Here is a 71,553-nt window from a genome sequence, read left to right on the forward strand (position 1 = left end):
TCAATTGGTTCTTACGTTAGACAATACAGACTAATTAAGGGTTTAGGGGAAATTGTATCCGGTTTATAGGTGACATGCTTTTGGCACTGTAGCACAACAAAGTTTGACGAATTTACACATTTAATCACTCAAGTAACCGACTGTTTCTGTATTAGGTCATATATTTGTGTAATTGATAGGTAATATTCAACTTTAATGATCTATCACACATAAAAAAATGTTGAGGGATTAAATGTATAAAATGATCCAACTTTGTTATACTATAGTGTCAAAAACCCTAAATATAAAACTATATAAAATAAAAATGATAAATAAAGAAAAATAATAATATTTTATAATAATAAACTTTAACTAAATAAAAATATACTGCTAAATAAACTAATATACAAGCATGATTCATTGTGGTCAAAATATATGTTATAAGTTTTTTAAAAAAAGAACAAAATATTTATGATCTAATAAAATTACAAAATAAAAAGAACTAATACCATAAAATCTTAAAATATAATTATAATAAAAAATATTTATTTATTAAAAATAAAAAGCTATTTAGCTATTTTTTTTAAAACGATTAATATTGTTAAAGATTGTGTGAATAAAAGTCTGTTATGACTATAATACATATAATTTCATTCCTTGAAGTGAAAATAAATAAATAAATAAATAAAATTAAAAAAGAAAAAATCCTTATGAAATGAAAAAACTCACATCAATTCATGAGTAGGATTTAGGAATCATATTTCTAAGACTACATGAGGAAAGTTCAATCCATTAATAGTAACAAGATGATTCGTCCTAACCCACCATGAGCCCAATACATGGGCTCATTTTAGTTTAAAAAATATATATTTATAGAATGTTTTGGGTATGCAAAATGAACAACCAAGTTTTATTTTGGTTTTAAGAATTACTAAATTTTAACGAAAACTCCTTTTTAATAAAATATTGACCCAATAACTAAAATCAAAAGCTGTCTTTTAGAAAATATATAGATCATGAACCGAATGGCCAACTTTTGTTTTAGATTTTTAGGTTTAACGGTTCAGGCTGAGTTTTGTGCATATGGTTTACTCTACTAGATCCCTCCTTTTATTACACCACATGGTATATTCATCACTTACCATTCATATTTTGTTTGCCATGTAATTTCATTTACATATTACTCACCAAAAATCAAGAAATTATCATTTCTCATTATCATTTATTTTTATTTTTTATTTTTTAAAAAAATATTATATATATATATATATATATATATATATATATATTAAAAAAACTAAAAAAAAAGAAGCTTATAAGTTGTTGTCCAATTAGGAAATGAGAGAGAACACAGGAAGAATACCCCTCACCCCTAAACCGTATCCAGGACAGCACCCAAGGTGTGATGTTCCTGGATACGGTTTCTATTTCTATTCACTCTTTCCGCACCCATTCTTTTTGGTTTTAGATGTGATATTGTGGCAAAACTAACTTGGACTTTTTTGGCACGGAGCGTTTGAGAGCTTATAAGCTCTAGCTTCTAGCGTTTTGCAAACGTTTCATTCTGAACAAAAAAACTTTGTTTGATAATACAAGCTTCTAGCGTTTGGTCTATACAAAACATTTCAAATCCAAATGCTACTTCACATAACGTTTAATAAAACGCTACAAGTTACCTGCTACCCGCTAGTTTTGTCGAACTCACCCATAATACACTAACTCAAAACAAATTAAACAAGTCTGTGTAAGAAAATTAAACCTGTTTAATTCGATAAGTTGAGAAGATACAGTACGAAAATTAAAACGGTCAAGTTACGATTGATAATTTAAATTGAAAAATATTACATATATTTATATTATATGTTAGATAAATTGGACAAACACAAAAATAAAATAAGATATACAATAAAAAAATAAGTTTATTTCTTTTACAATATATAAACTTTAAACATTCATAAAATAAGATATACGATAAAAAATTTAAGTTTAATTCTTTTGTAATATATAAACCTTACACATCCCTCCTCTTCTCTCTCTAGTCTCTATTCCTTATGACTTCATCTAGGTGTCTTCTAAATACATGATGACTTCTCTATCATACTCTCTAATCCTATCCATGATCATTCTCTTTCTCAGAGCAGACGGTATGAGCATTGTGACGTGCTCGTTGTGCTGAAGTGGCACCCTCAACGGTATCGTGACGAGGGAGAACACAACCTCCCCTTCTTGTTACATCTTGTTGTCTCCATGACAAGAAGAAACGAATTCTTCTATTGGCTGATAAATTATCTTTCTATATCTCTCTTCTCTTAACATTGTATTATAACATCATGAACATCACCCCCTGTTCTTATTGCTTCTTATTATAACACCACCACACCAATCCTTACCTAATGGTCTCATGCCTTCACTTTTCCACTTTGTCTTCCTAAATTTAATAATTTACTATGCAATTTCTCTCTTCCACCTCTTTTAAGTTTTTCATTTTTTTTCTTTTCACATTCTCAACTCCTACTTTTACAATTAGTCAAATGATTCAACATGATATATACAACACATGACATAATACAACATAATGAACAAGATCCAAACCCTAACATGCTAACGAAGATAAACATGCCTCGTTAGGGTCATGTGAGCTCGACCTGTTTAGTGTTTTTCACTCGACACAACAACTTTGTCAGGTCTTGTTTTGCTTTGCTTGTTCAGCTTCGGAAACAAAAATATACCCAATCTTATAAATTAAATAATAATCAAACAATACTGACCAAAAAATACCAACAAAACCATATAACACAAATATATATGCAAAACTGTACACTATAAATTTATAATCGACTCCCTTCAAAACTTCTCTTTGAATCAACTCCGAATCACCTTGCTCGGAGACGCATAACCCATGAGCCAATGCAGCGGGGAACCATTGTTCGCGGGCTCAACCTCCTCGATTTCTGATGTCACCTTTCTCCGGCCTGAAGCCCTTGAAGAAGAAGAAGGCCCGGGTGGGCCCGCCTTTCTTCTGATCTCCTCAGCCAACTCCCGAGAGCCATTTCTATCCGTTTCCGTAGAATAACTCTTCTGAAACGATATATCTGAGCAAGAAACCGGGCCTGGGCCCAGTCCTGCTCTCACATCACCATAGTCTTCCACCTCACTGCTCGGTGGAGCAGCCATCATTTCTTCAGGATAATATCTATGGACATGAGTCCCATCGGAAACCGTGAAGTTGAGCACGTTCTCACAAGCACCACACCTCAGACTATGGCATCGTTTCTTGAAAACAAGAAAGCTTTGAGGCAGCTGTAGAACCTCTGAGCACCTGTAACAAGCAATCCATGGTGACCCGCCGGAAATCGGCCGGACGTATCGTTTCTTTGGAGACTTGTACGTCGGTTTTGGTTTTGGGACGTCAATTCTGTGGCGGTGGATGTCATCGGGTTCCGGTGTAGTAAAATCAGATTCTGAACTGTAGCACGTGCTGGGCACGTAATGAGGCCCATTACAGCAAACATGTGGATGTTGATGTTGACGTGGCCTAGGAATTTGTTGTGCTGAGAAATGACGATGCTCTTGTGGTTGTGGATAACAATGGTGGCACGTGCCGGATCCGGACCCACCATCTCTTCTTCTATTTACTTCGCCGGAAAACGCGTATCTTCTGGGATGATTTAAACCAAGATCGTAGTAGTACGAAGAAGGTAGCTGTGCAGATTGCGAGACGTTTGTTCTTTCGAGTTGATCTTGAAGTTCTCGCACCATTTTCAACAGCTCTAGTCTCTCCATTTTCGGGTTTCCAGTAATGGCATTCACATTCACAGGTGGACGATGTCTTGGAGGGATGGCATTTCCGTAAAATGGTTGAGACTGCATCGACCGGTGCTCGTCTTTACCTCTTCGGGATCTAACTGAAGGGTGGAACTCACGGCGATGGTGCTTTTGATGATACTCGTTTACTGAATCAACATGTTTCTTTGTTGGAATTTGATTATCGGTCCCATCGAAAGAAGATACGCTTCCCTCGTACTCGTAGCTTGTGCCACCGAATCTTTCATTTTCCAAAGTTTCTTCTGAGTTTATGCGATTGAATAATCTCGGGCGATGACACAAATCGGCACTTCCATCTTCCGATGGTATATCGTCTTCATCCATATACACCACTTTCTTCTGTCTTGTTGTATCGAGCATTTTTTCTGCAATCAAGCTCTTGAAACTCGACTTCGACCCCCGATTAGAATCCCTATCGATCTTCCTATCAGCAATTGGTTTTCGTGAGGGCTTTTGGATCTCGTTAACCTCCGAAAATGAACATTTTTCGGGACTCTTAGTCAGTTCCCTGCTGCTATCATCGAATTCTACCTCATTTTCACAGTTTTCCGAGCCCCCATTATTAATCGGTTCTCCATCTTTATCTACTCCGTCATGAACTACAGCTTCTGGCGATCTTGATCTTGATCGACTCTTAATTGCAGCAAAATCATGATCTTGTACCTGATCTTGATTTTTTATGTTGTGAGCTGTGGCTTCGGGTGATGACTCGGGATCCCCATGACCGGAGAGCTCGGTAGAGCTACGAGGATCATTACGATCACTGTTTGGATCTGGTTCATGGATTGAACTAACAAGAGATTGATGATTTGAGCTGCTGCAGGCTCCTTCATCGTTCGAAATTTGCTTCATTTTCTGTTTGCCAGAGGAATAATCTTTGACACCATTTGATGCTACTGCATCAACCGTATGATTTTCTGCTTTTTTAGCTGTCGCATCTTGATGATCTTGACCCAGAAGCTCACTCGAAATATGAACATCATTATGATCACTGGTTTTTCGATTTGGTTCATTGATAGAATGGTTTGTACTGCTGCTGGGTTTTTGATCATCGGAAACCTGCTCCATTTTTAGTTTACCGGAGGAAGAATCCTCTTCCAGCTTTGTTGTATCCACAGTATCATTTTTCCGCTTCTTTGCTGCATGATAACATCATATCTTAAACAAAAAAACATAGAAAACATTCGAAAGCAAATTAAAGAAAGTAAAAAAAATAAATAAATAAAATAAAAAAAATACAAGTTTAGATATCCTACGAACCTTGAAGAACTGCACCACAACCTCCACATTGATAGACAGGAACATCTGGCGACTCCGGCAGAAGTTTCCGGCATTTTGGGCAACGGACCAACCGGAGTGGATTGTTCATCTTGCTGCTCATATTTATTAAACGCCTGTGATTCTTAGAAACCCTGAAATTATTTGAACAAAAGATTTATGAATATGAATCGAAAAACTGATATTAAATGGTTTGACTTTATAACATACATATATTTTAGACGAAAAAACTACAGAAAATCTATCAAATAAATGCGAATCCTGTTCAATCAAAGGATCATGGAGATAAATAAAGAATTACCAACTAATAAGCTTTTATACGAAATTATAGCTAGTTCGATAATTATGAACTAGAGTCTGGTTTGAACAAGACAAATATGGCGTAGAAATTGCAAGAAGTACAAAAAGTCAAACATCGAACTTAATTTTCTATATAAAACACACTGGAAAACCTTTTTTTTTTTTTTTTAATAGAAATTGAAAATATCATTAATACTTAAAACCTGAGATTGCTAAAACAAATGGGTATGCTTAAAAAAGAAAGAAAGAAAGAAAGTGGAATCGAAGACTTCCATTGACCCCAAAAAAAAGGTGAAATTTCTTAAAAAACTTGTGGAGAATAAGAACCCATTTCTGGAAATTAGGATCGGATATTCTTACCGTTTTTGCCAAAAGATACAAAGCCCCATAAATCAAGAACTCCCTATTATTAGTAATATTGAAAAGCAAAAAACATGATCTTTATGATCTTTTGTGTGGGTTTGGGGGAAAAATTGGCAGAAAAAACTGAGAAATTTTGTTTTCAGAGATCAAAAATATTGAAACGTGGAATCAAATCAAAAACTGGTTATCATTAAACTAGTACAGAAAACACAAAGGAGTTGATTTTTATACTTGGTTTACGCATAGAACATTGCAAGAAATTGGTGTTTCCTGATACAAAAATAAAAAATTGAGGGATTCTTGATTGGTCAAAGATCTGAGCTTTGAAATACAGGATCAAATCAAGAACCCACACAAGGAAATCGAAAATATTGATTGAATTTGATATCGGAGAGGATAAGAACCTGAGAGATTGTTGATAAATGCTGTTGTTACATGAATTCCATGGGAAATCTGAATAGATCTGTCTGGAAAGTGAAATATTTTGGGTGGGTAATGAAGAAAGAAGAAAAAGGAAAAACTCTTGTAATTAAAGCTCCTGAGAAGTCTTGCGTTGGACTTATGAATTTTATGTGTCTCCCTCTTTCTCTCTCTAGACTCAGAATGATGAGAGTGGTAGAGAGAGAGAGAGAGAGAAAAAAAAAAAAAATGAGAAATAGAAGATGAAGTCGGCGGTGAGATCATTTAAAGCCATTTATCCCATCACCAACTACACAAGATTACACCCAATAACATACTACTATTGTTTTAGATTGTATATTAATTTTTAAATAGTTTTTAAAAAATGACCTAAATCTGCAATGAGACATGAATCTGTATATAGATGATATATATATATATATATATATATATATATATATATATATATATATATATATATATATATATATATATATATATATATATATATATATATATATATAGACATCAACATATATAAAGATTTATAAAACAGTATTAGAAGATAAACTAACACTAAAATGTGTGAAATAGTAGTTGGTTTTTTAATAATGTTTACTAGAAATTTTAAAATTATATTTATCTCCATATTATAAAGGTTACGAATACAACTAAACTAATAGAGATTTATTAAAAAAATGTTTTATTTTTGTAAAACAATGTAAAAGGTGTTGCATCTTTTTTAAAAACAATATAAAAGTTGTTACATCTCTAGGTGGTTAAGAAAGAATTACATATTTAATCCTTATCTTTATTTATTATACTCACATTCTCAATTGTGTGGTTTTGTTTTGCTTTTGATCCTGAATATTTAAAAAAAATATTTTGTTCTTTTAAAATTTATAGTAAATATTAGATATTTAATAATAAACCGATTCAATGATATTTAAGGCAAAATAACTTGTATTACTGGTAATTGATGCAAAATAACATACATCATTAACGGTAACGGTAACATATAATGGACACAAAATAAATCTAATAAAAAAGACTCTTAAAAATATCATATTTTCTCTATCCCAAAATATTATCTACAGACAAAAAACACACGGTAACGGTAACATATATCGTAGTCGACCATCACCACCTCTTCCATCAACCACCGTCATTTAAAAAAACTTACATGAGAGAGAGAGAGAGAGCACAAACCCAACATCAAAGGCTATGAAGAAGCATATTTGGAACAACAGTTCTAGTTTTCCAAGATCTATTATTGCATATAGAAAACAAGATTGATAGCTGAAAACCAGAGATCGGAAACGATATCGATGGCTAAAACCAAAGATTGGGAAACACGACTTTTTGTCGAAACTTTTCGTAAGAGAAGGCAACTATTCCAATGGAGGGACTTGGTTCAGTGAGGTGGTTTAAGGCAACGGTTTAGGAAGAGGAAGAGGAGAGGGAAGTGATGCATGAAGAGGGGAGATTGAAAGAAGTTTTGAACGTCACGATGGCAATCCAACAATGTCTGATGGTTTCGACAAGGGTTGTTGTGGTGTTACGTATTAAAGTTGTAAGGTGACGAAAAAAATATAAAGAGATACATATTTAAGGTTTATTATTATTATTATTATTATTATTATTTTAGAAATGATAGCAAGTGTAGGGTGGTGGAAGGTTTATATTATTTGTCTAATACAAAGTATAAACAAATTACAAAAGTTAAATAAGTATGGTCTTTTATTATGTAATGGTCGGAAAATATATAAAAATCATTCTTAGAAGGATTGTACAATGTAAAAATAATTATGAATTAAACATGTAATCCTAAAAAAAAAATTATAAGAACGATTTCAATAATTACTCTAAATAATATTCTCGATTAATTTTCTTTTACATTTTTCAACATTTCTTGAAGATTGTGATTTTTCTTTTAGTTGATTGAAATGTTTAAAAATATCATATATTTATGTTGTATTATTTAGGCTACCGTGAATATAAAAAGAGTCAACGGGTTGACGTTGATTCCATGTGGTTGTGGTCACACAAAACCAATAAAGACATGCCACGTGACTTGCTAATATCCACATATAACACAAACCTTTGTTGTGGACCTCGTGCAAACTGCTCTAGGCAGCGTAAAAATCGTTCCGTTGTTTTTTGTTTTCACAATTTTCACGATTCATAGACATCCTTATAACATATAAAATCCATGTCTGCTAATATTTGTTTCATCAATCATATTAAATGATATTTTGATATATGCAAAAAAACATGTGAAAGTGTGGAATCGATTTTTTTTTTATTTTATTATTTTTTATTTTATTTTTTTTAAACGGCAAATATATTAAAAACAGACACCTTACATCAAGACGATGCAAGGAGGAAAGAACAAGAAAAAAAGTTACAAACAGAAAAACGGACCAAGATTCCAAACTCTCCGATCCATGGGAACAAAGTGTGCGAATTGAACACATGAAAGGGGGATAGTTTGATCAATTGCACCGTAAATGATGATATGCGTCAAAAGCATAGTGTTTTTTCACCGTATCTAGTAATAAAAATATCAATATTTAATCACAACAATGTATTAGTGTATCCTAAATTCCTGACACGTTTTATTTATTTTGTATAGCTTAGGAACACTTTTGTAAGTTTATATATCATCTTGTCGAATAATAGAGCTTAAATTCTAACAAAGATAGAGCTTAAATTGTAAAAAAAGATTTTTTACGATCCAAGTATCAAGTTTCTATCAATGATATTTACGTCATCACGTTCTATAATTTTTTTTCTTAGTCACATCTTTTTCTGGTCATGATCACCTACCATTGATGGCAAAAAATTGTGTTCATTTTTGTCGACTCTCTATTAGGGGTGACAAATAGTGCTATCGTTTCGTGTTTCTGTCTAACACAACACGACACGACAATATTTTTTGTAACACGAACACGACACTACACGATATCATGTTTTTTTTAACTAACACGAAAAGAAACGAATTAAAAAACGAAAAACACTATACGACACGACAAATATAACATATACTAAAAACTAGTTTATTTAATGACTACTTTATCAAATATAACACGATAAACACGAAAAACACGATAAAAAACTGCTAAATCGTATCAATTTCGTGTCGAATATTGAACATGAACATGACACGACACGACATCATGTTTTTTACAGCTAACATGAACACGACACGAACACGAATTAAAATTTTAGTTTCGTCCCAATTTTGTTTCGTTTCGTGTATTTTTATCGTATCGTGTCATAAATTGCCACCCTACTCTCCATCAACACGGTAGGTAATCGTATTCTCATGCTTCCAGACATGTTATGGTCACCACCACCATCTGTTTCTCCATTTCGTTGAAGATTTCTTATTTTGTCGGTCGCTTAGTTAATTCACAGGTTTATGTAGTCCGTTCACGTGTTTTGTAGTCTAATCACCAAGGTTCTAAATAACGTAAGGCATGATTTGGCGGCAATATCAAGCCTCAAGCTTTTCCGAGCATTGGCGAGTCACCACGTTTGTAAGGCGTGACTTAAGGCGACAATTTTCTATACATTTAATATTTTTATATGTATTTTTAACTATTATCATTTTTATACACATATATGAGTTAAGGCAACGTTTTGGCAAAGTTTGGCGGCATGTGCAAGCATTGGAACCGTGGTGCGTCATGGCGGAGCCATGGTGAGCTTTTTAGAACCTTGCTAATCACTACAATCCTTCTACCCAAGGTAAGCATTACTCCTATGTTTCAAGTTTTATACTCATTATTAAAGCGCTAACAACTTTTTGTTAGGAGGATTACAATTAATGGGGAGTGGGTTGCTACTCTTGATAGAGTTAAGCAAGAATTTTTGTCCCTCTGTGCTGCTCGTTTCAACAAAATTGTGTGGAAATGTGACTGTGATAGGTCTTCATTCGGGTTATGATGACATTTGTAAAAAAGTCAAAGGGCAAATTGGTATTTTTTATAATTATTGTCAATTGTGATAAGTTTATTCAAGTATGTATGAATTATCATGACTTTTACAGGGATAGCAGGATTCGGCGTGATTATTTGAAGTTTTGGTGTACAACTAAACTAAAGGACACTATTGTCTTTTTTAGGATTCTGTCATATTTACTTATCTTCCTTTGAAGTTTTGGTGTACAACTAAACTAAAGGATACTATTGTCTTTTTTAGGATTCTGTAATATTTAGTTATCTTCCTGCTCTTTTCTGAAAGGCATTAAATAACTATATATTCATATAACAGAATACATAAATGGTCCCTATAAATGCTCATTGTAAAGTACAAATTCAAAAAAAGATGGTTCCCATTAAACTATAATTGCAGATATGTACATTTTTCTCAAAATAGTTATAATAGTTACAAAAATGGTCCCTGTAACGTGTATAAATTGAATGTGTTACTAGTTCTTTCATTGTCGTTTATTAAGTGAATTTTGAGAATATACGTTATTTTTGTGTCAAGTTCATAAGAATTAGTATACTGTATTGAACACAAATTATTTGATACTGTAAAGACTTACCTCAATATCAATCGTACGTTGAATCCTCAAGTAATCAAAATACTCTATTCATTTCACTGGATCCACGAGCCCATACCCAGTCATCTTTCTAAGAACTCAATCAGGTTCCGGAAACTTAACATCAACTGTCGTCCAACGTCTTGAAGTAGCAGTTCAGTCTGGCGGTAATGGTGGTAACGACTCCACCAACTAACCTATAATATGAGCAGTGGCCCGCCATCTATTGCAATCAACACGAAACCCAAATGACTAAACGTAATTTCTCATTTCCAGATACAACACCGATAAGAGGCTGTCTCACAACCGCATAAGACTAACAATGTTTGAACTCTGAAACTCGTCGGTGTCTGACATAATTGGAAGATCGTCGTCGGTATGATTCGTTCATAATCATCCGGTTATGATACTCAATCAAATAGGGATCGATTAAGACATCATATTGTTGGATAGAGTAAAAGGAGGATTCATCCGTATAATTAGGGTATGTGGTTTAGGGATAACCCATTTAGTGGAATTTAGGTATGTGGTTTAGGTGATCCATTTCTTGAAACGTACTAAACAACATAATACTACAAATTTACAAATAACTATTACATTTAAATTGGATTTTTAACAAAAGTTTATGAACTTTTTATTTTGTATCAATGTTTTTTAAAATTACTATTTATTTCATGTTAAAAATCATATCATGTGATTGTCGAATTCTATAAAAATTAACTAATTTCTATTTTAATAATAATAATAAAATTATATTTATTGTCTTGGGTTTACATCTTACAAATATTAATTGTGTTTAATATAAATTTTATTTGTTCATATTTTACTTTATCAACATTATATCAATTTAAGATAAACATACTTTTAGTCACTTTTAGTAAACCATCCTTCATCCATCATATTAATTAATTTATCTGTAAACATGTATTGTATTTTTTTTAATGTTAATTACATTACTGAAATGTTTTGTTTGTTTTATAGCAATGCAATTTTAATGATTTTTTTTTGTGTTTATTTCTTTTTACTCAAATGTATGTTGCATTATACAAACTCATGACTTTTATCAAATAATTGGACTTACATACTTATTAAATACGTACAAATTATAAATTTAATAAAAGAAATACAACACAATTCATAAGTTTTTTAAGTTAATGATATATTATTTTATTACATAATTCATTTTTTAATTCTATTTAAAATTAACACCCATCGGTTTCATGGGTTTTAACCTAAATTGTGTAATATACATGTATACTAAATAATGCAAATGTATCAATGGTGCATTAGTGGGCATAGAACGTCCAAAGAACAAGGCGTGGCACAAGACATTTTGTCAATTCAATGGATTGCCGTATCTTGATGGACACAAATATTGTCATAATATTTGTATCTAATATATTCATTTTTATTCTTAACAAATTATTGAAATGGTCGCTATCGTTTGAAAAAATATCACATTTTATCTTTATATTTTGTTTTGCATTTGGACTATTCCTACAGTTTAGTTTAGTGTTTTTGGTTTCTCTTAAACATAAAAGGATTATAATGTCCTTTGTATTTTATTTTCATATTTTATTATTTTGTTATAATTTATTGATTAAAGAAAATCATTTCGAATAAATGAAAGTTTTTTTTTATCACTTGTCACACTCTCATTCAATTTGCCAAATGTCATTTTGTGGTTATTTTAAATTATTTTTTTTTCCACATGTCATTTTATGAGTTTTTGTATATTATTAAATTCTACATAATATTTTAATATACTAATTGCAATAAATGTGGTAATAAATAGATATCAACTTTATTAATGAACTTATCTTTTAATTTCAAAATTTTCAAAATTAAAGCTTATTAGTTTCTTTTATTTATTTAAATTAGTATTTGTTAGAATTTAAGAGATAAAAAATTTCTATTATACTACTTCAATATATTTTTTTATTTTCTTATAAATTCAAAGTTCTCAAATATTTTAACCTTTATATTTAACTTTTTTTTTTTAAAATTAACTCGTATAATACATAGGTCTCACAACTAGTGTATTAATATACACAGGTCCCACCATCAACACCACCTCTCAATGTCAACCATCACCTACCACCATCAGAAAACTACTACCCATCGAAAATCACAATCAGTGACCCCTAACCACCACCTGATCAACCGTTTACCTTCGGCATCCGCATCCCTTATTCAACCACCACAATTGACATCCAATATCACCACTGTTCAACCTCCACCACTTATCTCCGGTCACCACACCAAAATCAAAAGAAATTGAACAAAAAAACCCAATATAATCACAACCAAAATCTATATACAAAACCTGAAATCAAAATATGTTCCTGAAATCGTTCCTAAAAATCATTTTAGAAATCAAACACAAAGTCTATTTTTATAGATCTTTTGGTTATGTGGATTTCAAGAAATCTCCTGTCTGTTGATTTTATCGTTTCGGTGTCCATGTGTAGATACGTAAGTAACGAAGGTATAGTGGTGGTTTCGGAAATGACTATGGATTTTGTTTGATTTCGTTTATCCTCTTTCTTGTTGTACAGAAGCATTAGAGTGCAGATTTGGCGACACCACCATTATCATTTCTTTTTTACCTGTCATGCATGTAGATTTCGGCACTACCCAAAAAAAAATAATAATAATAACCCTACAGATTGTAGACAAAACACTAACTACCTTCAACCCAAAAAACAAAATGGTAACCCAAATCGAAACATGAAATGCCAACCAATATCAAATGAGGAAAAAAAACATTTTTTTTGGATTTGCGACTTTTCTGAAACTCTTACACCAGCGGGATCTGGTTTGCATCTTCGTAGGAAAGTAGATTCGGTTCAGGGCGATGAACAAGCATAAGTGACAACGATGGAGACGAGGAAGATTAGGGATGTCGGCCTAGCAATGGAGAAGACATAATGGAGATCGACGGTTAGTTTGGTCGAGAAAGGATCAGAAAGAAGAGACGAGGAGGGGAGGATTACGGCTGATGAAGCACTTGTTCAGTAGCGGAGCCAGGATCATAATAAAGGAGTATCCCAATTATTTTAAGGTAGCACAATTTTTTTTCCGAGGTACTAGGGTTTCCCTGGTTCGGTTTAAAACTCAAACATTAATCGAATCCTTAGCTAACCTCAAGTTTTTTTTTTTTTTTTTTTTTTTTTTATATAAACATGAAGTTAAAGTATATTTTGATACTTGAATCGATGTGGGACTCAAAGTATATATCAAATGAAGCATGAACATAATTGGTTTATATAATCGACCAAAATGACTGAGTTTACATGTGTTTGGCGATGTGGGATAGAATAACTGGGAATATAAAGCAAAAGTAAACAAAGGATATGTAAGTAGCAAGAATTGATATTGGTTTATATAAAAGACAAAAATGATTGAGTTTACATGTGTTTGGCGATGTGGGATAGAATAGCTGGGAAAATAAAACAAAAGTAAACAAAAGGATATGTAAGAAGCAAGAATTGATCTTGGAACATTTGTTTCAATAAGATAGCATCTTAACCAACAAACCAACTATTTGGTTATGTTTAACCAACAAACCAACTATTTGGTTATGTTTATAAAGGAAGGAATGCATATATATATATATATATATATATATATATATATATATATATATATATATATATATATATATATATATATAAATAAAGTGAATATACCCTTAAGGGTATATAAGCTTAGCTACCCAAACACATTATAATACGTCGTTTTGTATCATATAATACATTCTAATTGTCGAATGTTCTTATAATTTAACTTCTAACTTGATTTACTTCCATGATTTTTATAAATTACACATTTATCTTCATCTTATATAATTTTCATTTTCAACTATAATATATATAGCCTAGTAGTTGGTCATCAAAAAGATATGATGTAAGAGTAAGATAATACTGAAATTTTGAAAATCTTGAAAGTAAATTAAATTAGGGGTTGAAGTTTAAGAACATTATAACGAATATATAAAATAAAACGACGTATTATAATGTGTTTGGGTACCTGAGCTTATATACCTTTAACGGTATATTCACTTTTCCCATATATATATATATATATATATATATATATATATATATATATATATATATATATATACACACACACACACACACATATATACATATACACACACTATAGTGATTTTTTTTAGGGATGCATAAACAAAAATTACACTATCGAAAAGTTTTTGAGGGGTATCCCGGGCTACCCCAAGATCACCTTGGATCCACCCCTACACTTGTTGCCAACGGTGGTTGATGACGATTGAAACATTAGAGAAAAAAAAAGAATAGGGGATATAGAAGGTGAAGCGATGCTAAGGACAAAAAACGAAACAAAATCAAATTGTATAATGGTCCGAGTGCAAAACAAAATATAATTACCAAATGTGATATTTTTGCAAACTACATAAATGATTTCTGTTTTTTGTTTTTTTGTTTTTAATTTAATTTTGGCAGGTAAACTAAAAGTATCAAAATTCAGAAATTCCCGTTCGTATTTGTTTATCCTCAATTTGCATCCTAACATGGAGACTTCAGCTGTATTCTTTTAATATTATTATTATAAAAATTGTTTTTTAGATATGAATGGGTTAATGATAAAATATTTATAAAAAATATTACTATCAATCTATTATATCCATTACTCTTCATTAATTATTGAAACAAAATTTTGCTTGAGAATTGAAGTAAAGCAACGGGCAATTAAGCCGGTGGTCCAAGTGAAGTGCGACGTGTCATTAACCGTAAAAGGAGGACGACCGTAATCCGGAGTAAATGCAAGCTGCCACCGGTCACCGCCCAAGAACACGCATGCCAATTGATGACCTGGCGGTTAACAACACTTCGCCAGTGACGTAATGCCATGTGGCACAGTTGATGACAGCCTGCTTTTGTTATGCTGATGGCATCCATGCTTCTAGAACACGTGATACCCAAGACAAAAAATAAATAAATAAATAAATAAATAGGTCAAAAGCTTTCCTTGCTTACATTTTTATTACTATTTTTCCTTTCTATAAAAATTAGGAATATAATTTTTCTAGAACGTTCAAAAATGGGATTATGGATTATATCACGTGCGATGCATCACAAATCCTGCAAAGAATTACAAGGGTGTGGTCATTTTCGGAATCAAACAATAATATCAAGGATATCATCTATGAAAAAAAAAACATATTTACAACAATACAAGAATATAAAGGACATCATGTATATATGAAAAAAAAATAAAAAATTATAACAATACCGAGAAAATAGACATAGTTTTTGAATTTGAGACAGATAAAATATTAGTTTTGATATATGTTAAATTGCGACAAATTTATATCGAACACTAGACAAATTTCCGCGTATTATGATGCAAGAATAAATTTATATTATACAGAATACTAATAAAAGTATGTTGTCAAAAACTACTAAGTTATTTTAACAAACTATAAAATAAAAATTCTAACGATAATATAAAATATTATTATCATTTTAATTATTATTGTTGTTAATTAATAAAAAAATAGTGGTTAAAAGTAAAAACCTTTATTAATTCAATTATTACTTCTATGTAATTAACATATATAAAGATATATTTATTATTATAATAAATATTAAAAATTGCTTAATACTACATATTGATTAATTAAAAGTATCACGTTTCATTTAACCAAAATTCAACTAAATATTCATTTATATCAAAACGAAATCATAAAGGTTCATAATCTGTATCATTTGTAGTTTCTACAACCAAGTAAAATAAAAAGATCATTAAAATAAATTACTTTCTATGTAATAATAATATAAAATATTATCGTTATTTTAACTATTATCATTGTTGATAACATTTTTTAGTTTGAAGTTGAAAACTTGTATCATCGTAATAATACTCAAATGCAATTAACATACAAAAAAATTATTATCATAACAAATATTATTATAGCATCCAAAAAATACCGAGTAAAATTTCCATTTTAAATAAGTCAAAACCATTAAAGTCAATCAAAGTAAAACTATTCTCAAAACATTATAGTAAAATCATAAACAATCAATGCAGAACAAATCTATATGGGATGCAGTGAGATCACGTCCGACTTTTCCTTTTGAAACCAAATATACCCAAAAACATTGTAAACATAAATCATAAGCACAAAACTTGGTAAGTTCCTGTAAAATATATCACACAACAAAGTATATCGGGTTACCAGGGAGATACGTTTGCTTCGGCTTAAGCTTCAACCACCGACGGTGGGAGGAGTAAAGGCGAAGGGGGGTCATGAACAACTAGGCCTGGAGAAGTGTAGAGGCAAGGTTCGATGATTGTGGCGCCATTCTACTGATTCCGATGGCGGTCTGGTGTTTCCGGCGGTGGTCCGGTGGTTTGTCCCAACTTTAATGGGGATCGAAACAAGGGAAAGAGGAACATCCAATTTCACATTGGTAGGGGTGGGGGTAGGGTTGGGGATTTATATGTATCTAATTATTATAAATAATAATTTTTTTAACGAACTTAAAAAAATTTAAGGTATGAAATTAGTGGCTTATATTTGTTCTCAATTGTTCTCAACATAAGAAATGTTCTCATTTGAACATATATATATATATATATATATATATATATATATATATATATATATATATATAGAGAGAGAGAGAGAGAGAGAGACTTAGGTTATTCATTCTCGAATACATTCAATCTTACAAAGAGAATAAGTTGTTTCGTAATACGAATACGTTCAATCTTATAAAAATATCGTCATGCATTCTCGCTAACTAATTATTGTGCAAATATCTTATGCTATGAGAATTACTAAGATAATAAGTTGTTCAATCTTACAAAAATATCGTCATGCATTCTCGCTAATTAATATTTATTTTTGTTTTTACACATCGTTTTTCACTCATTTTCTTTCAGACAGAATACGACCCAATAAACATTTTTACATCATGCTGATAGAAATGAGAATAATAATAATAAATGTATAATAACCTTATAGACGATTTAACTAGTGAGAATGTGTGTTAATGACAATAGTTATGTAAGATTGAACGTATTTATATTATCAAACAACATATTTTCTTTATCATTCTTATAGCATACGATATCCCCACAATAATTAGTTAGAATACTTAAAGTTAACTATCTCTCTCTCTCTCTCTCTCTATATATATATATATATATATATATATATATATCTATATCTATATATATATATATATATATATATATATATATATATATATATATATATATATATATATATATGAATTTTGATAAGTCAAGCATTAGACAATGTATTCATCGGACATGCACTTGTATTGACAACCAATCCACTACATAAAAGTTGGCCTTAGAATATTCGCAGCAAATGAGATAAGGTTTTTGGTTTTTCTGGTCTATTAATTTGTTGAATTTAAATGGGAAAAAAATCATGATTGAATAAATTATAAATTTGTTTTCACTTACCTTAGTAACATTCATATTTCGGTAAACTATATGTATTAAATTTGTTAATTTGTGTTTCTTGTTGAGTGCCATGGCTATATAATATACATAAATGATAAAATTTTCAACAATGGTGTGGTGGTTTAGGTATAAAGCAACAATAATCTTTAGCTTGCTTTTAAGGATCAATCAAATGATTTGAACCCAAAAATGAAACACTTGAATGTGAACACTAGTTTCCATTTCAAGCAAAAATAATATTTTTTAGGATTATTCATCAAAATACCAATATCTAGGCCGGTGATTTTTAGGGCTACATGTAAAAAAGTAGAATGGTCCCTTAAATATTTATATAAGTAAAATTTATTCATACTATGATAATTTGATAAATGTTATAAAAACAATCGAAACAAAAGAACGATAACATGATCTATAATCTTATATAGTTACATTAATTGTGTGGTTTTCATAACATTATTGAATGCAAAATTGGTCTCCAACTCTTCATAATCAATATTCTCAAACGTATCATTCTAGTAGCAATTATTGTGACATTGTCAATCTATTTATATATATATATATATATATATATATATATATATATATATATATATATATATATATATATATATATATTGTAACTTTATGCACTGTAAGTAAAACTTTAACAACTTTATTTTAATTTTTATCAACACTTGCATTATCAGCATTAATATCATAATTGTGTTGATTCTAAAAGAACTTTGAGGCTTTTTTGGATAAACATATCAAGAGCCCCACTTTGAGACCTTATATCTTCATCTTATTATTATTACTAGGTGAATGCTCGTGCGTTGTACAGAAACATCTATATAGTTGAAGTTTTTACAATTTTTTTTAAATATAGCAATAATGTTGTTAAATTTGATATAATAATTCATATACTAAATTGATATAATATATTGATTATTTTGAATTATATAATAATATATACATCTATTGTAATTGTATAATCATAATCGTTTGAAGGACTTCTATCCGCGAGTTATACATGAATAAAATTAAATATAATATATGGTTTAATTTATTTATAGTTGCTGTTATTGTTAATTAATTTTTTAAAATTTATTTGCTTAATGTTTTAAATTCTATCATTATAATTATTTATAACATCAAAAACTGTTTTTATATTTTAAAGGTAACAATATAATCATTTATATAGAGTTACTTTTAACTATTGTTATTTTAAGTTATTTTAAGCTACTTGTTTGAAAACTTTTAACGATTATAAAAATATCTTTAGGAAATATTTTAGTTAAATTAATATTACAATTTAGTTTTTGAAATTTTCACTATAATTTATCACTTTTAACTATTTACAAAATATTCTTTGGTTTTTTAAGTGGAACTGAAATTTATATTTAAGTTGACATTGTAATGTTATATTTAAATTAACAATTTAAGTATTTTATCCAAACTGTTCAAAAGTTGTAGTTTTAAACTGATAATTGTTTACATACAACAACATATTAAATCTAATACATTAAGTATAATATGTTAAAAGTTAAAGACATAACTTTATAAGTATAAGTAAAGATATTATTTTAAAATTGAAATTTAGTATAAATATGATTACACTTTAGGTGTCATATTTATTTAACCTTATTAACCAACTTTTAATCAATATTATAAAAACACTACAATTAATCACTTTTAACTATTTAAAAAATATTCTTTAGATTGTATAAGTTAAACTAAAATCTTTATTTAAGTTGACCCTGTAATGTGATATTCAGATTAATAATTTAAATATTTTATACAAATTGTTCTAAAATTGTATCTTTAAAATGATAATTGTTTACATCCAAATTTAAAAAGACAGGAAGTAAATATATTATTTTAATATTGAAATTTAGTTTATATATGATTACACTTTAGATTTGATATTTATTTAACCTTATTAACAAACTTATAATTATTATTAGAGAGAAATTGAAAAGTCATGAGTTTTAAATGTATGTGGTGAAAGAAAAAACGATAGGAGTTTCAAATGAATGTGGTGAAAGGAAAAATATTTCATTTATAATATAGTATGATTATTACAATTTTCATTACCTAATAGATGCTTAGGAGGTATAATTTTTTTAATTTATATATGATATAACATTAACAACAATATGAAATTCATAATTACAGAAACTAAGGGGAATAGTAATAGAGAAATCGCTCAAAATAGATCTCACATTTAATAATGCAATAATGTGAAGTTAGAAATTCAGTCATTCAGAATATATGTGTTAGTGTGTTACATTTGTTAATCAATGACAACAATCATAATATTAAAATGAGAGGCTGTCAAATTTATAAATTAGGAATGCTGAAATACTTTGTTTAATTTCAGTTGACAATAAAAAAATCAGAGCGGGAGTGCAACAAAAAAACGAGAGGTGGAATCTAGTGGAATAAAAAAAAATCATGAAACAAGAAACGTCATTTGAGCTTTGCAGTTAACGCAAATTTGAAAGTTTGAAATTGAAACAACACATAAGCTCGTGCTTGCCATAAATCTACATTAGTCCATTATTAGCCCAAATGTAATTTTTAAGTTTTAAAACAAATTTTTATAATGTGACTTGTTGTAATTTTTAATTGTAGTGTGAGTTATTGGAATTGCAAAAAAAGATGGGCTTTTTGTCTTTTTATTACTAGATAGCAAACTTAATCATATGTAAAATTAAACCCCTCCATGACATGGATTATGTGCGGATGCCCACCTTGCACATTCTAAAAGACGCCCATGCTTTTAACAAGTAACACACATAACCATCAAATTTAATAGTTTGCCTTTTTTTAACTAGCATAAATTACACAAATGGTCCCTATGGTTTGGGATAATGTACATGCTTCATCCCTAACAATGTTTTTAACTCGGAAGATCCCTATAATATGTTTGTATTGCACCTTTAGTCCCTTATTGACTAGAATTGAGTATATTACCTTTAATGATATTCTTAATACTATTATTATTATAATCTTTTTGAACTGACAAATTTAAATATATAAACTCTCATAAACTAACACCTAATTTCACTTATGTCCACGACGGGACTTGAACTCTCGACCTCAAAAAGGGAGGGCACCACCTGATATCGTTGGGCTAGAGGCTCTTTGTGGGAAGTTGTGAGATTTCACAATGTACCTTTAACGATTATATCAGATCGTAATAGTCGTTTCACATCAAGGTTTTAAATGATTCTATAAGAGGAAATGGGTACGGAGTTGTGTTTAAGTACAACTTACCATCCGCAGACTGATGGTCAGAGCGAAAGAACAATTCAAACACTGAAAGATATGCTAAGAGCATGTACCCAAGAATTCCAAGGTAATTGGGATGAGCACTTACCTTTGGTAGAGTTTTCCTATGATAATAGTTTCCACTCGAGCATCAAGATGACACCTTATCAAGCCTTGTATAGAGATAGGTGTCGTACGCCGTCTTGTTGGCTTGAGGCTAGAGAAAAGCAGTTTATGGGCCCCAATATAGTCCATCAGACTACTGAAAAGTAAATAAGTGATTAGAGAAAGGATGCCATTAGCTCAGGATCATCAAAAAGAGCTATGGTGACAAGAAGAGGCGAGTGATGACACTCGAAGTTAGAAATTCGGGTTTGCTTAAAGTCTCACCATGGAAGGGACTTATAAGGTTTGGGAAAAGAGGAAAGTTAAATCTAAGGCTTATTGGACCATTCAAGGTTCTTCAGAGGATTAGGAACCAAGCCTACAAACTGGAATTTCCAGAAGAATTAAATGGTATTCATAACACTTTCCATGTGTGTCATTTAAGGAAGTTCACGGGAGAAGTTCCCGACATAATTCCACTTTTTGAGTTAAGGATGGATGAAAATAAGAGGCTAATTGTAGATCCAGAGGCAATCGTTGACCGTAAGATAAAGAAGTTGCGACGCAAGATGGTCGACTTAGTGCTTATGCAACGGAAACATACGAATGGACCAAACCTCACTTGGGAAATAGAGAGTAACATGATGAGCCGCTATCCGCATCTGTTTGCTGACGCATGATTCCAAAACGGCATCATTCTAAGTGGGAGAGAATTGTTGTAGTGGCCGTTACAATGATTGCGTACATATAAAGAACACTGAAATCCGAGTTATAACGAAGAAGTTATGACCTGTCGAAGTTTCGCGATAAAACCGGCACGACGTTGTGTGACGTAAAAAGTGAGTTAGCGATAAAGAGATTTTTAGCCTTAGAGATCTAAACAAAAGTCATAGTATAGGTTAAACTGAGAGCATGCATAACAGTGTGCAGCATGGAGTTCGAATTTTAGATTGATCGATTTTTAGCCGACACAACCTAAATGAGAATCGAAGATCTCATTAGTAGGAGTTTAACGATAAAAATACAGACAAAAACCGAGTATGTGTGTAGAAGTTATGAGTTTTACACGATCATTAAATAATGTAATTTTCTCATACTGTTAAATTTAAAATCAGTCGAGAGTTAGCCGATGGAGTTCAAAGGAGAGTTGTAGATCTTGTCAATGCCTACGTGCGGATATAAATAATGTTGAAAACAAATCTTGTATGTGAAAGTTACGGGGTTTAGAAGTCGTAAGGGTGCTGAAGCGAAGTGGGTGATGTGGCGTAATCTGAGCCATTGCTTTCTCCCCACCAGATGACAAAACGAGGCACCAACTGGACAAGTTGGACCATAAACTTGACGTGTTAGGGGCCCGAAACTCGACTACAGGGCCGGTCCATTGTTTTTTACTACCCGGGGCGAGATAAAAAAATTATGCCCTTATATGTGTAACGTACAATAACAAAAACATATAATCAAACAAATGTAGTAATTTCTAATATAAAAAATGCAGTAATTTTTATAATCAAACAAATAACACAACCAAAATATACAAAAATCACCTAAAACGATGTCTTCGCGCATTTTTTGAAGCGAAAACATCTCTTATTTTACAATAATCAATATTTTTTAGAAAATCACTTTCAATACTTAAAATTGCTAATCCATTCAATCTTTCTGGAGTCATTGTACTTCGGAGATACGATTTCAAAAGCTTCAATTTTGAAAAACTTCTTTCCGCGGAAGCAACCGTAACCGGCACCGTCAATAATATCCTATATGCAACCAACACATTAGGGAACATATCCATTCTTCTTGCATACTCCATTATTTGAATAGATGTCCAAGGAATTCGACTTTTGTATGCTTCATCCGACAATATTTTCTGCAAAAGTTTTAACTCAATGAATAAATTATCTCCATCAATATCATAATCTTCACCATTTTTCAAATTGGACTCAAGATTTAAACAACATTTCTTTAATTCATCATCAACTAAAGAAACTAATTTGGAACCATCAAACAAAAAACCAAATATCGATTCAAAATATTGCATTTGTTCAAATCTACTTTTCAATTGAACAAGAGCCATATCAACAAGAATAAAAAAAATAATCTCTTTTAAATGCTTCTTGAGAAGATTGGTGTTCTCTTTCGGTATTTGGAATTTCATCAAAATGTTGTTTTCTTTTTTTATTGCGTTTTTGAAGAAATTCGGGTTTAACTTTAACACTATTTGCTATTTCTTTTGCTTCACTAATAGCAAAGTCAAACCCACTTTCCCTATATTCTTCAAAATAATTAATTAACCCTTCTAAATTTTTTACAGCAACATCAAGAAGCATTTCTTTGGATTGTAACTTTTTGCTTACCAAATTAATTTTGTACAAAATATCATACCATATAACTAAACTTAAAATAAATTCAAAACTAAAAAATTCACCATTTACTAGTGAATCAGCATCTCTACACACTTGTCCATTATCACTTATTATAGATAGTTTTTTTAAAGCTTTTCTTATTTGATAAAATTGTGTTTTTATTGCTTTAACACATTCAATATGACTTTCCCAACGAGTAGCTGATAATGATTTAAGTGTTAGATCATCAACAAACTCAAGTAAAACACTTCATCTTTTGGTTGAATTGGAAAAAACATTATAAAGCGTTTGACATGTACCAAAAAAAGTTTTTGCCTTTTGGCAAGAATTTGCCATATCACACAAAACCAAATTTAAACTATGACATCCACAAGGCATATAAAAAGCTCTATTATTTATATCAAGCAATCGTTTTTGAACACCTTGGTGTTTACCTTTCATATTTGCCCCATTATCATACCCTTGACCACGAACATAATTAATATCCAAATCAAGAGATTTTAGGGCATCTTGTAAAACATTAAAAAGACCAAGACCGGATGTATCTTCTACAATTAAAAACTCTAAAAAAAACTCTTCAACTTTTAATGGAACACTTTCTAAATCTACACATCTTATAATCAAAGTCATTTGTTCTTGGTGACTACCATCCGGAGTGCAATCAAGAATTATAGAAAAATATTTTTTCCTTTTGATTTTTTTTATAATTGCACATTTTACCTCGGAAGCTAACATTTCAATTAATTCATTTTGAATTTTATGACTAAGATAATGATTATGTGTTTCTTTGTCTTGAATCATTCGAAAATGTTCTTTCATTACCGGATCCCACTCCGCAATTGATTCAATTACACTTAAAAAATTGCCATTTGAGTTTTCATAAATTTTTTCATTTGTACCACGAAAAGCCAAGTTATTTTTTACTAAACATTTTACAACATAAATAATTCTAACCATAACTTCTTTCCAATGTTCGGTATCTTTTTTTTTTATCATTTCTTGAATTTCTTTGTCAATTGTTTCGTTTTTATTTAACCTGATTCGCGTTTCATTCCATGTTCTTAAATTATCCATATGATCGGAACTATTTTCATGTTGTTTTAATGTTTCACTAAGATGCTTCCAATCTTTAATTCCTTCGGTTGCCAAACTACTTTTAGTTCGAATAGTTTTAAACAACTTACAACAAAAACAAAAAACTTTATCAAGTTCTTTTGAATACACTAACCATTTTCTATCAAAAGAATCACCATTTCTTAATTTCCGAATGAAAAAATCAAATGAAAAATGTCTACCAAGTGAATCTTTTGGAAAAATTGTGTTGGTATCAACTTCTCTATTTAGGCCTTTTTCTATTAGTAAATCTTTCATTTTTGAATCTAAATCATCCCATACTCTAGGATCAAAAATATTAAAATCACTTGGTTTATCTTTATCAAAAAAATCATTTTTTTCAAAATCATTGGAAATATCAACCGAATCATTGGAAGTACTAGGTGGAGCATTAAAATTATTAACCGGATCATTGGAATTTTGATTTCTAACAAAATATTTATTCAAAGACCCTCTTAATTGATTAGCCTCTTCTTGTTCTTTTCTTTTTCGTTTTCTATTTTGAGCACCCGATGGTTGTTTTCGGGGAAACATATTTAAAAATCAGCAAAGAAAAAAGCTAAGCAAAGAAAAAAAAAATCAATAATTCTAGTTATAAAAGCTAAGCAAAGAAAGATACAACTTGGCCAAAGTTTTCATTTTTATTTCCCACTTTGAAGATGCCGATAATCTGAAAATTAAAACATACAATTAGAAATACAAATCCATTTTCAACAACTACTGACTAATAAGTAATAACACTACAATGAAATAAATATATACCTTTCAAGATTTCAAAATAAACAAAAATCAGCCTCCCAAGTCCCAAGTCCTGATTCACATCACAGAAACAAAAACAAAACTTTAGATAATTTAGAAACTGTGGTTGATGTTCATACAGAAATAAAAAAAAATCATTAGAAGAAAAATAGAGAACTTACTCTAATAAGTTGAAGAGCACAAAATAAGAACTGAAAAGAGAATTCAGAAACTGTGGTTCACTTCGTTTTCTATTTGAAAACAATTGAAAATTCCAATTTCCAAATCTGCAACTCAAACAACAAATCACAATATTCAATTAATCATATTAAGAAAAAAGAATCAATGATTGAAGAAAACTCATAGACTCACAGTCAATTAAAGAAAACTCACCCAAAATTCGAGTTTATCAGAATGAAGAATAGAAATTGGCAAATTGCAATCAGAAGAAAACTCACGGTTGTGTTTGATTTCTTACCTTCTTCACTGGTTCGTACTTCCCTTCGTTTGTTGTCAGTAATTAGAAATCATCAAATCAAAAATCAGATGTTGGTTTCCTCGATTGAACGTATAGGCTATAAGTTTTAGAGAAGATTGATTGATTGAATAAGAAATTGAGAAGAAGATTGAATAAGAAATTGAGAGGTCAAGATTTATTGATTGAACGCATCGGCTGAATCGGTGATGCTCACACAACAAACACGTTGAATCCATTCGAACGTTGGTCGACCGACTCCTCATCTCCCGATTGCGCTAATTCACTTGGCGCTCAAGCTCAAGATCATTGAATCGGAATGCCCTAATGCTGACTTGCTGGACTATTGGAGTAATTGGGTTTAATTTTTGGGCCAAAATTATATACATATATTATGACTTGCTGGATAAAAAATATGCCCCCATTTTTTTGATGCCCTGGGCCTAAGCCCAACTTGCCCATGCAGTTGGGCCGGCCCTGCTCGACTATTTGGAGTCAGCAACTCGATAAGTTCATTACTTTTTCAGCCTATAAATACCACTTGTAAGATACACGTTCAGTTATCGTCTGTTGTAATTTAAAAGTGAATAATATTATGAAATATTATGTGATTTTGAGCGTTGAGTTCTAACAGATAGTTTTTACTAAAATTGAAGTGAAACTATGTTTAGAATCACTAGAAATGTATTGGAAGTCTTATGAGATTCAAGTCAAAAGCCAACTATTGAAATTAACGAAAATATAAAGTTGGAAATAAATGAAAATAATGTTATTGAAAGTTGTAGATAATTTCGTTAGAAACATTTAGGCGAAAACCTGATTGAAATCTGAGTTATACGAAAAAAATTACGACTCTTTATAGTTTCGCAACAGAACTGACACAACACTATTTAGTGTATAAAGTGAGTTTTCGATAAACTACTTTTTAGCTTTAGTGATCTAAATGAAAGTCGTAGTATTCGTTAAACCAAAAATTTTCATAAAAAGAACGTCAAAATCTTACTTCGTATGAGGAAATTATGATTTTTCTAAGTTTCGATATAACAGTAGACAGCTAAAAACTCGAAATAAAAATTGAGTGATTTTTAGCCGAGTCAATCTAAACGATAATTGAAGGTCTCATCAATAGTAGTACAACGGTAAAAAGACAGACTAAAACGGACGTCAGATGAAGAAGTTATAAATTTTTAACAGACTTATCATGTCCCGGCCTGTTAAAAATATAACTTTAAAAATAAAATCAAAATTAGCCGACGGAGTCTAAACGAAAGTTGTAGAGCATAATCTCACCTTCGCGTGGATATAAAGAACGTCAAAAAACGGAGCTCGTATGTAAAAGATATGGATTTTAGAAGTTTAGAAAATCAGTGTACGCCCAGCGTACTCATGTGTGTGATCCGGAGCTGGCCACATCGCCTACTCTTCACGTTTGACACGTGTCACGCAAGATCAACACGTCTGATGCCACGCATCAGGGTACGCCCAGCGTACTAAGTTGTGCGCCCAACGAAGAGGTTTAACAGGGTTGTACGCCTCGCGTACAGAGAAATTACACCCAATGTATGGAGTGTTTCAACCCTATAAATAGAAAGCAAAGCCTTCAGGTTTTTGTTTACAAAAGCTATTCCTCCTCACTCTCTACTCTCTTTCAAGGCACTTTAACCCCCAAAGTCCCGGTATCATCCCCGACACTCGAAGCAAGTCCCGATGCTCCAAAGTTCCAGAGAAAATCATATTTTCTAGTCGAAACTCTGCTCGAGGAAGGCCGGTTTTCAACTAAAATCCCCGGTTTCATCACAGAATGTCATATTTAGAGTCGAAGTGTTGCCTAAATTATCATTTATTCCTTCGGTTATTTCACGGTGAGTTCAATATAGAGACAATTGTATGTTATGTGTTATATATTTAATGTACTTTCCTGTGTTATATCGGATTTATGCCTTTGGCGATGTAGAGCATGACTCGTATAACTTATGGTAATGGCTTTGTGCCTTTGGCCATGTAGAGCATGTCTCGTATAACTTCTGGTATTGGCATCAGGCTATGTAGGGCTGAAAGCTTGTATATGTTAGCAAAATGATAATTCGAAATTTTATTTTCTGTGCCGTTTGGGCTGAAGATTTATTGATGTATATCAAGTATGAAAATTATTATGTCTCATTGATTGTAAATCATTTAATCAGATTGTTGGTTGATATGGAAAAACCTGTTAGATGATACACATATGTCTTTGTTATTCTTTGTTCCTCTTTGCTTTTGTCATATTGATATTTATATGGCATAGCGTTATATTGTAACTGTTATTGAACTCACTAAGCGTCACCCGCTTATCCCTCTCAATGTTTAAACTATTGCATGTGATAAACATCCAATATAATCATGTACTGGTAGAAGATTTAGAATAGACAATATTATAGCTTTTGTATTTGGTGTTTAAATTTCCCGAGAAGTTATGTAATATATATAAAATTTTGTAAAAATCTTAATAGTCGGTTTGTATCCAGTTTTTTGTAATTAAACTATCAATGTAAAATATTGTTTATAAATATGCATGTAGCATGTTTTGGAGTAATATGATGTAGTTTTATCGAAAGGGGTTCTTTCAACACCCTAGAGTTCCTTCATTTTTCACACCTTAAACCCATTCTTCTTTTCTCTACTCACTCTCTAAACCTCCCAAAACACCCCCAAAAGCCTAGGAAACTTCCCTAGCACTTGAAGAAATCCCCGGAGTGCCCGGAGGCTCCGAGAAAAAGACTTTTTCGGTTCAGAAACTTTGCCCCCGCAGAGTACGGTTTTCAAACAAACCATACGGTTCCGTCGAAGCGAAGCGCTGTCCAAGTTGGAATCACCACCTCATCAGGTGAGTGCATAGTTACTTTCATCTTACACATAGATAGGAAGTATTTTATATAAATTACGTGCTATGTGTGCATATTATCTGTTTATCTTGAGATCTATGCTGGAAGAAAGATTTAAACCTTTCTTTTTTCTTCAGATCTGAACTGTATATGTATTTTCTTTTCAGATCTAAACCTTTTTCTTCAGATCTGAACTATATATGTATTTTCTTTTCAGATCTAAACCTTTTTTTCAGATCTAAACTGTATATGTATTTTCTTTTTAGATCTAAACCTTTTCTTCAGATCTAATATGTATATGTATTTTTTTTATCTACAAATATGTTAGGTAGAACATGGGTAAATGAAATAGTTGGTGTGTGATGAAAGATGAGTTGGAGGATGAGATGAAAGGTGATATAGATCATGAGATGAGGGTGAGAGGTGAAAAATGAGAGAAACCTTTACCCAAGCGTTAGCCCCGTCATCTAACAGAGTATGGATGACAACAACAGACTATTCTAGACGGTCCGGTGGAACACTAGCAGGCTTGCAACCTGTAGGTGTTGTGAACAATATGTTCACCCGGTGTACTCTAAAAACCCATTGACATGTATTGCGGGTGGACTCCGGAAAATAAATGAGATAAACACTGGCAGTTGTGGACTTAGCGCCTGTTGGGTGAACCCTGACATCTATGGACTTAGTGCCTATTATATAAACCCTGGAAACGATGGACTTCATGACCATTCCTTAGGAATAAATTATAAGGGATTGATGATTCATAGAGGAGATACTTAAGAATAAAGAAGATAATGGGGATGAGTAAATGGGTTACTTGTTTGATGATGAAAAACAATAACTATATTATGTGGGTTGAAAATCCAATGTACTCACAAGGTTTCCCAACCTGACCCACTCAGTTTATTTGTATCACAAGTGTCGAAATAAAGCTACACTACATCGAGAGATTAAAGGGATGTAGATCACTAGTGTAAATGAATGTAAGTTCTGTTCACCTTCCATTTCTAGCATAAGTTCCACGTGGAACTTGGCACACGGCTGCACTTTAGTACAACCTATCATCCACAGATAGATGGCCCAAGTGAGCGGACCATACAGACTCTCGAGGATATGCTGAGAGCCTGTGTTATTGACTTCGGTAGGAGTTGGGACTCCTACCTACCCCTTGTTGAGTTTTCCTACAACACATAAATGAGGAAGTGCTTGCAATAGAGATTTACTACTAGAAAGATAAAAGAAGTTGGATAGAGATTTCCCAAGAGGATTAGATGCGTGTCAATATCATTGGTATTATGAATGTATAGAGTTCGGGAAAGTTAACCTTGTAATAGGTCTACAACACACCAATATAGAGAAAACTTTGACAGCACAAAGACCTAACGGACTGAAAGTTCAAGGTCTAAACATAAGTAGGAAAAAGAATACTAGAGTCCAAAAGTAGGCCTAATCTATATCCAAAAGAGAGACTAGAGTATGCTCTACTCGCGAGGAGTATTGTCCTGATGACTACTAGATTATGCCTTGGATTCAGCCAACTGGTGTTCGGTTTCCCACACACGCCTTTCTAATGCAACTTGGCTTTGTCGAAGTTCTCTAACTTCGGCTCGGCTGGCATCCAGTTCCGTATGTAGTGCATCAGTGTGAGTCCTTGTCATATCCTGGTCATCGGTCAGATGACGGAGGCTAACTGTGTTGACTCCTGAGTTAGCCTGGATTTCCATCACTTGGTCGATGGTTGCTCTTCCTTGTTCAGCATTGCGAGCAACACGGTGAACCAAGATTGGGAGGATTCTGTCAGCTGAGCCTCCCTCGCTCAAGTTGTAGAAGCTTTGGTCTCCACTATAAAGAGGTCGTTGTCCCTGTTCGTGGCTCCACCTTCCCAAGTCCACTGCCCACAGAGGCGTCGGGCCTTGAAAATCCGGTCGAGGGTTAGGATTTTAGGCAACTTGTGGTGAATTATAGACCTCAGGTTCTGAGTCAAAGTCTTCATGAACTTCCTCTTTGTTCTCTTCTTCAGAACTCTCCTCGTGGTCTTCTTCTTTTGGAATAACCGGGTTATCTTCTTCTTCTTCAGCCTCAAGCCAACCACCGTTCCCCTGATCGGGAAAGTATGGGTCACCCGACAGATGAAATCCAACCATGTTATCTAAGCGAGAATAGGGGTGTAAGAAACATGAAATAAATGTATTACTAAAGATTATTTATAGGATGATCTTTACCAGTTACTTCTATACTTACGTAGTGCATACCAACTATATATAACTAAAGATAGAATAGACCTTCGAATAAGTGATCCAACTCTAAGACCACAACCAAACAAGGAACATGAAGTAAAGCGAAGATCACAGATTCTAAGTTTATATCATCTTGGTCACATATAACCTAATTGTATCCACTCAGCAACTATAGACCTACTAATAAGGGTCATTTTTAGTTTTCACATAAGCAATTATAGCACAAGAAAATACTCCTATAGTTGTGGGCCGATGGTATTCCATCCCGAGGATAACTGGACCCGTAATATGTTGGCATTCCAACCCGATGGTTGAGGGCCTGGGGTATTCCAACCCGATGGTTAATTGGAACCATAGTATGTTGTTTGTGATTATGTGTATATTGTTGTATGTGTGGGTATTTCATGGAAACTCACTAAGCATCGGGCTTATAGTTGTTGATTTTGTTTCAGGTACTTATGATGATCGCGGGAAGGTGAAGGCGTGATCGTAGACCTCTTTATATTTTATGATTTGATTATGGGATACTCTGACACTATACTATTTTGAAAACAAGTTTTGTAATAATTATTGGTTTTGAAATGTTTTAAAAAGTTTAAATCTGACATGATTTTTATGGATGTTACAATATTTATTATGTTTTTCGGGGAACAAATTCCGCAACGTTTTTCTTTAAAAAGATACTATGATTTAAAAAAAAATCATAAACAAATTGGTCTTTCTTAACCGTGAAAATGGGGATGTCACATCTACTACCACTAGCATTCATCGGCCCCCTCTATCACCCTGCCTCCCCCATCTCCGAAACCGACACCCTCATTCTTTGTTTCAAACTCTATCTGTCTCCTTTCTCATCTACCATCAGTAACCTAAACACACGTGAAAATCCCATCGAAATAATCAATTTTCTTGTTTCAGACTTCTAAATTGAGGGGCATGTATCTCGTCGGTGAATAGGGAAAGGGTGGATTCAGGAATCCCTCTTCTATATTCCATTTCTTTATTGCTTCATGTTTGATTTTGCTTTGGTTCTTGAATAAATAAGTTTTCTTGCCAGATTGAACCCACAATTGAAGCCATTGAAGTTGCAGGTTTGTCACTAGATACTCTTTCTCCCCTTGTCGTTCCTATCGTAGCCACCATCGTTTTAGGATTCAGAGCTATCAACGATTTCGACCCTACTTGGCTTAACTTCTGGATGTAGGATTCAAATCTATTGGTGTTCAAGTAACAGTCGTCGAATACATCATAGATGGGTTCGATTGGTACGGTGGTAACCCGGAGGGGATTCTTTTTTAGATGTAATTGGTACACGTTAATTGCCCAAGTAGATGTTGTTCCACCATTGTTAATGTGGCCAAATGTGGATGTTGTTCGATGGAAATGTGTTTACAAACATGGGTTTCAATTTTTCTCCAATGAATAAATTCTTGGGTGGTAAGAAAGACTAAATTCTTGTAATTGATTGTGGTATTGCCGGAGTAGAAGATTATATAGTTAAGGTATGGAAAGGAAGAAGAGGCTACATAGAGGGGCGTGGGTTGAGTGGAATAAGAATGAGATGGTGGGACCTAACTCATTAGGGACCAAGTGTGCCAATTACCTCAAACCATAGGAACCATTCGTGTAATTTATCCTTATAACTGGTTATGAATTTTCAAACTCATTTTTTCTAATTAAACTAAAAACACGTTCAATAATGTATTTTTCTGCAAAGAATAGTTCAAAATCCTGAAATATATATGGATTTACAACCTAAATTTCTATACAGAAATATTTCAAAATTTTACTTTTTTCAGGAAAAAACAGTTTTTGAACTTATTTTTTCTTTTGAGAAAAAATGAGTTAAAAGCTATATCTGGTTCAAAACTTACAAAATTTCGAACTTAATGATATTTGTGTTACTTATTAAAAAAATAGTCATTTCCTAATATCTGTTGAGAAAAGATATATAGATATTTAATACGCTAACAAAATCTCCTCTATCAGTTAACCACGTGACTTTCCAGTTGACCTCTTGGGTTAATTCAAATGAAATATTATACGAACTGTTTGACATGATTTGGGTAGTCGCAACACGTCACAGGAAGTTTTCAATGAATTTAAAATGAAATCATGACAGCATGTCTACGAAGCTTCCCTTGAATCTTATATTGATTGTTTGTCTTGTCCATGACTTTATTTAAGATCTACGGATCTTGGGTTTCTGTTTCATTCTTGTTAATTAAGATAAGATAAAGTTTTATATCTTTCATTCTTGTTGATTAAGATAAGTAAATTTTTTATATCAAATAATGCTTACTGGGTCTTCTTGCTAGAAAAAAAAAAAAAAAAAAAAAACACACACACACTAGAGAATAAAGATGTTGACCAAGAGGAACAGAAACTATGGCAACCCTTCTAGATAGGTCACAGCAATTAACTGACATGTCGATAAGAAAGGGTATCATTTATTATTTTTATTTTTTTGAATTTTTGAGCCCACTTGGTTGATAATTGCTCTGTTGTTGGAATACAAACAAGAATAAAATAGGAGCGGATGCATGCACTGAAAGAAAGCAAGCAAGCAAAGAATAAGAACCAGGTCTACCATGACCATTTCAAATAATCGTTGACTTGATATGTAAGACCAGGACAAAGTCAAATACCCCCTACCCCAATGCGGAAACAAATATTTAAAATAGTATAACTTATAACTCATACCTACGTAACCAAATTATTTGGCTTTTGCCTAATCCAAGGTCACTATCATTGCCACAACTCTAACTTGTGTTACACCGTACATGATTAGATAATATAAGACTAGACTAGATTATATTAGATTGACTGAAAGACTATAGACAAACTAGGATATGTATGGGTGGTTTGGTTCGGTTATTAGTCAAAATCAAACCATAACCATTACAAACGGTTAATGTATTTCGATAGCAATTGGATATCAGTTATTAACAATTTTGGTTAACGGTTTTATCGGTTAAATCGGTTCTGACTACCAGTTATTGTTGGTTAACCAATATTGGAATTTTTAGAAAAATAAAAACTACAAAAGTAGATCAATTACAAGTTCAAACATGAAACGAAATTAAAAACCATGTGTCCTTTACACTTTCGCTATTAAAATGTAATCATCAAATGGGCATTCAGCCTTATACTAAGAGTTATCAAAATTTATGAATTGGCATGACAATTGATATAATACTGCAACCAAAGAAACAACTTTAACAGTAAATTGTTTAGAATTCGATTGGTATTCTACTGTATTAGGTATTTCTTATTGATTATTTTTTAAATTTGTCTTTTGGTCATCATGGATAATGATCAAATGGGGAATTAGAAAATATTAAGTTATTAATCTATATTTACTATTCTAAATTTCTAAATTCTATGTAATTATTTTTTAAATATCGATTCAGTTAATGTTGGGATCGGTTTCTCTCTAAAACCAAAACCACTATTTTTCGGTTAATATAAAATAGAAACAAAACAATCTGTTTAAAAATGGTTAAGTTATTTCGGTTAATGTGGTTTCGGTTTGTTTTTTCGATTATTATGTTCACCCCTAAGAGAGACTTTACAATATGATTTTCCATAGGAGAATGCAATCTCGCAAAAGTCATTAGGAAAACTCAATATATGAAAGGTTTGAGACAAAAATTTTAAAAGATGCACATTTTGTGAAATTATTACCAAAAAAACTCATGATAAAAGTATACATAAAAAAGAGATGAGTCTTTAACTTATTATTCTGGCATAGGCTTCATAATGTCCATCATGGACATTTTTTTTACCATTACTAGCAAAAGAAAGAACTAAAGTTCTTAAACTGAATGCTATGGCAGGATATATTTGTCTTCTGACACATGAAATGAATTGCTTCAAAATTCAGAAGAAGAAAAAAAAGGTACTAACAACATCATGTAAATCGGAGTAGCATTGTACTTCTTGTTGAAGAAGCTTCACAGATTTGATGAAGTTCAAGAAGTCAAAACAGCAGGCCTCCTGTTGCCAACAAATGCTTGACGAAGCTCTTTGTATCCAGACATGTAATGTTCCAATGAGAACGACAGCTGTCTTATCACTTCCCTTTTCTCTTCAGCTCTATCCGACATCACTTCCCTCTGCCTTTCCACCTCTCTTTCCAACTCCACCTTTTTCATTTCCACTTCCTTTGTAAACTTCTGTGCAGTGTCAAATGACGAAACTACCCTCGCATGCTCGCCTTGTAGCCAACTCAAACGGGTCTCCAGTTCTCGGATTAAATTGTCCCGAGAACACATTTCAGCTCGAAGATTATCAAGCTGAGCTTTCACTTCATCTCTCTCTGACATTACAGCATCATGCTTGTGATTCAGATCATCAATCAACTCACATTTTTCCATTACTTCTGTTTTTGATCTTTTGAGATCGGTTTTCCAGTTATCCTCTTTTGCAGAATGACAACTTTTCAGTAGCGAAATTTCGGATATTGACTGATTGATTTTGGTGTTTAGTTCTGTGATTTGATCATCTCGTACTGATATATCAGCTACACATAAGTTTACTTCTTCATTCAGTTCAACAATTTTGGTTTTCTGTGACTTAATCTGGATCTGTAACAAAGCCATTTCTTCCTGAGTTGTTCCAAGTTCAATAGTTTTGGTCGACAGCTCACTTTTCACCTCTGTAATTTCATCATTTGCTGCCTCTAACTCTTCTCCCAAAGTTTCAATCTTGAGATTAGACTCGAAAATCATGAGTTTGAGTTCAGACACTTGCGCCTGCAGCTCAACCACCTTAGCTTTCTCAGCTTCAAGATGGGCATTTTGGGAATCCAAATCTGAGTCTTTCTCATGGATATCATGCTTCAACTTTGTGTTTTCGTCTACTAAAGTTTGAAGCTTTGTGTTCAAATTTAATAGCTCTTCTTCCAAGACCGAAATCTTTTTAAGTAACACATCAGGGTCTTGGGCCTTTGATTCTTTTACCTTGGATGCATCATCATTGGCTGGTGAAATTAGAAGCTTGTTGATAGACATGGAAGATTCTGATTCGGAATCTGATGATAAGGAGAAGGAAGATTCTGAAGCTTCTCTTCTAGTATTATAAGAACCACAGCCACCGGAGCTCAAAAGTACATCAAAACCGATTGGTGTCATAAACTTATGTGCACTCTTTTGATCAGGGGTGAACATCTGAGTAACTTGAGGAGAGCTTGAATCGGATGAATCAACAGACTGGTTTTTGAAAAGTGATGAAAGGTTCTTGTTGACTTCTCCAATGAAATGAACATGTTGATCAGCCAACACTCCATGCATGCGTGATAATTCGGTTACCAGTGTTGTCAATTTGGACTTCTTGCAATCAAAGGTTTCGTCTGTGGATTCAGAGAAACTTTCATCTTGTTCGATTAGGTTAAGGATTTCTCTGACACACTGACGGAACCCTAGTTTTTTTTCAGAAATTTGAAGCTCAGTTAGTGTATGCAACATTCTGAAAAGATTCATTATACAACAAGTTCATGAAAAGATGGTTAAGCCTCTTTCTTGAAAATCTTACCTTCTACATTTTCTGTAAGGCGTATAGAATTTTCTGGCATAATCTGAGTATCCTGCCATTGTGACTGTGATTTTGATTCGACTCCCTCCATACCAAGAGACAGAGTGCCCTGCAATACTAGAATAGTAAAGCATAAGATTAAGTCTAGCTTCGAACACTAATAAAGCAACTTGAGTTATATGTGTCCAAAGAAAGATAAATAGCCAACAAGCCAACAACCCATCAATATGATGATATAATTAAGGGTTTGTAAATATCAGGTTCAATTAGCCAAAACATTTTAAATAATGGCTTGTTTACTTATACATGGTCAATCTGCACTTAAAGTTGCAGTCTATGCAGATCAGCAAAAAAGCTGTGATTGTTTGTCATCTAAATGCAACAATCACCGGAAATAAAGAAAAAAACTATCTTGTTTATTTGTACATCGTCAATCTGTACTTAAATTAACAGTCTCCGCAGATTAGCATAAAAAACTATGATCGTTTGTCATCTAGATGCAACAAATCACCGGAAATGAGAAAGGAAAAAAAATCGAAAGTGGATGTGTTCAACTTGGGACAAGTATCCCCAAGTCTTACGCCCGCAAAGAGAGCAATTTATATACTTAACATGCATTGATCTGTAAGTTTTGCAGTGTATTCGATTTGTAATCCCAGCAGTTTATTATCACTGAATTCACGCGACTTTCTTTCTATGACACAACTCCAAGGCAGTCATCGAAAGCACTACAATCCAGTAAATACATCGGTATAAATCTCAGATCTCAAACAACTCTCCACATAAGAGCACGCCAATGAAGCAAAACACATGGATTAGCTTCAATTCAATCATATATAACACAGTAACACAGATTGTGCAAAACATAATCATAAATGACAACGAAAATAACAACAATTAACTGGACCACCTGAGATCAGTATTAATCACAATCAACATCCAATCCTTTACAACAAATCGAAGAAACATGGATGAAACCAAAATTAATAAGGAAAGTAGCTTACGGATTTGATTAACCTTTCACAGAAGCTGAAATTGATTCGAGACTCGAGAGAATTGGTTTACAACTGCAATGATCACTGATTGAGAAATTCAAAGCTCGTTATGTCTGTCTCTCTCAGAGAGAGAAGGTATGTAGAGTGTAGACAAGTAGAAACGGGTCAAAAGGCGCTCCGAACACGAAGAAAAATCCGGATTTTAGGGACCGGATGTTACCCGCCCTTTCCCGTTTAAATATGTAGTGACAAAAATAGCCTTTGGTTTTTCAAAAGTTAAGGTGATTGGGGAAGAGCCTTGAAGGGTGTTTCAGGTATTTTCAGTCAACAAGGTTTTGAATTATTGGAGACAGCTAAGTGACAGCAATAATTGTTAGGCCCACATGTGAATCGGTGCGCTCAATGCTGTGTATTTCAAAATTTTGGAGATTGTAAAGCGGGAATAATTTTGTAAATATTATAATTGATTATTTTTCCTAATTTGTTAATGTTATAACCATTTAACCATGAGCCATCTATACAAAATACTTTCTATATAAATAAATTAATAAATCATAATCAATGTCATAACAAGCATTAAAATTATTACTATAACAAAAAAGTTTAAAATTAAAGTTTAATACAAGAATTTATATATAATTTATTTCAAATGAAAGGTAATGTACTCTTGTTATAAAACAAGGATAACGCTTTTTACTTAGAAATTCATTTAAGCATAGTTTTTTTTATCTTTGCATTTTTTTTTTGTCTTTTGTAATATTGTGGAATAAACTCTAGACCATATGTTCTTTCTTGCGAGTTTCCCTCCAAGTTTTGGGCATAGGCATAGATGGTGCGATATTGGTTGGATTTAGGCATGCAAAAACCGGTTTTTTTTTATGAACCGGACCGGTTCAGAAAATCGGTTCGGTTCAAGTCCACGTAGTCAAAACCGGTTCGGTTCCAAACCGGTTCACACCAAAAAATATCCGAACATATGTGAATCGGTTCGGTTTATTAGAAACCGGTTCAGAAAATCGGTAAAAAACTGGTTCAAAACTGGTTCAAAACCAGTTCGACGCAAATAAGGTTTTCTAATTTTTTTTTTTTGTTTTTGTTTTTGGGCTAGTAAGTGGAAAATAAGAATGGTTCAAAACCGGATCAAAATCGGATCAAAAAACCGGTTCGAAACCGGATCACACGGTCAAAATGGCGAATTGGTTCGGTCCGGAGGTTCGATTCTTCGGGGGTTCGATTCATGCCTGAACCGGTTTTCGGTTCACTGACCAGTTCGGTTTGTGAACCGGTTTTTTTGGTCACCTCTAGTTGGATTAGGATCAAAGGCAACTATTGGGCTTGGACTATGGTGTGATATTGGGCATAGATGTGGTGTGATATTGGGTCGCAGTCAACTGTAAAGGAGTTGATAACAAAGTACAACTGATTATGTAAACGGTGCAGAACAATATGGACGAGAAGAAGACAGAAGGATGCTCCTTTATATTGGTAACAAGGGATAATCTTCAGTTTATTTAAACGTCAAGATACAAGAGTATTTATACAAGTATACAAGTATATGGGCCTAATCTACACATACACAAAAAGGGCTAAGACCAATTACATGCATGGACTAGGCAAATCTACATACACTAACATCCCCTATCGTTTTTTGACTTATGCACCAACCATGGTTCTTTTCAATAGGCTAGTTCTAAGTTCTAACCTCGCCCTTTTTCACCTTTTCGGCTATCCATTTGTGTGCATGATTGAAAGTTTCAAAGTTGAGTCTTGCCATTTTTTAAACTTGGGTTAATTAATAAGTGTAAAATAAAATGTGATACTTTTTAATATGAAAATGGGCTCTGACACATATCAACAGGGGTAAACACCCCCATGCTGTATAACTTAAATCCGCTAATGCTTCATTAGAATTCACCAATGTCTATGATCCAAAACTTGTTTCGGTTCAAATCGAAATTTTATTTATTTTTGGTTAACACAGAAGACAGGATTGGCCTATTAGCTCAGTTGGTTAGAGCGTCGTGCTAATAACGCGAAGGTCGCAGGTTCGAAACCTGCATGGGCCATTTTTTGTACCTTACTTTTCGGTCATTATTGAGCCGGCCAATTTAATTTGGTTTACATTAATGATGATACAGCTTTTCTGATTTTTTATTTTTATTTTTATAAACAAAAATAGTTTATTGAAGACAATTCAACTTATTTTGGTATTACAATAGCAATCTAATTTTATAACAAATTTGTTTAGAAAGTTATATGAGTATACAAATTATACAATTTAACTTGTATTATTGCCGATTTGTTTGACCAATTCAATATCTAATGTTCTTACTATATCATTTATGTATAAATTGATTAAAACTAACAAGTAGCCTCTCTAACTTTATATATTCATCTTTGTCCATAGATATCGGTTCATTTTTTTTATACTGAAGCATGCGGTAGTGAATTAACATTTTTTTTTTTTTTTACATTTATCTTTGTTTATATTGATGCCATGACAATCGTTTACACTTTACGTTGTGTACTTTTATCAAGTTCCGGAAATATGTTACAGTAGAGTCATGAACTCATGATACATAGATATAATGGGTTAACGTATAATGCTTATAAAAGAAATAGGAACTTTATGTTATTTTGATTGGGTTTTCGGTTATTTATATGAACAAACAAGATTGTTAATCCGATACTTAGAATTGCATAAGGGAAGTTATTATTCAGTATTATATATTTATATAATAATAAAAGTTAAAAAATTATAATGTTTGTTATGGTTTACTATTATGTTTTTTATGATTCAACATGGAATTATCATGTGATTTAATATTATAAATAATGAAACTATATAAATTGTTTGGGCTCAATACATAAATCCGTTGCACTTTCCTTTATCGACAACTGTATACAAAGGTTCGATTGAAAGGGGCGTGTAGATTGAACTTTTTTTTCTTGTTGTTTACACTATGTCTCCGATAGTACAGTTTACTATTTTTTTTATACTATGTATCATTCATATTTGTGGGTCTTTCACTTGTAAGCAGGTGCCAAATTCCTTGTTAGTTCAACAATACCCTCATTTTGTAATGTCATAGCTAAAATTGTTTCTAGGAGTGGCTCGACCATTTCGAGGCTCTAAGCGAGCAAAAAATATGGGATCCTTTGGATAATGAAAAACTAGAAAAGTAGTGAAACACATACCGTTTGATGTTGAAGATTTGAATAGTAGAGAATCTAGATCTAGATAGAAGAATAAAAGATAAATGTGATGTTTCCGTTTCCAAAATCGCGCTAATGTGTTGCATGAGTTTCGTCTTCAAAAATCAAGGTCGCTCACTGTGATGTGGCCTATTGAACAATTAGTAATGAATAATTTATATTTGAGATATATTAATATTCAGTTAAGTTCGGAGAATAAGAAGCCTTATAGAATTAAGGGTCCTAAGCCCTCACTTGAAAAATATAAGGTTGAGCCGTCCCTCATTGTTCCTCATGGTAGACTACTCGATTGACATTTGATGAGTCATTTATTTGGTAGGTTGTTACTTACGATCACAAAATAATGCCTTACACAACTAGGTAAAATCCTCTATATACACATGTGTCCTTTTACAAGGTTAGATGCCTTCATTATACACACTTAATACTTTGAGTGCATAAAATTATCACAATGTAGAAAACTAGAAAATTGGGTAAGATCACCGATGCATAATTATGTATTATTTCCACAACTAAGCCAAATCCTCCTACTTTAGTGCTTTGGAAATAGGTGAACTTCGACTAAAAGAGTAAAGACTCTATATAACTATCTCAAGATTTACTTTGTGTCGTATGTTTTTGATAGTTCACTCATATTCTTGATTCAAGAACAACAAATCCATGATATTTGATTCTTTAATCAAACATAACAACAAATCCATGATATTTGATTCTTTTATCAAACATGTGGTGTGTGTTTGTAACTCTTTCAATTCGATGCATAATTAACAACAGATGAACCTAATTTGTGGACCAAACATTGAAAAATGACATATTATTTGACTTATTGAAAATTTGATTTACAATCCTTGGATTTGATTTATATGATGTAGTTTTGTGTTTCTTTAACATCTTGTTTTTTGATCAACTAGATCTCGTGAAATCCAATTACTTGTCACAAGACTTCCAATAAATAACTTCTCTATCACCTTTAAATTTCCATTTTAACTTAATAAAATTGACACTGGAAGACATGAATCAAGGAGTTTATCAATTGTTTTATATCTCATAAAAGTTATAGGGGAATGACCTTTTATACGTGAGCCAAACTAAGATAACAAACCTAACTGACTTCAAGGAAAAGATAATTATCATCCATATAAAAGATAAATACTACACAGATGTCTAGATAATCTAAACGGTATAAAATAAGTTCCATTACTCCCCCTCAAGTTGGAGCATGTAGATTACGAATGCCTAACTTGACAGCCAAGGCTTGAAGTCTTTCAGATCCAAGTGGTTTAGTAAGAAGATCTGCCAAATGATTTGTTCTATGAATGGCAATTGGTTCAATCTCTTTAGACTCGACTCTTTCTCGAACAAAGTAGCAATCCATTTCCACATGTTTGGTACGCTCATGGAAAACTGGATTATGAGCAATGTGGCGAGCTGACTGATTGTCACAGAAAAGCTTGGTAGGTGAAGAAACAGGAAAGCCAAGCTCAGATAACAACCATCGCATCCACAACACTTCACTAATTGTGGTGGCCATAGCTCGGTACTCAGCCTCTGCAGACGAACGAGATACCACAGACTGTTTCTTTGACTTCCAAGAAACAGGAGCGCCACCCAGCAAAAATAAATAACCTGTTCTTGACCTCCTCGAGAACGGACATCCCAGCCAGTCCGAATCACTATAAGCCATGATATTGTTTCCCTCATCTTTAGATAGAAGAACTCCCTGCCCCAACGTAAACTTTAGATAACGTAGCACACGCATGGCAGCATCCCAATAACTTTATCGTGGGTCAGCAACAAATTGACTGAGTATGCTCACTGAATAAGAAAGGTCTGGGCGAGTAGCTTGTAAATAGAGTAATTGTCCGACCAAACGCCTATACCTGCCTACATCCACACGCTCTTCTTCATCACCTTTATCTTATTTTAAATGTTGTTCCATAGGGAACCGGCTAGGACGACAACCAAGTAAACCTGCATCCTCAAGAATATCGATATAATACTTGCGTTGACTTAGGACAAGACCTTCTTTTGTTCGAGCCACTTCGATGCCGAGAAAGTATTTAAGATCTCCAAGATCTTTAATACTAAACTGTTCATCAAGATATCGTTTCGTTTCTTCAAATTTTGTACTATCATTGCCCACAACAATGACATCATCAACATAGATCAAAGCTGCAACAAAAAATAGTCCCACTTTTGAAAGTGAACAATGAAGGATCCGCATGAGATGGAGCGAAACCAAGAATTTGTAAAGCAGCGGTAAACTTGTAGAACCAATTTCTAGAGGCTTGTTTGAGTCCATATATTGACTTTTTGAGTCTGCAAACTCGGATGTCATTTTTCTGTCCGAACCCTTGAGGCATTTTCATATAAACCTCTTCCTCAAGGTCTCCGTGTAGAAAGGCATTATTCACATCTGACTAATTAATTATCCAATCATTCTTGATGGCAATTGTTAAAAGGACACAGATTGCAACCAATTTAGCCACAGGTGCGAAAGTGTCATGAAAATCTACTCCTTCCATTTGTGTATAGCCCTTAGCCACGAGCCTTGCTTTGTACCTTTCAACTTCACCGTTAGGCTTGTACTTGATTTTGTACACCCATTTGGAATCTATGGCGCGTTTACCTTTTGGTAAATATGTTACCGCCCACGTATCATTCAACTCAAGAGCTTTTATTTCTTTATGCATGGCCATTCTCCATTCCGGATCACAAGAGGCCTGTTTGAAAGTTTTGGGCTCATTGTGTGCCACAATGGCCACTAGAAAAGCTTTATGAGAGTTAGAAAATTTTTCATATGAAACATAGTTAGTGAGAGGATGTACTGTGGAAGCGACTTGATTGGGAGTACTTTGTGAGTGGTTGACGGTTGGGGGCAGTGTGACGTTGTAATGTTTGAACCGAGCTGGTGGATTTTTTATTCTGTCGGGGCGAGTCGTTCTATCTGGGCAGGCAGAACTTTCAATAATTAGCTTTGTGTCAGTTTCGTTATCATGGGCTTGCGAGGTATATTGGACTGATGCAATATTATGGGATGACGGCGCTGTATCGAGCTCGTGCGTCGACTCCAGCGAAGGCGGAATGGCCACCTGTTGATCCACCGGCTCCTCCACAATGGGCCCGCTGTCATATATTGGGTTGGGTTCATGCGTCCTGCAACCTGCTTCAAATGTACATTCCTCAGACTCCACATTATAGTCTAAATTGCTCATGGGAAATGTATCCTCCAAAAAACGAACGTCTCTAGATATGATAATTTTATGGCTTTCCAAATCATAAATCTTATAGCCCTTAACACCTTGTAAATACCCCACAAATATTCACGGTCTCCCACGAGGCTCGAACTTATCTCCGCCAGTTTCTGTGCTACGGTAATATGCTAAACATCCAAATACTCGCATATTATCATAGCTAGGCTTTTGACCATAAAGAATCTCATAAGGTGTCAACCCATTCAAGACCTTTGATGGCATTCTATTGATGACAAAAGTAGCAGTTAAAATACACTCTCCCCAAAAATGCTTTGGTAAATTTGCCTCAAACCTGAGAGCTCGCGCTGTCTCGAGAAGATGACGATGCTTACGCTCCAAAAATCAATTTTGTTGTGGAGTGTAAGGGCACGACGTTTCAAGAACCATCCCTTCCTTTGCATAAAATTCTCGCATGGCATTAGATACAAATTCTCCCCCGTTGTCGCAACGTATGCGTTTTATTTGTTTATTAAACTAGGTTTTGATCATCCTGCAAAAGTCTATCAGACATGTACTAGCTTCATCTTTGTGTTTAAGAAGAAAAGTCCACACGGCACGACTAAAATCATCCACTATGGTTAAAAAATAAAAAGCTTTATTTAACGAAGGAGTTCTATATTTTCCCCACAAATCATAGTGAATTAATTCGAAACAATAAATCGTCTTTATTGTACTAAGTGGAAAAGGTAGCCTTGTGTGTTTTGCTTTGTAACAGGCATCACAATTCGTAGTCTTATTTGAAACATCTTTAATAAAATCTAAAGTAGAAATCTTCTTATTTGAGGGATGTCCAAGTCGCTTGTGCCAAACTTCAAAATTGACCATAAGAGCTTGATGCTTCTTTGCCTCCCCCATCCGGTACAACCCTTCTGAAAAGTTACCCACACCAATCAAGTGCTTCGTTGACAGATCCTGCATCACAAAAAATTGTGGAAAAAAGGTAACGGCACAATTGAGGCTATTTGTAAGTCTTCCAACCGACAAAAGGTTATAATTGAAATCTGGCACGTGTAAAGCACGATTTATTTTAATCCCACCGGGCAAAAAATGAACACATTCTCCCTCAACAGACACCTTTTCACCATTAGGGATGACAACAGGTGTCTCTTTCGGGTTTTAGTGACATTTTCTAAAAAATCGATTCGATGGGTAATGTGTTCAGTAGCTCCTGAATCCACGACCCATTGGCAATTAGAATCAATTTTACCTGCCATATGTGCCATTGGTTGATTGTTTTAACCATCCACAATGTTCTCCTCCTTAAAATGGTTCACGAACAAGTGATATTGCTTGTCAGTCAAACCTGCGATGGGGCTAGGCCCAAGCTCTACACATGCTGTCTTGGTTCGTGGTTTGTCTTTCTTTCCGGGCCACCAGTCGGGATAGTCGATTATCTTGAAACACCCATCTCTGTTGTGTCCTTCTTTCGAACAGAAAGTACAATACTGCTTTTTATCATTTTTTGATTTTTGATATTTTGAAGTGCCTTTGTCAGAGGGCTGTTGTGATGACTGTGATGACTGATATTGCTGCCTCCCTTGATTTTGTTGAGCACCCTTGCGATTTGAGTGATTAACTTGAAATGCAGTCGCTTCGGCATTCGGCCTCTTTGACCCTGTTGTTATTGCTCGTTGCTGCTCATCTTCAACGAGAAGGTGGTAAACCGTGCTTAACGGGGGTGTGGGTTTCATCGCTAAGATCTGGGTACGAATCATCGAAAAATCGTCATCCAGACCCATAAGAAAGTCATATGTCCTTTCCTTTTCTTTCAGGTCGTTTAACATCTTTCCAATATTGCATTTACATCCTTCACAGGCACAACGAGGAGTCGGGAGAACGAGTTGCAACTCATCTTAAATCGATCTCAACTTGGTATAGTAATTAGAAACAGTCGTACCTCCTTGTCTTATGGCGTTTAGGGTTTGCTTAAGCTCGTATGCTCATGGGGCTCCCTCCTTCTCGAAACGTTCCTCCAAATCTCTCCATATTTCTGACGAGGTCTTCGCATACCTCACGCTGGTCCTTATTTCTCGCTCCATTGCAGTCGTCAGCCACCCTTTTATCATAGCGTCAGCCCTCACCCATGCAAGATATATCGGTGATTCGGCTCCTGGTTTCTCGATGGTTCCGTCGACTAGTCCCATCTTGTTTTTCGCCAACAAGAAATTGGTCATCTCTTGTTTCCATTTGTTGTTATTGTGATCGTTCAAGACATCATTCACTTGCATCTGTTTGGGATAATCAGACGGGTGAATATAGTATGGCGAGTTGACATCAGTCGTCTCCCCACTGGTTTCTTTTCCTGAACCTGTTGGTTTGTCTCCTGCCATGATCTATGACGGATTTTAGGGTTTCTTCTAAATAGTTGTCTCTGATACCATAATAAAATTGACAGTGGAAGAGATGAATCAAAGAGTTTATCAATTGTTTTACATCTCATAAAAGTTACATGGGGATGACCTTTTATACGTGAGCCAAACAAAGATAACAAACCTAACTGACTTCAAGGAAAAGATAAATACTACATAGATGTCTAGATAATCTAAACGGTATAAAATAAATTCCATTATAACTTTTATACAATTATGCTAAATAAATATGCACAATGTGTGTAATCGTGTTTGTCTCTCTTATTGATTTGTGCGTGTATACATGCATACATACTTAAGGTATGAAAAAAATATTTATTAAAAAAAAAAAAGAAACTAGGAACAACTCGACAAAACATTACCATTATTAGTATGTATTTTTTTTGGAAACAACAAACGAATTAAATGGAAGCTTACTCGTAATATTTCAGCGAACACCCCAAGTTCGATATCCTTTACAGGGCACCTTCAACATTGTCGATTGATAGTGAAACAATCAAATCCTGATATATGCCAATTAGGTAAAAAAAATAGAGATCGAAACAAATAACTCATGCAATCCAAAAAAAAAAAAAAAAAACGTAAGAGTTTAGAGTATTAAATAACTTATATCCATAAAATATTTGGTGTAACATAGATAATGAATAAATATGAGTTAATATTTTAAGGTACATAATTACCATGATTAGTCTTTGAGAGACTTATTATTTTTATCACATAAAAATTTAACTAACTTTTATTTAACAAACACATTACCAAAAGAATAGATTAACATTTTCAAAATTTATTTTATTTAAAAATAACTAGTTTATTTTATCTATTTTAGTTCTTAAATGTTTTGCAGAACCTTCTTCTCTGATTTGATGTTTTTATGTACATGCTTTGCAATGATATAACTTTCAATAAAAATATAATTTTTAAATATTTATATCTTTTAACGGAATAGATTAACTTATCTAAGGCTGGAGGGAGTGGTGCCACCGAAACCGCACTCCCTCCTATGCCACGTAGACGCCAACTCAGATTTGTTTTTATTTAATCAATTAGAAACCGCAATGAGGGAGTGGGAAAATGATTAGGAGAGAGAAAGAAAAAAGAAAAGAAAAAGAGTAAATTACACGAATGGTCCCTATGGTTTAGGGTAATTTGCGCGTTTGGTCCCTAACTTATTTTTTTAACTCGGAAGGTCCCTACTGTTTGTTTTTGTTACGCGCTTGGTCCTTATCTTACCTAAAAAGACTATTTTTCCCTTGATTTTTTAATTTATTTAAATAAACACACCCCTAATTCCACCCCCTCACCTTACCTCACCTATCCCATCATTTTTTCCTCTTTAAATAATAGCCTTTTTAGATAAGATAGGGACCAAACGCGTAACAAAATTAAACAGTAGGGACCAAACGCGTAACAAAAACAAACCATAGGAACCTTCCGAGTTAAAAAAATAAGTTAGGGACCAAGCACGCAAATTACCGCAAACCATAGGGATCATTCGTGTAATTTACTCAAAGAAAAAAGATAATTGGTTGTGAGGAGAGAGAGAGTGCAAGTAAAGAGGAGAAAAGAGAAAAATGAGTGCGGCCATGGGCTACCGCACTGCGGCCAAAACCGCAGAGAACCGCGGCCCCAAACCGCAGCCACACCCTTTAGCCTAATAATAATAAATTATAGATGTACGGGAAATGTATCAAAACAATTAAATAAAACACCTTCCAAATTTATAAAGCTTTATAAAAAAAAGATTTTCAAATAGTAAACATCTTTATAAAATTTATATTGGTCTTTCAAATGACTTTCAAGTTGAATTGCAATGTTTCATGGTTCCATATGTTCAAAACCATTTTTGAAACCGACTTAGAGGAGAATTGCAAAAACTGATAATCACAATTGAAATATCAATGATATTATTATACTCGTTGGTATGGTCTTACAAAAAAACTACTCCAAGTGAATCTCAGTATGGTCAAGGTCAAACCAGCCTTTGACTTCATTTACAACTAACCCCCCTATACTTTGTATTTAAGTCATCCATTGTCCCAAAACAAGATATTAATCTGAATCTTGGTATTCGGGAAGAATTCTTGAAGTCAAACAAAACGCCGCTTGATGGAAACGAAGTCTTGATGAAGTTGTTTGTATGCAGACATGTAATGATCCACGGCGAAGGACAGCTGCCTTATCGCTTCCCTTTTCTCCTCCGACACCACTTCCACCTCTCTTTCCAATTCCACCACTTTCACTTTCAGTTCATCTCTACATGACATTACAGCAGCATCATGCTTCCGATTCAAATCATCAACTAACTCACACTTTTCTCTGACTTCCGTTTCCAACCTTCCGATATCAGTTTTCAATTTATCCTCTTCGGCTGCATGAACAGTTCTCATTTGATTAATCTTGGTACTCAATTCTATGATTTCATCATCTCGCTCTGATATATCAGCTGTGAATCTAATAGCTTTCTCATGCAGTTCATCATTCCGGGATTGCTTTGAATCTAATTGCTGCTGTAACGAGGTTATAGTTTGACCAAGTGATAAAAACTGAGTTTGGTCAATATCTTTTCTAGACAGCTCTTGTTTTAGCTTTGAAATTTCATTGTCTGTTGTTAATAATTGCGTTCTGTAGGCCTCTATCACTTTCGCCATTGTTTCAATCCTACGAGTTGACTCGCTGATCTCAACTTTAAGCTCAGCCACCTTAGCTTTCTCAACTTCAAGAAGGGCGTTTTTGTCTTCTAATAAACTCTGGGCCTTCTTGCTCGAAGTAGACAGCTCTTCTTCAAGAACTGAAATCTTTTTCATTACCTCCTCAGTGTCATGAACCATGGTTTCAACAAGGGCGTTTTCGTCTTTTAAGCTCTGGACCTTCTTGTTCGAAGTAGACAGTTCTTCTTCAAGAACTGAAATCTTTTTCTTTAACTCCTCAGTGTCACGAGCCTTGGTTTCAAGAAGGGCGTTTTCGTCTTTTAAGCTCTGGACCTTCTTGTTCGAAGTAGACAGTTCTTCTTCAAGAACTGAAATATTTTTCTTTAACTCCTCAGTGTCACAAGCCTTGGTTTCAAGAAGGGCGTTTTCGTCTTTTAAGCTCTGGACCTTCTTGTTCGAAGTAGACAGTTCTTCTTCAAGAACTGAAATATTTTTCAATAACTCTTCAGCGTCATTAACTTTGGTTTCTTTTACCTTTAATGCATCGTCATCGACTGGTGAAACTAGACGCTTGTTGATAGACATGATAGATTCTGATGCGGAATCGGAATTGGATGATTTTAAGATAGAAGATTCTGAGCCTTCGCTTCTAGAAATTTGAAAACCACCTCCACTTGAGAAAGTAAAATTAAAACCGATAGGTGTCTTGGATTCATGTTTTTTACTCGATTCAGTAACTTGAGGAGAGGTTGAACTGGAATCAACTTGCTGTGTTTTGATAGGTGTTGTAAATTTATGCGTGTTCTTGTTGACTTCTTTAATCAAATTAACATTTTGATCAGCCAACTCCCCATGCATGCGTGATAACTCGGTTACCAGTTTTGTCAAGTTCGACTTCTTGCAATCGTAAATTTCGGCTGTTATTTCAGAAAAGTTTTCATCTTGTTTGATCAGATCAAGGATTTCTTTGACACGTTGCTTGAACCCTAGTTTCCCAGAAAGTTGAAGGTCAATTAGTGTCTAGATTGAAATGTAAATATATATCTTTAGTGCGATGACTGATTTGTATAATGATAGAAAGATTCTGTGGCTATTCATGTTCTATAAGGATCTTACCTTCTACATTTTCTGCCATAATATGACTATCCCGCCCTGGTGACTGTGATTTTGATTCGATGCCCTCCATTCGAAGAGAACAATAGTCCTTCAATACCTGCATATCATAACATAAGATTAAGTCTAGCTTCCAGTTTGAGTCATATGCGAGAGACTTGAGAGGATTATTTCTCTGTATTTGCATTAAAGGCGAAAAAGAGGAAGAAGAAAGAAATAACAGAGATTGTGGTGGATATAGATTCGAAATCGATTGACTACAATTGAACTGTGTAAACATCTAGGTATTGTGTGCTATTTTTCTTACTCTGTTTTATGTTCTTGATTCTTCTTGATTGACTGCGTAACTTTGATATGATTCTTGATAATCACATTCTGATGTAATCCAAAAGTTCGATTCGTCTGTAAGTTTTGCTGCGAATTCAAATTGAAATACCTGTAGTTCATTATCACTGAATTCATGTAAAATTCATTCTACAAATCAATTCGTAAATGATAACGAAAATAAGAACAATTAATTGAAAACCGACTTCCCTACTAATTATAATCAACATCCGATCTTCCACAACAAATCGAAGAGAACATCAATGAATCAAAATTAAAAGAGGAAAGTTGCGGATTTGACTAACCTTTCAGAAAAAATGAAGTTAATTCGAGAGATTTGGTTTGCATCTGAAATGATCACTGATTGGGAAGATCAAAGCTCGCTCTGTTATAGAGAGAGACTATGGAATGAAGTAGCAACGGGCGAGAGAGGTCCGAACCAGAATAAAAATCCGGATTTTAGGGAGCGAATGTTACCCGCCTTTTTTCATTTTAAATATGCAGTGACTAAAATAGCCTTTTTAGGTTTCCCAAAATTACGGTTGGAGAAGAAGTTGAAGCATTTTAAGGTATTTTCATATATGGTTGTTTCGGATAGTTCAAGATTGAATGGGTATTTTTGAAAAGACTAATTAAACCTTAGAATCTATGTTTTAAAAAGTCGGTTGGACTAGACCACACGAAAGCGGTTCAATACCCACCAGTTTTATATCAATCTCTAAACCGAATCGAAATGAATGGAATCTTCAAATACTTGGTTGAATCTGTATGATAAAACCAATAAATGGTTTGAACCGATTTATTATATTTGTATAGCTAAACTTTCGTTAGTCTGAAGGAGCAATCATTTTCCAAAGCAAGTTGAATATTTTTGGAGTATACACAACTCGAATGTCGATACACACCGCAACCAGATTTATGATATTTTTCGGTTGAAGATACACTCAAACCGTTTAAATTGACGGTTGAATTAGAAATCGATCAGACCAATTCAGCTAAAAAATCAACTTTTAAAACATTGCTTAGAATGTTCGGAAAAGTTTCAAACAAATTCTCTTTCAAATATAAATCATCACCAAAAATATTGTCATAAAAACCACATAAATTAAATTTTTTATCAAAAATTGAAATTTATGTTATCAAGAAGTTTGGGATTTTTTTTGGTTATACTTAGCTTTTTTGAAGGTGAAGCTCGTAACTATTGTCAACTCTTACCATGTAAGCGATGAATAATATTTTATAGTTTATGATTTTTATTTTAAATATGTTTTTTAATATTTATGCATAGTGTTGATGTTAAAAAAACATATTTATATACGAAAAAAATTAATTCGAAATTTTATTTATAATTTTTTTAAATGCATTTATACATTCAAGCATAAAATACGTAAAATGCATTTATATATTTAAAAGTTTATATATGTTAAAATATCTATTTGTATTTATGAAAAAAAAATGTTTTTACAAGTGTAAATACATAGTTTTACGTATTTAAAAATATAGATATATTTTTTTAGAGTTGTTAAAAAATGTTTTTTAGATGTATAAATAGTTATTTTTTAATGTAGATACATTTAAGAAGAACATACTTAAGAAGTTTTTGTAAATTAATAAACTATTTATACATTTGATTATGACGATATATATATATATATATATATATATATATATATATATATATATATATATATATATATATATATATATATATATATACACTAAATTCTGATATATCGTATTTAAAAAATTATTATATCGTATTTAAATTCTAATATATATATATATATATATATATATATATATATATATATATATATATATATATATATAGAGAGAGAGAGAGAGAGAGAGTCATGATCAAATAAGAATAAAATTTTTGATAGGAAGGTAAGAAGTTTTTTTTTCTACATATTTTTTTCGTGAACAAACAAAATGAATCATTAGATGATTCATTTGTAAGATGATTCACAAGAAAAAATTCTCAATAAAACATCTCGATAATTCATTTATACAATGATTTTGTTGTTATTCACTAAAACTGTCATAAAAATGAATTTTTTCTTAATTTACTTAAAAATGAATCATAAAGATGTTTTTTTGAGAATTTTTTCTTGTGAATCATCTTACAAATGAATCATCTAGTGATTCATGTATTTTGTTCGTCAAAAAAATATGTAGAAAAAAACTCCTTACTTTCCTACCAAATTTTTTTTTTACCGGATCTATATATATGTGTGTGTGTATGTGTAACTAATAATTTTGATATATCATATTTAAAAAATTATTATATATTTTATAATAGCGTATTTAAAAATATTGATACATGTATTTGTTTACGTTTGTATAATATAATAATAATAATAACAACAATATATGAACTTAAGTCTTCTGGTATTTTACGTTGTATATACTAAATTCTAGGAAGGCACACGTTGTTCCGCTATGTGTTTGAAATAATGCATGGACAAATTTTGTTTGTCTATTTTAGGGATGCAAACGAGGGTGACAAGTATTGCGATCCTCGTCCCTGTCCCTGTCCCCGACCTCCGATTCCCACATCCATCCCAGCCTCCGCTCTGCTAAATCCCCGACGAAGTCGGGTAAAAAAATCTCCGTCGTGTTCGGGGAACCCAGTGGATATCCGTATACTAAATAAATTCTATTTTTATAAATATGAAAATTGAAAAAGCATAAACAATAATCACAATAACTAAAAGTTCAATGATTCATATTTCATTCTAAAAAATGACAAAACACAAAAAAGATGATCACAAAATTCTTAAGTTTTAATAAGAAACCAAAATAAAAACAACTTCACTCTAATCTTGTTAAAAAAGTATTTGCTCTTCATCATCATCAATCGCCAACAAATCTTCATAAACTAAGTATCAAAATCCACTTAGCTTGGACCAAACTTATCATCTTTTACAACTTCAAATTTTGCAAGATGTTTCTCTCTATTGGAATGTGTACCTATAAATAATCAAATAATTAAATATTAGTATGTTCATAAAATAAAATAAAAAGTTCGAAAATAAAAAACACTTACCAAACTTCTCATCCCATAGTCAATCTTGAGCGCAAATTAATGTTTCCAAGAGATTGGGATTGAGCTTATTTCGATGAGGAGTAACGTGTCTTCCACCGGTACTAAATGTTGATTTAGAAGCAACAGTAGACACTGGCCTAACCAAAACATCTCTAATAACTTGTTGCAAAATAGGATATTTTATACCATTAATTTTCCACAATGCTAAAATGTCAAAATCTCAGTCCTTGGCAAAACATACTCCTTTAAATAATAATCTAACTCGGATTTGTAAGTATCAACACTTAAAGTGGAACTCACAAATAAATCAAAATCAACCAAAGAATCTCCAAAATCATCAACATCCATGCCAAAATCAAAAGTATTAAATGAAGAATGGGTTTCATTGACATCATGTGGCTTGTATTCTTTTACCAAATCATGAGTCAACTTTCTAATTCGCTCAACTTTTTTGGGGGACTCATCACCATATATTTGTGGAAAATAATACTCAATCAACTTCATTTTGAATTGTAGGGCCAAAATGATGGCTATGGCTAATACTCTATGTATGAGAGACCAATATTTACCAAAATGTTTTGATCATATCGGTAGTGAAAAGACCCAAAAATACGACCCAAAAATTTTGTTTTTCAATATAATCAAAACCATAATCTGAGTATCATAACATAAAAACATACGCGATGTATCCCATTCATAATAAAAATACTGTGCGGAAAACTGTATCATACTATATCAAATCAAAACAACTAAAACAATCCCCAGGATAAAAGCTAAGCTGTGGTGTGTGCGATGCTATCACCCCGAGCTCTTCCCTTTGCTTGCGGAAGTACCTGAAACCAAAACTGAAACCGTAAGCACGAAGCTTAGTGAGCTCCCCCAAACTACCACATACCATACAATAACATATAAACACATATTAGGCCTAGCCCACTGCATCGGGCCGAAGCCCGGAAACTGCATTGGACCGAAGTTCGGAACTGACTGGGACCTTGTCCCCTGCATCGGACCGAAGTCCGGAACTAACTGCATCGGACCGAAGTTCGGAATCGACTGGGACCTTGTCCCCTGCATCGGACCGAAGTCCGAAACTGACTGACTGAACATGGCCTAGCATAACACATCATCTAGCATGAACACAAACACTGCATACTACATCGGGTCGTAGCCCGGAACACATAACACTTAACACATAAAACATAGCATACAAATCCTGTCTGAGCCACGAAGGCATCAAACATACTAGCTACTGCATCGGACCTAAGTCCGGAAACTACTGCTAACTGAACGGGCCGGCATTGTGGCCTTAGACCCGTCCCTACTGGAAGGAAACTCACCTCGTAAACTGGCTGCTGAGTGTGTGGCTCTGGAAGCTAACTGCTGCTGCTCCTGTATCTCCCCGGCTACAAGCCCATAAACACACTCAATCAAATACTAAACACTGCACTTGGGTAAAATGACTCTTTTACCCTTGGTCAAAGTCACTCTCATTTGGACTGACTTGCCGAGTTGGGCCACCCAACTCGCCGAGTCCTACTCTCACTTTTCAATCCTACTCACTGCTACTCGTCGAGTATGGCATCGACTCGACGAGTACCCTCTTGATCCAAGAACTCAGACAATCTTCATCCGACTCGCCGAGTCGTATGAACATACTCGACGAGTTGTTCTTGATCTTAAGAAGATTGCCTTGGACTCGCCGAGTTGTATGAACAACTCGCCGAGTCCCTCCATTACTGAGTCTACCCTCAACTCGCTGAGTCCACTCTCTAACTCACTGGTTCCACTCAACACTGCTAAAAAGGAAGGAATCGGGGACTCGCGACTCGACTCGCCGAGTCGTTCTTCCCGACTCGCCGAGTTGCCGCCATGCAACTGTTTTTCACTCGATTTTGCTTGAATCCAAAACATACAAATGATAGATCTGAGTCCAATAAGCTGGTTTACCACGTAAAGTTTCCAACTTTACGTGTACAAACACATAAACAAGGGAAATAAGGCTAAAAGATGCATAAAAGGGATAGATCTAGGGTTAATATGCAAAGTATCCTCATAAAGGCAATAGATTTGGACTATGGGACTTCTCAATGAATAGATCCAAGGATATCTCGACTTATTAGGGCATTCATGCAATCATAAGGCTTGGAACAAGCATCAACTAGATCTTAGAAGAGTTCTAATGGAGGTTTAAAGCATAAAACAAGAGGGGAAATCCGAAAATACCTCCAATAACTCAGATTTGCCCTTGGATCTTGGCACTCCACCTCTTCTCCTTGCTCCTTTCTTCTTCTCCTTCTTCAAGCCTTCACAAAATCACACAAATCACTTACAAACTCTCAAAGATGAACTAGGGTTTTTCTCACAGCTTTAGAGGGTGAAGGAGGCAAGAATGGGGCTATAAGGTGACTTAAATAGTGGGCAACCCGGGGATTTAGGGTTTCACCCAGACGGATGGACTCGCCGAGTCCCCAGCTCACGCGTGCTCGAAGTCGCGACCCTACTCGGCGAGTCAGGCTATGAACTCGCCGAGTCCCTCTTGCAAAACTTTAAAACAATTACTAATGAATTAACATACCGGGAACGGGTCGTTACAATTCTCCCCCACTTATCTCAGACTTCGTCCTCGAAGTCTGCTACGGCTGGATCTGCAAATATCTCCGGGTAGTGCGCTCTCATCTCCTCCTCAGCCTCCCACGTCCATTCAGACCCCTTCCGGTGCTGCCACTGTACCTTCACTAGCTGAATTACCTTGTTCCTCAAAGTCTTGGCCTTCCGATCCATAATCACGACTGGCCTCTCAATATAATTCAGGCTGCTATCAACCTGAATGTCCTCTAGGGGAACGACTGCTGACTCATCCACTAAACACTTCCTCATTTGCGACACATGAAAGGTGTTGTGGATCTGATTAAGCTCCTCAGGAAGATCTAACCGATAAGCAACCCAACCCACCCGGGCCAAAACCCTGAAAGGACCAATAAATTTGGGGCCCAATTTGCCCCTCGTCCGGAACCTGATGAGACCCTTCCAAGGTGAGACCTTCAGAAGGACCATATCTCCCACCTGGAAATCCAAGTCCGAATGCCTCCTGTCAGCGTAGCTCTTCTGCCGACTCTGCGCAGTCTGCAGCCTACTACGGACCTGCTGGATCAACTCAGTCGTCTTGAGCACCACTTCTGTGCTCCCGATGACTCGCTGACCGACCTCGCCCCAACAAATCGGGGTCCTACACTTCCTCCCATACAGCATCTCAAAAGGAGGTCGATCAATACTCGCATGATAACTGTTGTTATACGAGAACTCCGCTAACGGAAGATACGTATCCCAACTGCCCCCAAAATCTAGAACACATGCCCTCAGCATGTCCTCAAGAGTCTGAATCGTCCTCTCGCTCTGCCCGTCAGTCTGGGGGTGAAAAGCGGTGCTGAAATGGAGACGAGTACCCATCTCGTCGTGGAACCGCTTCCAGAATCTGGATGTGAAACGGACATCTCGGTCTGACACCACCGATACCGGCACTCCATGACGTGCCACAATCTCTCGCACATAGATATCGGCTAACTTTTCCGCCGATATACTCTCCTGGATCGGAATAAAATGGGCACTCTTCGTCAACCGATCCACTACTACCCATATCGAATCCACTCCACGTGCGGTCCTGGGGAGCTTGGTGACAAAATCCATGGTAATATCCTCCCATTTCCACATGGGAATGTCTAATGGTTGCATCTTGCCGTGAGGTCTCTGGTGCTCTGCCTTGACCTTCCGGCAGGTCAAGCATCTCTCAACATACCAAGCGACGTCCCGCTTCATGCAGGGCCACCAATAATCAGGTCGAAGATCTTGATACATTTTCGTCGCCCCTGGGTGGATAGAAAACCGAGACTTATGAGCCTCGTCCATCAGTACCTGCCGTACTCCACCCCAGTACGGTACCCACACCCTTCCATGAAGCGTCAGCAAACCCCGACTGTCATAATCAAACGAAGCTACTCGGTCCACTATCCTCTCACACTTCTGCCTCTCCTCCTTGAGGCCCTCCCTCTGAGCCTCCTTGATCCGCTCCAACAACGGAGTGATCACTGTCATCCTCATACACAAATCTCTAATAGGGGCCGCCGACACTTTGCGGCTCAGGGCGTCGGCCACCACGTTGGCCTTCCCTGGATGATAAAGGATCTCACAGTCATAATCCTTCAGCACGTCCAACCACCTCCTCTGCCTCATGTTCAGACTCGGCTGATCCATAAGATATCGCAAGCTCTTGTGATCCGTGTATATAGTACAACGGACCCCATAAAGGTAATGTCTCCAAATCTTGAGGGCAAACACAACTGCCCCCAGCTCCAAATCGTGGGTAGGATAATTAGCCTCGTGAGGCTTCAACTGTCTCGAGGCATAAGCTACCACATGGCCTCGCTGCATCAATACTGCTCCCATACCTGTGATCGAAGCATCACAATAGACTACGAAGTCCTTTACTCCCTCTGGCAAGGTAAGGATCGGAGCCTCGCACAGTTTCTGTCTGAGAGTCTCGAACGCCGCCTGCTGCTCAGGCCCCCAACGAAATACCACCGACTTCTTGGTTAGTCGGGTGAGCGGCACTGCTATCTTGGAGAAGTCCTGAATAAATCTCCGATAATACCCTGCCAACCTGTTTGGGTGTCAAACCAACAAATGATGGGATAAAATAATATTAATATAACTCAAATCACTGCTATTTCTAATACTAAAGATAGTATAGAGTAAGCAGGGTCGGTCCACAGAGATACGGGACTTTTCATCTTGCCATATTTTCACACATAATACAAGTAATATTTAAATGGGGGTTTGTATTTAAACTTGAATTAAACTTCATAAATAAGAAAGATTGAAAACAAACGCAGTAAAAGAAGTACATTTCCGATTCTGACTCTTATATATGTATTATGTTGAAAGATGTAATATGATTATAACTCATGTTCAATCTAGGTTAGTAAGTTGGATATTAATAAACTCTAATATCCAAATTGGCAAAAGTATTCTATTCAAAATAAGCTCTTTAAATAAAATTTCATTTATTTGATTCAACCCAAATAAGCTCTTGCATTAAATCATTAAATGACATTAAGTTCTTGCACTAATTACCAACAATGTTTAACATTCCTCTTAAGCTTGGGAATATAAACATTTAATCTTTGATTGCACTAATTTTGATCTAATTACAACCAAATAAGTGAGTGTTACTAACATCAAATCATAAAACATATACGAATTTCATGATTTGATTAACTAGATTGAATAGAACCCTAGTTCATTGATCAAGTGAAAAAGAGAACTAATCAAACACATGATTAAGATCAAATCAAAGATTACTAGATGTTAAACATAAGTCAAATTCAAGTTACAATCTAACAACACATACTTAAGAATTCAGATTCGGAAATGATAATAAAATCAACCACACATATCTAGGTTGGACTACAAATCAAACAAGTTTAAACTTCAAATTGACTTACAAAAAGAAATTAAAGTGTTTTCCAAGTGTTAATCTACTTGCAAAAGCTCTGAAAATCTTCTCTTCTCCTCCCAAAATCCGACCTAACTTCCATAAAAACCGATTGTCTCAATTATAAGAAGACAAAACCACTTTAAAACTGCCGAGACGTTTACACGGCCCGTGTAAATCAAAGGGTTCCATTTACACGGCCGTGTAAACAAGAAAAGTAGAATGCTTAAGTCTTCCAGATCTTCGAAGTAGAATGTCCTTGCATATACGTTTACACGGCCCGTGTAAATCAAAGGCATAAATTTACACGACCGTGTAAACTCCTGTGAAACCAAATTCTTCATTTCTTCATTCTCTCTCTTCAAAGCTCCAAAACTTCTATAACTTTGTATCCAACTCTTGATAACTTCCTCCAACAAGATCCAACCTTCATAAGTCCCTGAAATATTCTAAAAGCGTGTGAATGGAATTGCATCATGAAAAATCCCGAAATTATACAAAATGCATGAGTCTAAACCTAAATGTAATGCACTTTTATGAACTAAAACTATAAAAAATGAATGCGTGAAATGCACCTAACAAATCTCCCCAAGCTTAAACCTTTCTTGTCCTCAAGAAAGAACAAGAAGATTTAAACTGGAGGAAATAAAATAGAATAGAAGAAAAGAAAATTAAAGTTAAAACTATTTGAAACTTAATGCATGAAATCAAAACAAACATGAAATGATCCAACCCAATTACCCTGTTTTGTACCATAGTTGAGAATGTACCTGTCATGCCTCGAGTTAACTTTGCTTTAGTCTCACAATATTAAATGATAATAGAAACAAGACTTTGGCCACTCCCTAGTACAACTCAACAGAATTAAAGATCACAACACTTATTCCTTTTCAATATTATCAAGTCAATTCTTGGAACAAATTATGGTCTTACTCTCGTGAAATTATATATGACAAAACATGCTCAACCATCTTTGTTTCATAAAATATAACAATGTTCGATTCCAGCTATTTGTTGGTCAACAACAATCTTTTTCTGAAAAATATTTTCTAAAAATTCCCTAATATTTATCTAGATTGATTACAAACTTCAAACCAGTTACACCAGTTGAAGTAATTAACATTCAATCCAATGTCATAAATTCAAATCCAAGTCCAAGGGAATCTTTTGACAGCCAAGTATTTTTCCTAAACACAACATCTAATTAAACTATAAACACAACTATGTACAAACTTTCTAATTACACTTTTTTTTTTTTTTTTTTTTTTTTATAAATAAAGCTCATGGCTTTCTTTGAAATCCGTGTAGCAGGCTTTCAACCAACACATCCAAATCAAATGACCTTAGTGTGCTAGATTTAAAGAGATCCCTCGGGTTTACTTGCCCGAACCTCAAAGGCCACAGATTAGCTTTATTTACTATTATTAAGTTCATGACTTTCTATGGAACCCGTATAGCGAACTTTCAACCCAATCAATCCCAAACAATTTAGCTTTAGGTGATTAGGTGTAGAACACCCCTCAGAGTTTACTTGTTCGAATCCCAAAGGTCACAGATTAACTTAATAATAGTTTTTTTTATTTTTTTTATTTTTTTTATTTTTTTTATTTTTTATTATATAATATAACACATATACAAATAACTAAGTTAACACATAACACTCTTATTAATTTGTTTATTTGGCCAATTTCCTTATATTTCCGTCCTTGACTTTTCTATTGTGGGACATCTCACGGTCTATTACCGTGAGGGACTTCTGGACATTTTTCGAGGGATTAAATGTTAACATGCAAAAACCCGTAAGTATAGTTGAAAGCTATGTCCTCAAGCAGGGTATATATAAAAGGGAATAAGTAGAAAGAACTTTTAAGAGCGCTGGAAGGCGGGACATTGAGATTTTGCATTCTTTTTATGAACTTTTGAATTTGACATTTTAAGTTCAATTGAGCATTACTACTCATAAGACCGGTCATATGTCCCAAAGAATCGACTCATACCTGCTGTTATGCTCCAGTGTTGACAATCTTCTCATTTTCTGTTTTGCACGAGTAGCTTCGGGAGATGTGCTCGTGTGTGATTAACTTGCTTTTAGATTTTTTTCAATAAGAAAAGCAAGCCAATTTCAAGGCACATGACTCATTTACCTGCTCAACTGTTTTGAAAAGATTCGGTTGCTTGGGATTGGATCGTTTATTTATTTATTTATTTCTTTATTTTTTTTTATTTATTTTTATTATTATTTTTTTTTTGTAATTATGCAATGAATGCAATGCAAAAATTTAGATGCAAAGAAAATAATAAAAATTAGAATAGAAAGAAAATCTTTTTGGTTTTTGAAAAATTTTCCATGCGGAAAAAATGAAAAAGAAAATGAAATGAAAAAATAATACAATATGTACAAAACTACATGCAACCTACATGCAATGGGATAATGCAATGGATGGATACCCCTCCCCAAGCTTAAAATATAGCATCGTCCTCGATGCTGGAAGAGAGGCGCAGCCGTCCTATTGAGGACCAGGCGGAGGATATGGAGGGAACTGTGAAGGGTAATCTGTAGGATAGTAGGGAGGCCATTGGGGTTGGGATGCTGATGGCTGCTGCGACTGTGTGGGGAGCACAAGAACTCTATGGATATCACTCAGCAGATGATGAATGTTGCGGTTGTGCTGCTCTTGAGTAGCCCATCTTTGATCTTGCTCAGCCCACCGCAACTCTTGTTGGGCCCAATGCTCTTCCTGTAAGTTACGGTAGTCCTGAAAATCAGAAGTGATTTCAGCGACACCCGTATAAATGTCCCCGATTTCCTGTTGTAGACTGGTGTAACGATGATTCAAACGTGCAAACTCGCCCATATAAAGATTATGTTCAGAAAAAGGAATAGGGCGAGAGGAACTAGAAGCACCAGCAGTAGGAGCAGGAGGAGGAGAGGATGGAGGACTATGATCTACTGTAACACCTAAGTTGGATCTGAGTTTCCAATTAGTTGATGGAATATCATTGGCTAAAGTGAGTATCTTCTTATTTCTGCTGTCTATACGTAGATACTCTTTCCCATCTACTGTCCAATGAATATCCCCAGTAGGAAGGCGGTGGAAAAGATGCATTGTTTCCATAACATCAATTGATAGACGAGTACGGCCCATGATGATGTTTGTTGGGTTATTAGGTAGATGGAGGCCAAGATGCTCTGCAATAATAGAAACCATGCCTCCACAATGTAGCTGTCCACCATTGCTCGTAGCACTTCTGAGCATTTTTTGAATAACCCAACAACCAAAATGAGGGACTTCTGCAGGCTTGTTAATCATACACCACAAGACTTCTAGCTCTTTTTTATTAGCTTTGCTAATCTCTTCTTGAGGGAATAAGAGAGAAGCAATGATCCGGTGAGCTACTTTCAAGACCGGATGGATAATGCTAGAAGCTTTTGCGGTGCCCGATTGATACTCATACTCACAAGAGATGTTTCTCCAAAAATTTGCACAGTCTTGCTCAAAAACAACATTTTTTCTACCCTTAGCTGTGTATATATCCCTTCTTGCTTTAGGAGCACCAATTATATCACAAAGGATATCAGCATGAAATTGATGCGTTTGGTTGAGCAGACGGAAAGTTAGGAGATGGGTTTGATAGTCAAAGGAAATGGAAGACAAAAGTTCCAACATCGGCGTTTGGTAACTAACTGCATGAAGATTCAAAAGACCCTCCCATCCTATGTTTTTAAAAAGCTTGTGAACACCCTTGTATATGTGTAAATCTTTGAGGGCGTGGATGTCCACAAATTTTTGAGCACCCATTGTTCTTGTAATAAGATTTGCATACAAGATTTACTGTCGATTGTTCTAAAAAATAAGACCAAATTCATAGGGATTGTCTATGGCATGTGGGTCTTGTTCATCATGTGAAGTGCCAACTCTATGTCTTTTACCCCCGGGAAGCCATAACCCAAATGAATCAACAAAATATTTCACACAATTAAGACAATTGAAGTACAAGAACTAGTAAGTTTCACCAAAAACACCCAAAAAAAAGGAATGTGTTCTATCTAAATGCACAAAGTAAGAGTTTGGAACAATGATACCAATTTGTGCTTGATAATGGTGATAAGATGATATCCAATGCTTCCCCAAGCTATCCCCAAGCTTATCCTACAAGAAATTTGAAACATTAGGTTGAGATTTGAAGTTAAAAAATTCTAGGGTTTTGTTAAAAAAAACCCAAAATCGGCCATGGCAGAAGGATAAAGATGTGGAAGATAAAGAAGATGAAGAAAAGGGAGGAATTTCATACCTTGGAGCTTGATTTTTGATGCAAAATTGAGGAAGATTGAGTATTTGGAAGGGTTTTTTTTTCGAAAAGGGGCAGTAGGGAAAAAGGGAATCGCAGGTATTAGTGAAGAATGAGTTAGAAAAATCGAGATTTGACCTTAAAATCGTTCAGCCCTGTTTTTGCGTTTACACGGCCCGTGTAAATCAAAGGAGAGGGTTTACACGGCCGTGTAAATCCCTGAATCATAAAAACCGTGTTCAATTGTTTACACGGCCCGTGTACATGCAAGGCATAAGTTTACACGGCCGTGTAAACTTCTGAGAAAGCCAAAAAAACTTGATTTTTTTTCACTTTTTGAAAATGCAACCCGCTAAACCTCTACTGCCCGAAAAATGATTTTTAACCCCTTTTTTTTTTTTTTTTTTTTTAGCATGAAAAACAACTTGGAAGTTTGAAAACAAAGAAAATACAATGAAAATATACTAAATGACAAAAATACCCCCGGGTTGCCTCCCGGTTAGCCGCCCCTTTTTAATGTCGTTGGCTCGACTTGGACCCCAACTATTTGTCAATTTTCATACTTTGGATCCATTACTTCCTCCACCTCTTCATTCTTGACTTGAAATCCTTCATAATAAGGCTTCAAACGGTGACCATTTACCTTAAAAATCTTCCCGGTTTTCTCACTTGTGATTTCTATTGCACCATGCTCAAAAACATTAGTGACAACAAATGGTCCCACCCAACAGGACCTTAATTTACCAGGAATCAATTTAAAGCGCGAATGGTAAAGTAGTACCTTTTGACCTTTGTGAAATACCTTGCGTGTAATCATCTTGTCATGGAATGCTCTAGTCTTTTCCTTATAAAGAACCTCATTCTCATACGCTTCATTGCGGATTTCTTCCAATTCTTGTATGTCCAGCTTCATCTTCTTTCCCGATTCACTTAAATCCATGTTGAACTACTTGACTGCCCAATATGCCCTATGTTCCAACTCAACGGGTAATCGACACGGCTTTCCATAAACAATACGATATGGCGACATTCCAATTGGAGTTTTGTATGCAGTGCGGTACGCCCATAAAGCATCATCAAGGCGTGTACTCCAATCTTTCCTTGTTGTATTCACGGTTTTCTCCAAAATGCCCTTGATTTGTCGATTGCTCACCTCAGCTTGTCCATTTGTTTGTGGGTGGTATGTTGTGGAAACTTTATGAGTGACACCATATTTCTTCAAAACACTCCCGAGTATACGATTACAAAAATGTGTACCACGATCACTGATTAAGGCCTTTGGAACACCAAATCTGGAAAAAATGTTAGCCTTCAAGAAATCTATCACAACTTTTGAATCGTTAGTACGGGTAGCCTTTGCTTCCACCCACTTGGAAACATAGTCCACAGCCAAAAGAATATAAATAAAACCCGAAGATGATGGAAAAGGTCCCATAAAATCAATGCCCCAAACATAAAAAATTTCACAAACTAATATGGGGTTTAAAGGCATTTGATTCTTTGAGCTTAAAGAGCCCATTCGTTGACATCTATCACAGCTTGAGCAAAAAACATAAGAGTCATGGAAGATACTTGGCCAGTAAAATCCACTCTCTAAAACTTTTCTTGCAGTCCTTTGAGGACCAAAATGTCCTCCACAAGCATAAGAGTGACAAAATGTTAAGATAGAAGCTACCTCATATTGATCCACACATCGTCTAATCATTTGGTCAGCACAATATTTCCACAAATATGGCGCATCCCAAACATACCTCTTGGCTTCTTTCTTGATCTTGTCTTTTTGCCATCGAGTTAAATCTGGTGGAAATTGATTTGTGACAATGTAGTTCACAATATCGGCATACCACGGGGCAACTTTTGCTGAAAACAGATTTTCATCGGGAAATGCATCATGAATGGGAGTTGAATCTTCGGGAGAAACAATCCTGCTAAGATGATCAGCTACAAGATTTGACTTTCCGCTCTTGTCTTTGATTTCAATTTCAAACTCTTGCAAGAGTAATACCCATCGAATGAGTCTAGGCTTCGAATCTTTCTTTGCAAGTAAATACCTAATAGTTGCATGATCAGAATAAACAATGACTTTAGAACCTAGCAGATATTGACGAAATTTGTCTAAAGCAAAGACAATAGATAACAATTCTTTTTCAGTTGTTGAATAATTGGCTTGTGCACTATCAAGTGTTTTTGAAGCATAATAAATGACATTAGGAACACAGTCTTTTCTTTGCCCTAACACTGCACCAACTGCGTGATTACTGGCATCACACATGATTTCAAAAGGCAAACTCCAATCCGGTGATTGAAGTATTGGTGTTGTGATCAACAACTCTTTCAACTGATCAAAAGCTTGCTTGCACTGTTTAGAAAACTCGAATTCTGCATCTTTTTGTAGGAGCTCACACATGGGACGAGATATCTTGGAAAAATCTTTAATAAACCTTCTATAAAATCCTGCATGACCAAGAAATGAGCGCACCTCACGAACACAAGTGGGATAAGGTAAAGATTTTATGACATCTATTTTTGCTTTGTCCACTTCTAGACCCTTAGAAGACACAATATGACCTAGTATGAGACCTTTGTCAACCATAAAATGACACTTTTCATAATTCAAAACAAGATTGGTTTCAATACATCTTTGCAAAATCTTTTTCAAATTTCCCAAACATTAATGAAAAGAATTACCATAAACGGTGAAGTCATCCATAAAAACTTCAATGATTTCCTCAACAAATTCCGAAAAAATACTTACCATGCACCTTTGAAAAGTGGCTGGAGCATTGCAAAGCCCAAAAGGCATTCGTCTATATGCAAATGTTCCGAAAGGACATGTGAAAGTAGTTTTTTCTTGGTCCTCAGGTGCAACGGGTATTTGATGGAAACCGGAATATCCATCCAAGCAACAATAATGTGTTTTTCCCGCTAACCTTTCCAACATTTGATCAATGAAGGGAAGTGGGAAATGGTCTTTCCGGGTTGAGGAATTGAGCCGTCGATAATCAATGCAAACTCTCCACCCGTTTTGCACACGGGTGGGGACTAATTCACCTTGGTCATTCTTTGTAACGGTAATACCTGTCTTCTTCGGCACGACTTGGACCGGACTTACCCACTTACTATCTGATATAGGGTAAATCATTCCCGCATTCAACAACTTCAAAATCTCTTTTTTCACAACCTCCATCATTGGAGGATTCAGACGCCTTTGAGCTTCTCGGGAAGGCTTGTAATCTTCTTCCATAAGGATTTTATGCATGCAAAGCGAAGGACTTAGCCCTTTGATGTCGGCTATAGTCCACCCAATTGCTTCCTTATATTCCTTCAAGGTGGTGACAAGTTCTTCCTCTTCTTTTGTTGACAACTTGGTGGAAATGATCACTGGTAGAGTTTCCTTATCTCCAAGATATGCATACTTGAGATGCTCGGGTAAAGTTTTTAGCTCCAATTCCGGTGCCTGCACAATAGAGGGAACAAGTTTCTCATTAGACATTGGTATTTTCAGCTTTTGAACATCAAACCTCATTTTCTTCTTCTCATCCATACAAGACACAACCTCCATAATCTCTTTGTCAATTGTAAATTTATTGGCAAGTTTTTCCACTCTTTCCTTTTGAAGATTCTTGTCTAAAATAAGAGCTAACACATCAAGATTAGACAGATCAAAACACTCCTCTGTCAATGGTTCAATGACATCCACAAAATTCAAAGATGAAATATCACTTGGATATCTCATAGCGTCATAAATATTGAAATTTATCACCTCCCCATCAAATTCCATGGACAATGTACCATCATAAACATCAATTTTCGTCCTGGCTATTTTCAAAAAGGGTCTTCCTAGGATAATTGAACTCAAATTCGGTGAATCATCATCATCCATATCAAGTACATAAAAATCTGCTGGAAATACTAGTTCATTCACTTGGACTAACACATCTTCTAACACACCTTTGGGATGTACTAAAGATCTATCAGCCAATTGAATGATTACCCCGGTCTTCTTCAATGTGCCAATATTTAATGTTTTAAAGATGGAATATGGCAAAACATTGATAGAAGCTCCAAGGTCTAGCATAGCTCGTGGAACATGAAGATTACCTAATTTGCAAGGAACCGTAAAAACACCCGGATCCTTACATTTTTTAGGTAATCTTTTTTGTAACACTGCAGACACATTTTCCCCTACTTTAACAGTTTCATTCCCTTTCAACTTTTTCTTGGATGTACATAATTCCTTAAGGAATTTTGCATACCTAGGGACTTGTTTGATGGAATCAAGAAGAGGGATATTTACCTCTACCTTCCTGAACATCTCCATGATTTCATTGTCTTCTCTTTCACGCTTTGACTTGCTTAATCTTGAGGGAAACGGAGGAAGAGTGACTTTTACTTCAATAGGAGCTTGCTTGGAAGGGGTTTTTGACTTCTCTTCTTCTTTCTCTAACTCCATCTCTTCTTCTTCTTCAATCATTTTAGGACCTTCATATTCTTTACCATTTCTCAAAGTGATGGCACATGCACTATGTTTTGGATTCTTCTCAGTTTGCGCGGGTAGTTTGCCTTGTGACTCCAATTTACTCACAGATGTGGCGAGTTGAGTCATTTGTTGCTCCAAAGTCTTGATGCTTGCTTTGGTCTCATTTTGAAATGTTTGAGTACTTGTGGCTAAACTCTTAACAATGTCTTCCAAAGACATTCCCGATCCGCTTGAACTACTTCCTTGATGCATGTTTTGAGGTTGATATTGAGATTGATGAGGAGGTTGAGTTGGTTGGAAATGTGGTTGATAATTTTGTTGATGGTGCATTTGATTTTGAAATGGGGGTCTTGGTTGATAAGGTGGTGGTCTAGGCTGAAAATTGGTATTAGGTTGGTGCCAATTTGGATTGCTTCTTGGCTGGAAGTTTCCTTGTTATTGACTTGAAAATCCCATAGCTTGAACTGGCTCTACATCTTCTTGTAACATGGGGCACATATCAGTGGGATGTCCAACTTGTGTACAAATGCCACAAGGTCTGACTATTGGTGGTTGCACGCCCTTATCTTTTGCAAGCATCATTACTACCTTAGTCAACTCAGAAAGTTGACTTTCAATTTTTGGAGTAGAAATTTCTTTCACCCCCTTGGTGCATCACTATACCACTCTTCTTCTTGGACTGTATGCTTGGACTCTTCTGCCATGTTTTTTATAAGAACTCTGATTTCTGTTGGAGTCTTATCAGCTATAGATCCACCACTTGATGCATTGAGCAATCTCCTATCCCAAGATGACATTCCTTCACAAAAATACTGCAGCAACTGATATTCTGTAATCCCATGTTGTGGACATCTTGAGCACAATTTCTTGAACCGTTCCCAATAAGTATGCAAGGCTTCTCTCTTTTGTTGCTTGATGCCAATTATCTCTCTACGTAAAGCTGAAGCTCTCATTTCGGGAAAATATTTATCCAGAAACATCCTTGCAAGTTCATTCCATGTTGTGACTGACCCCGGTGGTAAGTCATACAACCACTCCTTGGCTGAATCTTGTAAAGCAAAGGGGAATGCCCTTAACTTGATTTGATCTTCTGTGACTTCATGTGGCTTCATACCCACACAAACAACATGAAATTCCTTAAGGAATTTATGTGGGTCTTCATTCTCAAGACCACGGAATGAGGGTAACAAATGGATGAGTCCAGACTTGAGTTCAAAGTTGATTGCTGCAGGGTAATTTATGCACAAAGGTTGTTGGGTGACATCTTGAGTAGCCCATTGTCTAAAGGTTTGTTCACGTAGTGGATGTGGAGGATTTTGATGTCCTTCATGGTTGTCTGCCATGGTAGGAGTAGGTGAAGATGGTGGGGTGATACTTTTGGATGTTGGAGAGGATGTAGTTGATGGATTTGATGAAGAAGCTCTGGATTGTTGTTGTTTCTTTAAAAGTCTGGCTTGCTTCCTTCTCTGTTTAGCAGATTTCTCTATTTCCAAATCAACTGGTAAAGGTGTACCTGTGCGAAAAGATCTTGGCATAAACAATTAGTACTACCGTATCCCCGGCAACGGCGCCAATTTGTTTGGGTGTCAAACCAACAAATGATGGGATAAAATAATATTAATATAACTCAAATCACTGCTATTTCTAATACTAAAGATAGTATAGAGTAAGCAGGGTCGGTCCACAGAGATACGGGACTTTTCATCTTGCCATATTTTCACACATAATACAAGTAATATTTAAATGGGGGTTTGTATTTAAACTTGAATTAAACTTCATAAATAAGAAAGATTGAAAACAAACGCAGTAAAAGAAGTACATTTCCGATTCTGACTCTTATATATGTATTATGTTGAAAGATGTAATATGATTATAACTCATGTTCAATCTAGGTTAGTAAGTTGGATATTAATAAACTCTAATATCCAAATTGGCAAAAGTATTCTATTCAAAATAAGCTCTTTAAATAAAATTTCATTTATTTGATTCAACCCAAATAAGCTCTTGCATTAAATCATTAAATGACATTAAGTTCTTGCACTAATTACCAACAATGTTTAACATTCCTCTTAAGCTTGGGAATATAAACATTTAATCTTTGATTGCACTAATTTTGATCTAATTACAACCAAATAAGTGAGTGTTACTAACATCAAATCATAAAACATATACGAATTTCATGATTTGATTAACTAGATTGAATAGAACCCTAGTTCATTGATCAAGTGAAAAAGAGAACTAATCAAACACATGATTAAGATCAAATCAAAGATTACTAGATGTTAAACATAAGTCAAATTCAAGTTACAATCTAACAACACATACTTAAGAATTCAGATTCGGAAATGATAATAAAATCAACCACACATATCTAGGTTGGACTACAAATCAAACAAGTTTAAACTTCAAATTGACTTACAAAAAGAAATTAAAGTGTTTTCCAAGTGTTAATCTACTTGCAAAAGCTCTGAAAATCTTCTCTTCTCCTCCCAAAATCCGACCTAACTTCCATAAAAACCGATTGTCTCAATTATAAGAAGACAAAACCACTTTAAAACTGCCGAGACGTTTACACGGCCCGTGTAAATCAAAGGGTTCCATTTACACGGCCGTGTAAACAAGAAAAGTAGAATGCTTAAGTCTTCCAGATCTTCGAAGTAGAATGTCCTTGCATATACGTTTACACGGCCCGTGTAAATCAAAGGCATAAATTTACACGGCCGTGTAAACTCCTGTGAAACCAAATTCTTCATTTCTTCATTCTCTCTCTTCAAAGCTCCAAAACTTCTATAACTTTGTATCCAACTCTTGATAACTTCCTCCAACAAGATCCAACCTTCATAAGTCCCTGAAATATTCTAAAAGCGTGTGAATGGAATTGCATCATGAAAAATCCCGAAATTATACAAAATGCATGAGTCTAAACCTAAATGTAATGCACTTTTATGAACTAAAACTATAAAAAATGAATGCATGAAATGCACCTAACACAACCCCAGGAAGCTCCGAATCTCGGATGGAGACTTCGGGACCTCCCACTGCATCACGGCCTCTATCTTGGCTGGATCTACCAAAATACCCTTCTGGTTGACGAGATGACCAAGAAACTGCACCTCGCGCAACCAGAACTCACACTTGGAGAACTTTACGAAAAGTCTCTCCCTCCTCAAGGTCTCCAACACCTCCCGCAGGTGCTCCTCGTGCTGCCCCTGTGTCTTGGAATATACCAAGATATCGTCTATGAATACTATCACTGACCGATCCAGCATCGGCCTGCACACGCGGTTCATGAGGTCCATGAACGCGGCTGGGGCATTGGTGAGCCCAAATGGCATCACCACGAACTCATAATGACCATACCGGGTCCTGAAAGCAGTCTTCTGTACATCCTCATCTCTAACCCTCATCTGATGATAACCGGAGCGTAGATCGATCTTGGAGAACCAAGACGCTCCCTGAAGCTG

The 71,553-nt window shown here is 34.5% G+C and overlaps 6 protein-coding genes and 1 non-coding gene across 10 annotated transcripts; 1 reads left to right on the forward strand and 6 right to left on the reverse strand.

The window, feature by feature from the left end:
- Nucleotides 1-2,689: 2,689 nt before the first annotated feature.
- On the reverse strand, nt 2,690-6,389 carry LOC145028421 (uncharacterized). The gene is made up of 3 exons (XM_078977106.1): nt 6,150-6,389; nt 5,065-5,216; nt 2,690-4,943 (listed from the first exon to the last, which is right to left on the reverse strand). The coding sequence occupies exons 2-3, from the start codon at nt 5,183-5,185 to the stop codon at nt 2,842-2,844; spliced, it is 2,223 nt and encodes a 740-aa protein (XP_078833232.1). The 5' UTR covers nt 5,186-5,216; nt 6,150-6,389; the 3' UTR covers nt 2,690-2,841.
- Nucleotides 6,390-23,081: 16,692 nt separating this feature from the next.
- LOC145030467 (uncharacterized) lies at nt 23,082-23,615 on the reverse strand. The gene has a single exon (XM_078978833.1). The coding sequence runs from the start codon at nt 23,613-23,615 to the stop codon at nt 23,082-23,084; it is 534 nt and encodes a 177-aa protein (XP_078834959.1).
- Nucleotides 23,616-35,042: 11,427 nt separating this feature from the next.
- Nucleotides 35,043-38,055, reverse strand: LOC145028422 (uncharacterized). Of its 4 annotated transcripts, none has more exons than XM_078977109.1 (3): nt 37,881-38,055; nt 36,864-36,972; nt 35,043-36,750 (listed from the first exon to the last, which is right to left on the reverse strand). In XM_078977109.1, the coding sequence occupies exons 2-3, from the start codon at nt 36,952-36,954 to the stop codon at nt 35,303-35,305; spliced, it is 1,539 nt and encodes a 512-aa protein (XP_078833235.1). In that variant the 5' UTR covers nt 36,955-36,972; nt 37,881-38,055; the 3' UTR covers nt 35,043-35,302. The 4 variants fall into 4 exon arrangements, with proteins under 4 accessions (XP_078833235.1, XP_078833236.1, XP_078833234.1 ...); XM_078977110.1 differs by having other exon boundaries at nt 36,864-36,980; XM_078977108.1 differs by having other exon boundaries at nt 37,868-38,055.
- A 1,795-nt stretch (nt 38,056-39,850) lies between these two features.
- On the forward strand, nt 39,851-39,924 carry TRNAI-AAU (transfer RNA isoleucine (anticodon AAU)). The gene has a single exon. It is a non-coding gene; the product is annotated as a tRNA-Ile (tRNA).
- A 6,344-nt stretch (nt 39,925-46,268) lies between these two features.
- Nucleotides 46,269-46,658, reverse strand: LOC145030468 (uncharacterized). The gene has a single exon (XM_078978834.1). The coding sequence runs from the start codon at nt 46,656-46,658 to the stop codon at nt 46,269-46,271; it is 390 nt and encodes a 129-aa protein (XP_078834960.1).
- A 1,917-nt stretch (nt 46,659-48,575) lies between these two features.
- Nucleotides 48,576-50,895, reverse strand: LOC145029406 (uncharacterized). Its single transcript, XM_078977948.1, has 3 exons — nt 50,766-50,895; nt 50,462-50,558; nt 48,576-50,331 (listed from the first exon to the last, which is right to left on the reverse strand). Exons 2-3 carry the CDS (start codon nt 50,529-50,531, stop codon nt 48,785-48,787), a joined length of 1,617 nt encoding a protein of 538 aa, XP_078834074.1. The 5' UTR covers nt 50,532-50,558; nt 50,766-50,895; the 3' UTR covers nt 48,576-48,784.
- Nucleotides 50,896-64,159: 13,264 nt separating this feature from the next.
- LOC145030469 (uncharacterized) lies at nt 64,160-64,549 on the reverse strand. The gene has a single exon (XM_078978835.1). The coding sequence runs from the start codon at nt 64,547-64,549 to the stop codon at nt 64,160-64,162; it is 390 nt and encodes a 129-aa protein (XP_078834961.1).
- Between the last annotated feature and the right edge of the window lie 7,004 nt (nt 64,550-71,553).

Source organism: Lactuca saligna, chromosome 2 (assembly GCF_052625555.1).
Source record: "Lactuca saligna cultivar CGN05327 chromosome 2, ASM5262555v1, whole genome shotgun sequence".
NCBI classification, from domain to species: Eukaryota; Viridiplantae; Streptophyta; class Magnoliopsida; order Asterales; family Asteraceae; genus Lactuca; species Lactuca saligna.

Coding starts and splice junctions, on each gene's coding strand:
- LOC145030468 (XM_078978834.1), bottom strand. CDS start 46,658: ATGGCAGGAGACAAACCAACAGGTTCAGGAAAAGAAACCAGTGGGGAG.
- LOC145030469 (XM_078978835.1), bottom strand. CDS start 64,549: ATGGATTTAAGTGAATCGGGAAAGAAGATGAAGCTGGACATACAAGAA.
- LOC145028422 (XM_078977109.1), bottom strand. CDS start 36,954: ATGGAGGGAGTCGAATCAAAATCACAGTCACAATGGCAGGATACTCAG. Junction 36,751..36,863: donor CCTTACAGAAAATGTAGAAG/GTAAGATTTTCA, acceptor AAAAAAAACTAG/GGTTCCGTCAGTGTGTCAGA.
- LOC145029406 (XM_078977948.1), bottom strand. CDS start 50,531: ATGGAGGGCATCGAATCAAAATCACAGTCACCAGGGCGGGATAGTCAT. Junction 50,332..50,461: donor TATGGCAGAAAATGTAGAAG/GTAAGATCCTTA, acceptor CTGGGAAACTAG/GGTTCAAGCAACGTGTCAAA.
- LOC145028421 (XM_078977106.1), bottom strand. CDS start 5,185: ATGAGCAGCAAGATGAACAATCCACTCCGGTTGGTCCGTTGCCCAAAA. Junction 4,944..5,064: donor TTGTGGTGCAGTTCTTCAAG/GTTCGTAGGATA, acceptor GTTATCATGCAG/CAAAGAAGCGGAAAAATGAT.
- LOC145030467 (XM_078978833.1), bottom strand. CDS start 23,615: ATGGCTCTTGTTCAATTGAAAAGTAGATTTGAACAAATGCAATATTTT.